This window comes from Lynx rufus, unplaced genomic scaffold (genome assembly GCF_022079265.1).
Source record: "Lynx rufus isolate CCGP_SWC_20201006 ecotype Redwood Valley unplaced genomic scaffold, mLynRuf1.p SCAF_4, whole genome shotgun sequence".
Lineage (NCBI taxonomy): Eukaryota > Metazoa > Chordata > Mammalia > Carnivora > Felidae > Lynx > Lynx rufus.
In genome coordinates this window covers 147,633,349-147,698,440 of record NW_025814856.1, presented here as the reverse complement: position 1 = coordinate 147,698,440, position 65,092 = coordinate 147,633,349, and the positions used below count along the sequence as shown (strand labels likewise).

General features: G+C 43.7%; 1 pseudogene; it reads right to left on the bottom strand.

The window, feature by feature from the left end:
• Nucleotides 1-6,609: 6,609 nt before the first annotated feature.
• On the bottom strand, nucleotides 6,610-53,997 carry LOC124523474 (homeobox protein OTX2-like; annotated as a pseudogene).
• Nucleotides 53,998-65,092: the final 11,095 nt, after the last annotated feature.

Here is a 65,092-nt window from a genome sequence, read left to right as displayed (position 1 = left end):
TCCTGGAACATTTTGCCCACGATTCTGCCTCATTCTATGCAAATTAGAGTAATTTATTTTGAAAACAACCAGAGTCATTTGGTTTAACTGAACCAAATGACTGAAAGTCGTTAATTCATTTTCCCAAATAAAGTAATTCTACTTTTCCCCGTTTTTCCTTCCCCCCAAACAAATCCTTTATTCAACAAAGATTTATAGGCACTCTGAAGTTGAGATAAACCTGCAAAAATAACGGAAGCATGGGGGTGGGGTAGGGGCTGATATCTAACCTGCCTTCAGTAGGGGTACGGGGGCTGTACAGAGAGGGGCTGGGAAAGCTCTGGGGAAGGGCATGTGGAGAGCTGAGTTTTGAAGGGTATATAGGACTTGGCTGTTATCCAGGTGGTGGGGACGGGGGGAGTTTGCTGGAGACTTGAAAGCTGTGGCATTGGCTTTAAAGAAGAGAGAAGAGGGTGAAGAGATTCGGTGAGTGGGGGTGACTTTTGACTTTGTGACTGGCAGAATTTGAAGGATTAAGGGAGAAAAGAAAGGAGTCAAGGGTAAGTTCAGCCTCAGCCTCAGCTGTCTTAAGCAAGTGGAGTCAAGATAAGTTCAAGCTCAGCCGTCTTAAGCAAGTGGTGGTATCATTCATTGACCTGGGAACAGAAGGCCCCCAAAATTAGTTTTGCTTGTTGTTTTGGGAAGACAAGAATTCACTTTGGAGGTTTTATCAGAGGAGTGCAGCTATTCGCACACACTCGATTGAACCTAAAAGATGATACTCTGACCCCTTGTCCAGCTTTGTCAGGACACCCATGGAGCATTAGGGACAAGAGTGAAAACTTGACATGGTCTTGGTGGTCTGTGTTTGTGCAGCATCACAGGCTGTCGAGTCTGTCACATGTGCACAGGTAAAATCCCCCTTGAAAATGGCAGTCACAGAGTGCAGAAATTCTGGCACATGAAAACCTATCACATTTAAGAGTTTAGTAGTTCCTTTGGTTGCTCTTTTCTCCCTGATCTCTCCTCTCTGGATTTTTATCATTTGTAAAATATACTCTTTGTACTTCTTTCCTATAAAAAAGATGAAAATGGGTGAAGTTTAGAAAAGACCGCTCAACCTTTCACGTGCATCAGGTCATTTAGCTTTTAAAACAACCTTGTAAAGGAGGTACTTTTCATCATACTGGTTCACGATAAAGATTTATAGTAAAGATGTTTGGAAATCAACAGGTTTAAAGTTTTTGACATGCCATTAGCACAAAATATAAATTCTTATTCAGGTCCGTTGACTTTAGCATGTAAACAAGGGTGGCAATTTATTTTGGAAATTCTATTTATTTCTGCCTTGTCCTTCTTTTGAAAGCACTTTGGTAACAAGTAGATTCATGATCCATAAAATAATACCCTACTTTATACTTTCTGAGAATATTTTCTAAGAATCATTTGGAAAATAACTTTCTCATGAAAACGTTTGCCAGTTATTTACTTTTCTTTTTTTTTTAATAATCACGAATATATGTTAAACCAAAGATGCTATGTAAGCAGTTGCTTTAAAACTACATCAAAACAGAAGTTAAAATTAGGTTCTACCTATGGCTTCAGGTTTATCTTTTAGTAATATGTGGTCAGATCTTGCTTTAAATGTATTCTTGATTGAAATACCTTGAGGAAGTAAGTTGGTGGACCTCAGGCTGTTCCCTTGTCTATAAAATGAAGACCAGGAAATACCTGCTCCAGTGATGTAAAAATAACTTCTTGGGTTTAGTTTAAGTGTGTGTACACAGGCAGTTCCCTTTTGTACCACAAGAGGGAGTGCCTGCGTTGTCGCTAACCTGAGCTGAGCTCTGAAGTCCTTTCTAAAATGTGGTTGCAAAGTTCCAAATGAGTGGATTGCTGGGAAAATGAGAAGGGAAAAGATTGTTTTGACAGTGTCACGGGAAGGAGGTACTCAAAACACAGTTATGAAAAGGAAGGGATTGAATTTTAAGATACGAAGGCTTTTGCTGACATACATCATTACAGATTTCCATTCCCAGTCAACAACCCTTCTTCTTTGCTTGTATCCTCCGAGAATTTTGATTTGTTTTCTTCCTTCTTTGCAACTGTATCTATAAATCTTTTGTATCAAACAAATACAGAACCCAAAGTTTAGTTTCTCAGTAGTGGCCCTGAACAATGAATATTGGTTAAAGATAAATTGGATTGTTTATGCTCTATGCCTTCGACATGTACAACATCTGTTTGTTTGCCTTAAATTGGCAAATCAGAAAGATTTGAATGTTTTCATCCTGCCTTTCTCCCTTCATACTTTTTTTTCTTTGTTCATGCTTCTGAATTCTTTTATGTGATGTTTTCCTGTCATACATAGCTCAGAAGGTTGGGTGTGGACAAGGAAAAACATTGTTCTGTGGGTGAACCCCTAGGGACATGGAAGTAATTATATTATACAGTGAAATTTAAAAACTTGAGACCAAGATCAAAGCCAAACAAAAAAAGTGAATTTGGCAATTGTGGAATTATTCCAGTAAATTTGGGTTAATAATTCAGTTTTATCTCAGCTGTGTGAATATTTCATGTCAATGTTGGTTTTTTAATTTAAATCATCCCTTTATGATATAAAGATAATCCCTTTATTTTGCTAATGTTTGTATTATAAATACAAAAGTCATGAGCCCATCGTATTTTATGTAACGGTAATTATACTGTTAACGCTTTTTGTATTAGAAAATTTTCTGAATTTAGAAAAACAACAATCCCAGGCATCTGGGATTATTACTCTGAACCCTGCTTTTAGAAGATTTCTCTGGAGCTTGTTTCTAGTAATAAATTTGTCCCAAGTTTGGGGTCAGACTGTTCTGGTTCAAGTATGGAACCACTGTGTTTGAAACTTGACAAAAGCACACTTATCCCTATAATTTCATTTTCACTTGTTTGAAATCTGGTAATTTCTTGAGCAGGAAAAACAGAAGTGGAATTACTATAGAAATTATGCCCATTTTATCTGTATAGCAGCCAGTTTAAAAAACGATCATTGCTGGGACCCTGTAAAGAGTTATAAAACTTATAAATACCTTTGAGATTGCAACATTCAAAAGAGAAAACATGAAAGAAAAAACTCTGTAGCTCTATTTTCTTTGCTTCTACTGCAAAATTTGTTCTTGTTTCCAAATGTGGGCACACCCATGGTAATCTGTTGTTCACATGGATGTCATCCATCTTGTTTTGGTAAAAAGAAGGTAGAGAACAGTTGAGACAGGGGCAAGCTGTTCCTTTTATTAAAAAAATGTTTTTTAAGTTTATTTATTTTGGGAGAGAGAGAAAAAAAAATGAGTGCACGTGAACAGGGAAGGAAGGGAAGAGAGAGAATCCCAAGCAGGCTCCGTGTTGTGAGCGCAGAGCCCAGTGCAGGGCTCGATCCCACGACCGTGAGATCATGACCTGAGCCGAAATCGAGTCGGATGCTTAACTGACTGAGCCATCTGTTCCTTTTCTTTTAAAGTTACTTTAAAAACTAAAGAATATTTCGGGCATAGGAAGGAAGTATAAGGAATATTAAAGAATTGAAGTGTTATGTGTTATGTAGTTATTAAAACATGGTATGTATCGTTCCATAAGCCTGACCCTCTTCCTGCCTTACAGAGGTGTAATGTCCTGAATTTGGTGTTTATCATTCTCATGCATATTTTTACACTTTTCTAAGTACAGATTTATTCCTAAACCTAAATAGAAGGTACGTGATTTTTACCCTTTTAACCAGTTTCTGAATGTACATTATTGTTAACCGTAGGCACAGTGTTGGACAGCGTATCTCTAGGAATTTTCCATCTGGCACTACTGAAACTTTCTATACACTGAACAGCAATCCCTCATTTCCCCTAAAAACCATCTTTCTCCTTTGAGCTTTTATGAGTTTGACTGTTTCGGATACCTCATATAAATGGAAATCATGCAGTATTTATCCTTCTGTGACAGGCTTGTGTCACTTGGTGTGATGGCCTCAGGGTCCTTCCGTGTTGTCACATACAGCAAGATTTCCACCTTTTTAAAGGCTGATTAATACTCCCTTGTTTGTATGTGTCACATTTTCTTTCATTCATCTGTTGATGGACATTGAGGTTGTTTCCACCTCTTTGCTGTTGTGAATAATGCTGCAGTAAACGTGCAAGTGCAAATATCTCTTTGAGATCCTGGTGTCCTATGTTTTAGATAAATATCCAGAGGTGGAATTGTTGGATCATATTATAGTTCTATTTTTAATATTTTAAGGAGCCTCCATACTGTTTTCTGTAGTAGCTGAACCATTTTAAATTCCCATCAGCAGTGCACAAAGGCCTCTATTTCTTCACATCCTTGCCAGCTTTTGTTACTTTTTTTGTGTTTCTTTTTTTAAAGATTTTTTTTTAATTTTCTAATTTTTTAAAAGTAATCTCTCCACTCAACATGGAGCTTGAACTCGCAACCCTGAGATCAGCAATTGCACATTCTGCTGACTGAGCCAGCCGGGTGCCTGTTGTTTTTGTTTTTGTTTTTGTTTTTGTTTTTGTTTTGTTTATAATAGCCATTCTAACAGGTGCGGGGTGATAACCTCATGGTTTTATTTGCATTTTCCTGATGATTGGTGATGCTCAGCATCTTTTTATAATACCTGTTGCCCATTTGTATGTCCTTTTTGGAAAAATGTCTATTCAAGTCCTTTGTGCATTTTTTAATCGTGTTCATCTGTCTATCTTTATCTATTTTTGCTGTTGAGTTGTAGAGGTCCCTATATATTATGGATATTAATTCCTTACCGGATATGTGGCTTGCAAATATTTCCTTCCATTCTCTAGGTTTCCTTTCACTTTGTGGATTGTTTCCTTTGCTGTGCAAAATCTTTTTAGTTTGGTGTAGTCCCACGTGTCTGTTTTTGCTTTTGTTGCAAGACCAGTGTCATGAAGCTTTTCCCCTATTTTTTTTTTTTTTGGCACTAGAACCGTTTTTTTTTTTTTTTAATTTTTTTTTTTTTCAACGTTTATTTATTTTTGGGACAGAGAGAGACAGAGCATGAACGGCGGAGGGGCAGAGAGAGAGGGAGACACAGAATCGGAAACAGGCTCCAGGCTCCGAGCCATCAGCCCAGAGCCTGACGCGGGGCTCGAACTCACGGACCGTGAGATCGTGACCTGGCTGAAGTCGGACGCTTAACCGACTGCGCCACCCAGGCGCCCCTAGAACCGTTTTAATATATGATACGTATCTGCCAATCAGAGAAGAGGTTTATGCGTGTACAACTTTATCAGTTAACATCTGCAAGCATACATGACAGTGATCTCAATTTATAAATTCATCAGGGTCAGAGCAATGGACCAGTGTCTCTTTACTGCTCTGCTTACCAGCTGTAAATTACAGATGCATTAGTGTCCTTTTGTTGCTCTTCTTTGACTCTCCTTGTCCAGAGACATTTTGTTGTCAAGTTTCAGTGCAGCTCACCTCCAGCCAAAGGTAATCTTTTTAGATAAGTGCTCAGTTGCTACGAATTTTGCTTATAATTATAACCTATTTAATCACAGAAGAAGCTCTGCAGACGTGAAGTTCAAGGTTGCATACAATAACAGATCACAGTTTTGAAGTCGAGCACAGATTAAAAACCACAGATGTACCACTTATGTAAGACACACACCAGTCATCTTTTAAGCTGCACAGTGACTCCGTATGAACATTATTTTTTTTTAAGTTTATTTATTTATTTTGAGAGAGATGGAGAGGGAGAGAATCCCAAGCAGGCTCCACACTGTTAGTGAGGAGTCCTATTGTGGGGCTCTAACTCCTGAACTGTGAGAGTATGACCTGAGCTGAAGTCGGATGCTTAACTGACTGAGCCTCTCAGGCGCCCCTTTGTGAACATTATGTTTTATTTTTTGTGTATTTTTTATTATTTTTTTAATGTTTACTTTTGAGAGAGAGAAACACAGAGCGTGAGCAGGGGAGGGTCAGAGAGAGAGGGAGACACAGAATCTAAAGCAGGCTCCAGGTTCTGAGTTGTCAGCACAGAGCCCGTGCAGGGCTCGAACTCACAAACTGCGAGATCATGACCTGAGCTGAAGTCGGATGCTTAACGGACTGAGCCACACAGGCTCCCCTTTATGAACATTATTATTATTATTATTATTATTATTTTTAAAGTGCATCTATGACAATCAGTCACAAAGTTTTTCAGTGCCAAGTACCAGTTGGTCATGAAACGTGAGTGAGCTTGAGGCACTGTCCATTCCTAAGGTTCAGCCAGAGATTGGCCAGAGCATTGGAACACCTCTGCTTAGGAAGGCTGTTTCCCTCCCTCCTTTCCCTCACCTTTTCGTTTGGTGTTTGGCTGCACGTGGCTGGAATGCTTTTGATCATTTTGCAAGTCAGGAGAACCAGTGATCTAAAACTATGCCAGGATCCTAAGTAGTCCTGTCTGTCCATTTCAGGCTGCTGGTTGGTAGGTCCCTCTCAGGGCCTTCATTCCTCCTCCTGTGACTCCCAGAACGTTGATCAGAAGGTCAGAGCATCATCACCTCTAACTCTTTGAACTAATGCCTGGCTGACACTGGAACGTCCAGCCCGGTCTCTTTGAAAATCACTCACAAAAAGAGCTTCTGCAGGGCTTCATAAAACCTGGAATTGCTGTGAAGATGTCTGATCTTTATAATCCAGGCAGTGAGCATTGAAGGGAAGCTTCCAGGAGGCAGTTGGGTGCTTACAATCCAAGCAATCAGTGGTTGAATTAAAACGCAAGCTTGAAGCTCCATAACCCTGGGTGGAAAGAGAAGCTAAGGACTGGTTGAGATAGCTGGTGGCTGCACCGGTACCCATAGGGCTGAGTGTGTCCCCCGGTCCAGGAAGCTGGTGACACATGGGGGTCAGGTAACATCCTTGGCCCGTGCCCCCAAGTAGGAAGCTGAGCAGCATATCCTTGACCGTCATCTGAAGCCTGTGTATGGATCACAGGATAGGACCTGTGTATGCAGGAAGAGGAGGGGGACAAGGAATATGACAGTGGGGAGACAGAATCTGGAGTCCAGATAGACTCGAGAGCACTGCTTCTGGAAATGGTGGGCACTGAGGTGCTAGAGAAGGGAGCGAATTGGCCGCTTGTTCCACTCTGTGAACTCGGTTCCTGATCTGGAGATTTCTTCATTTTGGCTTTGTTTGACTTGGTTTTGACCTCCCTTCTGTTGTTGCTGCTGCTACTGGCAGCACTTAGCCCGTTGATTCTTAAGCCTGGTTCTTTTTCCTGGACCTGGACAGGCTGATTTTCAGCACCACCTCCACGGCATGAAGATGTCAGGGTACCAGGTCTTAGCAGACAGCACTTCGAGCGTGTCTGGCTGCACCTGGGTGAACGTTGTCCTCTCCTGACTCTGTTTGGGTGGTGGGGGGTGGCCAGGTGGCCCACTGAGGGGCGCAGCAGGTACATGCCCGAGGTGGTCAGACTCAGCCCATTGACTGGGTAAGGCGGTTGCTTAAGAGACCCTGCTAACGTTTGGGCGTGCAACGTGCAGTGTTTGGAAGTACCCTCTCGATTGGGGGTACCCAGCTAGAAGGTCTGTCTTCTCCTGGGGTGGGCAGGTTCTGGGTCCTTGGTAGGTGGGTTTAGAGTGATGGAGCTAAGGGCAAGGCAGACAGACAGAGGTGCTGTTCTGTAAGCATCCTCTTCCTATGTTTTCTTCTAGAAGTCGTCCAGCTTCAGGCCTTAGGATTCAGTCTCTAACCCACTTTGAGTTGACTTCTGCATGTGGTGTGAGATCAGGGTCCAGTTTCATTCCTTTGCATGAGGATATCCAGTTTTTCTGATTATTTATTGAAGACATTATCCTTTCCCTTTTGTGTCCTCTTCCTCCTGGCACTCTTATTGAAGATCAGTTGCGGGGTGTACGTGTGGGTGTATTTTTGGGCTCCCTCTTTGGTTCCATTCGTCTCTCCATGTCGGTCTTTACGCCAGGACCAGTTTGAGAAGAATTCACTTTAGTGCCTTTTAAAATATTTGGTAGAATTCACCAGGGAAGCTGTTGGTCCCATGCTTTTCTTTGTTGGGGCGCCTTGGATTACTGATTGAACTTCCTTACTAGTTAGAGATCTGTTCAAATTTTCTGTTTCTTCTTAATTTGGTCTCTGCAGATTGTGTATTTCTAGGATTTTTTTCCATTTCTTTTCCATTTCCATTTTTTTCCATTTTCCAGTTTGTTAACCTTGTTTGATCCTTTTAGTTTCTGTGGCATCAGTTATATTGTCTCTTCTTTCATTGCTGATTTTATTTATTTGAGCATTCTTTTTTTTCTTAGTCTAGCTAAAAGCTTGCCAATTCTGTTGCTCTTTTTAAAAAAAACAAGTTTTAGCCTTTTTTTCCCCTATTTGCTCTCTTTTTTAATTTATGCTCTAATCTTTATTCTTTCCTTCTTGCTGCTAACTTTAGACTTCAGTTTGCTCTTTTTCAAGTTCCTTGAGGTATAAGGTTAGCTTATTTATTTGGGAATTTTTCCTCTTTCTTAACGTGGGTGTTTGTCACCAACAACTTCCCTCTCAGTATTGCTTCTGTCACATCCCAGAAGTTTTAATATGTTGTGTTTTCATTTTCGTTTTTTTTTCCAAGATATTTTCTAACTTTCCTTTTGATTTCGTCCGTGACCCGTTGGTTGTTCAAGAGCGTGTCAGTTAATTTTCACATGCTTGTGAGTTTTCCCGGTTTTCCTTCTGCTTTTGATTTCTGGTTTCATTCCACTGTGGTCAGAAAATATACTTGGTATGATTTCAGCCTTCCTAAATTTGCTGTGGCGCATGTTTTCAAACAAGATATAAATTGTATCTGTTGAAAGAAAGTAGAGTTCCAAGGAACGCAGACTCTGAGAAGCAGATAAACACGCAGGAAGTTTACTAAGGAAGTTTTAGGATTAACGCCCGTGAAAGAGACGGAAGCAGGACTGGGCAGAGAGAGAGACTGGGCTGCAGTGCAGTCACAAGGAAGCCCTCAGCCCATCCCAAGGGGAGTGGAGAGGCGGGCTAGCCCTTCAGAATTGCCCCAGCTCTGGGTGAGGGGTCAGGCACTGAGCTGCCCCTGGAGAGGGGACATGACTTGGGCGAGGTGACCCTGCTCAGCTGAGAACTGTCAGCCTGCAGCACTCCCAGTGGCTGGGGGAGGAAGCCCTTCAGCGCTAAAGGAGACCTAGCGGCACAAAGATCTCAGGGTTCGCCGCGGTGCATGTTGTGTGTTCTGTTCTTGCCTTCTTGGCCCAATACTATTTTATTTAAGGTTTGCTTATTTTATTTTGAGAAAGAGAGAGTGTGAGCAGGGGTGGAGCAGAGAGAGAGAGAGAGAAAGAGAGAAAGAAATTCGAGCAGGTTTCACACTAAGCCAGATGCAGGGCTCCATGTCACAACCGGGAGATTGTGACTTGAGTCGAAGTCAAGACTTGGCCGCTTAACCGACTGAGTTACCCAGGTGCCTCTCAATTTTACGTTTTTTGAGATTTGTTCATATTAATGTCCGTAGCTGTAGTCACCCATATTAATGGTCTTACAATATTCAGGTTTTTTCCTAAATATTTACTTAGTTTTGAGAGAGAGAGGGAGAGAGATAGAGTCTGAGTGGGGGAGGGGTAGAGAGGGAGGGAGAGACAGAAGCAAGAAGCAGGTTCCAGGCTCTGAGCTGTCAGCACAGAGCCTGACGCGGGACTCGAAGCCATGAACTTTGAGATCATGATGTGAGCTGAAGTTGGATGCTTAACTGACTGAGCCACCCAGGCGCCCCTACGGTATTCAGTTTTATAAATATGTCATAATTTTTAAATAGATTTCCCTGTTGACTGACATTGAAGTTTTGCAGTGTTTCACTGTTAAAAAAAAATGTGGCTATGAACATTTTTTATATATCTCCTTAATGTATGTACTTAGTTCATCAGGGTTATGTAACCAGAAAATTCCTGGGTCTTAGGATATGGACAACTTCAACTTTCATAACTACACTGTAATGAAGTTTCTCACTGAAGTGGTTTTACCTTGCTTTATACCCTTAAGACACTTGTCATTGTCAGACTAATTTTTCCAGTTTCATGGATATGAAATGGTATCTCAGTGTGGTTTTAATTAGAATTTTGTTGAATTCTGGTGAGATTGAGAATTTATGTGTTTGTTAGCTCCTGGGGTTTCTACTGTGAAGTGTGAATTCCAATTACGTGCCCATTTTCCTATTTTTTATTTTATTTTATTTTATTTTATTTTATTTTATTTTATTTATTTTATTTATTTTATGCTTTTTAAACAGTGTTTTAAATTTATTTTTAGAGACAGCAAGAGGGCAGGGGGTAGAGAGAGAGAGAGAGAGAGAGAGAGAGAATCCCAAGCAGTCTCTGCACTATCAATGCAGAGCCTGACATGGGGCTTGAACCCACAAGCCATGAGATCATGACCTGGACTGAGATTGAGAGCTGGACGCTTAACTGACTGAGTCATCCAGGTGTCTCTCTCTCTTTTTTTTTTTTTTAAGTTAATTTGTAGACAGTCTTTATATATTTTTCTTATCCATTCTTTGTTATCTCTGTGTGTATACTTTCCTCCTGGATTGGGGCTTAATTGTTCACTTTTGAAATAATACATTTCGCTGAATAAGAGTTTCCTTTAGATGCAGTCAGATTTAACTAGTCCTTTTCTTTGGCATTCTTTGTGTCTTATTTTTAAAATTCTTCCTTAGGGCTAGGTCGTATAGAAATATTCTCCTCCGTTTTCTACTACAAGTTTTGAAAGTTTTGCTTTCCACGGTTTCACCTGCAACCCATTTAAAATGGAGTTATGTGTCTGTTGGGAGGTCTAGAAACCTCATGTTATTTTTCTCTGGACAGCAGGTTTTCCTGGCAATGCTCGTGAACCGGTTCATCTTGGCTGCACCACAGTGCGGTGCGGTTCGGTGCTGTGGTCCATTTGTGGAGACCTTTTGGGGGTTATCTTATGCTCTGGTCTACTTGTTTTTTTCCCCCGCTCCAATTTCACACTTTCTTTATTGTCTTTATTTCTGTGTTGTGTTGTTTTTTGGTAGAACCAATCCTCCCCTCTCTTTGTTCTTCTTTAAAACTGTTGTTACTTTTTGTCTTTTGATCTCTGATACGCATTTTAGAGTTGCGTCCAATGAAAAACCTTCCTTTGATTGAGTTCATGCGCTGAATTTATAGATTAATTTGAGGAGAATTGGCATCTTTGTAGAACAGTGGGTGTTTCCCAGTGTTTTCTTTTTTTTACTGTTTATTTATTTATTTTGAGAGAGCAAGCACGAGCGGGGGAGGGGCAGAGAGAGAGAGAGAGAGAGAGAGAGAGAGTCCCCAAGCAGGCTCCACGGTGTCAGCCCAGAGTCCGGTGGACACTTAAGTCGGGCACCCGGGTGGCTTGAGTCGGTTGAGCGTCTGGCTCTTGCTCTTGGCTCAGGTCAGGATCTCACAGTTCATGAAATCAAGCCCCATGTGGGCTCTGTGCTGACAGTGTGGAGTGAGCCTACTTGGGATTCTCTATCTCCTCTCTCTCTGCCCCTCCCCCATTCTCTCTCTCTCTCTCAAAAGTAATAAATAAACATTAAAAAAAGAGCGAGACGCATAACCAACTGAGCCCACCCAGGCGCCCCTCACTGTTTTCTTTAATACCCACATGTAGGTCCTCTTACTGTACACAACATTTTTGTAACTTACCTTTCTACTTGAATACACTTTCATGTTAATAAATAAATGTCTCCACCAACAATTTAACAACTACACGATAATCCACGTGGCTAGAGAGTCATTTATTTAATCGTGACCGTATTGACATTTAGATGAACATGTTTCACAGTGATTATTCTGGAACTCCATCTTTCTCATGACAAAATTATACATGCAGCTACGTTTTATTCTAGTACTGCTGGGATATTGTATATAATTAAGTATTTATCTGAGATGTGTTCAGGTGTAAGGTGCGAGAAAAGTATCTAACTGATTTCCTCCCCATATGGTTAACCAGTTTTCGTGTACTTTGTCCTTTTGGTTTGACTGTCTTTGCCTGTTTTGTGTCACCACCCAGCAGCCATCAACAGTGCACACCGTAAACGTTTGAGTAAGTGAACCAGTTTTTAATGTTTGCTTTATTTTCAGAGGTGTTTTCTTCTGTGTTGACCTGTCGGTTCAAGCCAGTACCACACTGTTGGAATGATCAGAGCCACTGGAATAAGACTCCCCTCTCCTCCTCCTCCTCCTCCTCCTCCTCCTCCTCCTCCTCCTCCTTCTCCTTCATCATCATCATCATCATCATCATCATCATCATCACACTTTTTCAGATTTTCCTAGGCTATTTCTGCACCACTTTTTCCCCCCTGAACTTTAACTAATTGGCCACTGTCCCTTTAAAACGGTTATAATTTCGATTGACAGTATATTCATTTTCTGAAGAAATTTGAAGATGTTTATATGTAAAGTTTCTGGCCTAATAAGTACTGCATGTTCCTCTAGTTTGTAGATTCTGGAATTGTTGGGTTAGAGAAGATAAATCCCCAGATTTCCTTTTCGATTGAAATTCAGGGCAATTAAAGAAATTCGTTGCAGCCAACAGAATCCTAGCACATGTTTATTCTGTAAAGACAAAACGTTTTTCTATATTGAGCTGCACTTCAACGGCTTTGCCTCCTTCTTAAAAAACACAGCTCACATGGTACCACACGCTCCCTGTCCGGACAGATACTTGCAAATAGGTAACAACTGACGTGCTGTTTGGTCAAAGACCTGGTTTTTCTTTAATATGGCCTACCCTCTCCCCTTTCTCCCACCAACCCTTAAAGGAATTCTGTGCCCCCACTTCTCTGGTTTACCTTTTTTAGGGTAAAGAAATAGGCTACAAAGCTCGTGGGCACGAGGGAAGTCTGCATAACTCTTTTTCACACCTGCTTGGATTCTGGCAGTGGTATTTGCTAAGTGGGGATGAAGGCTGGTTTGTCATGTGTTCTCGCAGAGCACTGATGGCTGCAGGCCAACCCATTTAGCCTTTGTTTTTTTTTCTTGCATAAAACTGCCTATTTTTCACTTCAGATGGGGGTGTTAGGCACTTGAGAGATGTTTGTTCTTGTCACATGCACGCCATCTGTGATCTCCTGGCATCCTACGCAGGTTCCCAAGTTGGCCAGAGTGTCCGCGGGTCAGTGCACCGGATGGTCAGGGTCCTAGCCTATGTGTGTTGGTGGAAGCAGTGCTACTGAACACACTCAAGTATCCGACTGGGGCTGTGGACTCAGTTTTGGAAAGTTTGAAGAAGCCCTTTATGTAGAATAATTTCGGCCTTGAAGAAAAGTCACAAAGATAGTACAGAGAGCTCCCATATGCCCCTCACCCCATTACCCCAACGGCTGCTTCTTACATTATCCTGCGACATCTGTCACAATTAAAGAGCAAGCGTTGCTACGTTACAATTAACTAAAACCTGCACTTTGTCCACATTTCACTGGTTTTTCCCTAACGTCGTTTTCCTGTTCTGGGATCCACATTCCATTTTATTGTCCTGTCTACTTCACTTCTTCTGGTCTGTGACAGTTTCTCAGACTCTCCTTGTGTCTGATGACATTGTCAGTTTGGGGAGTACTGGTCAGATACCTTGTAGAATTTCCCTCAGTTTGGGTTTTTCTCATGTTTTTCCTGATTGGACTGGAGTGATGGGCTTTTGAGAGGAAGACCACAGAAGCGAAGTGATAGTCCTGCCACATTGTATGAAGGGGACATGCCTTGTCCCTCATGATGTTGACCTTGATCACCCAGCCAGGGTGGTGTTGCCAGGTGTAAATTTCTTTCCCACCTTCTTCCATTCTCTGCTCTTTGGAAGCGAGTCGCTAAGCACAGCGTAGACTCAATTTAAGAGTTTCGTTAACTGTCTCATCTATCTGTGCCCTATTATGTCTAAGCCACATCTATTATTTTGTTGTACTCCAAATGCATAGATTTTGTGTTTAAAGCCTTAAGAATAAATAAAAGTTTCCTAGGCTTAAGTGGGATTTGAAGTATCTAGTAGCTGTATTGAGTCTTCATTCCATTCCTTTTATGTTTGGTTTATTGGTTTTATTAAAAAAATCTTCATACCCTGGGGGCACCTGACTGGCTCAGTCTGTGAGCGAGTGACTCTTGATCTCAGGTTGTGAGTTCGAGCCCCACATGGGGCATAGAGCTTACTTTAAAAAAAAAATTGTAAAAATCTTCATACCCTGTATGCTATCTCCTGTACCACACAGCCTACTTTGTTCTGCTCAGATGGTTGCACAGCCTGTACTTTATTCTTCTAGCACAAGGAAGCCTCGTGTCTCTCTTACTGTTGGGAAAAAAAGTTTAGCATAAGAACATTTTTATCCATACTGAAGCTTATCTAGTAAACACTGCAAGATACTTAATTCTACTTAATGTGATGGAAATCTTTCTATTATAAAATTGTGTTAAACATTTATGAGTTTTAATGCTCTCCGACACCTGTCCTAATATCATAATAGGCTAGCCTACCACACGCCTTGGCCCCCTGGAAAGCAGCTGAACCTTAGGAGTTGAGATTACAGATCACTTGTTGTGTTGTTTGTGGGGTAAATTTCTTGATGACTTTGATTTTTTGTGTGTCTGATTACTCCTTTCGGACACAACTCAAATGACTTTATTTACGTTTCAAGTCAGTTTCTAAGAATTTAAAAAGGAAAAAAGAATTTAAAAAGAATGATGTATTATTGTTTTAGCATCTGACAGGAATGTTCTTGAAATGATCTGTAAATTGGGTTTTTGTTCATTGAATCAACATTTTATGTGCTCTAAGGGAACTTACTGTTTCAGAAAATCTTGTGAGAAATTTGTGATGCTCCAGAATGATCAGTTTTGCAAATCCACATCTGCAGACCCTTAATTTCATCAACAGGTGTGGATGTTTCATTTAGCTGGACTGGTTAGAGTGTGTTTCCAGAACATTAGACCTTCATGTTCCTACTTATTGTGAGCTTATTTTTAAGAAACCATTTTAAGTATGTTCTAGTATTTTGTCTTTCAGTCAGTCTTAGAGTTCAGTACTGGGGGAGGGGGGAGAGTTCAAAAAATACATTTTAAGAGAGTTTTTGCTCACTTCATGGTTATTTGGTATGACGACTCAGAAACAGAATAACGTTTTGAATCGACCACAGGGGAAATCCTTTCCCTGGCCCCTCAAGTCTACTTTCAGTCCAGTCAGAAGATTCTTAAATTCATGTGGGGGATTCCCACGTGCTCTATTATAAGTCTCCCTGAAAGTTTTCATAGATGTGTAGAATGTCGGCTCGAATCACATACGTTTTATGTCTCGGTGTGCGAGGGCCGTTCAGTGTACCGTTCCTTTGTTTTAATATTACTCATTCTTTTTTCTAAGTGTGGATGTGCAAGAGTGAGAAAGGCTGAGTGGTATAAAATGAAATATAAAAAAAATGAATTCACTTGTTCTCAGGTAGGCTAAAGATCTATTAAATGTAAGATCTTTGGGTGAATACTAGCTCTTCTGTAGTGAGTAAAGAGAACTCTAGAACTTTGGAGACGGGAGCCCCCTTGCCTGCCTTCCACGGCACTAACTGTGTCCTCCCTGGCTAGCCGTGGTTGTCCTGTCCTTTGTGCTCAGAGTAAGGCATATTTTTACTGCTTAGATCTGGCAGATGGGCTTCCCGCAGTTACTATTCAGGTCAGTGTCTAAGGTCTTGAAGCGATCTTCAAAAAAATGATAAACACTGAGCCCTTTTTGGGAGAATATACTGGATGAAGAGCCATGACATATTGTGAGCAAGTCAGCCAGAAAAAGTGTGTGTGGACCACCTGTGCCGTGCCCTGTACTTGCCTGAGCTTGTGTGAGGGGACCCCATGGCTTGTGTAGGGACAGCATTATGTTTACCCTTCTGTCCGTTCAGTCACCCTGCCCCCCCAGGATCATGTGTGACAACCCCCAGCAGTAGACAGGAGCCTGCCATCAACCCTACCATCTACTAACAAACTATAGAAACGATCCCTGAAAGTGTAGTCTTCAACCCTACCGTCTACAAGCACACTTGGGAGGTTTTCCTCCATGAGAGGAAGACTCGCATCTGTGTGCAGAAAGCAGCCCCTGGGCCTGGTCTGCCCTGTCCTGCAGCACCTGCACAGGCCTCAGCGGGTTTGTTCTCAGGGAGGGTGCTCCAGAGGGAGGAAAGGTTGGGGGAAGTGGGTGGGCGACAGAGACTGCCTTTCCCCTACGGCATTGAAAAGTCCTCCCAGCCCTGTTCCAAAGCCAGCAAACGGTAAAATAGAATTCCTCCTGAATTGTCATGGTTCATTCTCCACCTTTACATCCCCAAAACTTACCTAACATGTTTTCATGGAAAACTAAATTTTTACGTTCTTGTGCCAAGAAGACTCAGATCTGGGAGGATGCTTTAACATTGTTATCCATCTTTAATTTCCCCCTTTTACATTTTACTTCTCCTCTAAAACCCCCTGTATTTTTCCTCTAGTTGTAAAATTTCAGGAAATCTCCCATTTAAGTCAGCTGCTGTTGGCCTGTCTGTGCTCTTTCTAGTGGCTTTGGTGGCGTTCAGGTTTAAGTGGCCCTGTGTGACAGGTGTGCGAGATTGTGCTGCCCGGGCTGCCTCGTGGATTCCCGTTCCACCCCGGTGCAGAGGGAGGCCGTCTTCAGAACCAGCGTGCCTCTCAGGCATGGTTTCTTAAGCTGCACAGTCATTACCTCTTTCAGTGAATTTTTTTCAGCTTCATCTCTCTCCTTAACACTAAGATGCAGAAACGTCAGTCTTAACGTCAAGTTATCCATCTGATTTTAACTTGATCCAAACTCAGAGCATCTAAAAGTGGGTTGCACTGGAGGATGTAACACCTTTGCCCGGAAGGTTGACTCCTGCCCTGGGCTGTTAGCATTCATTCATTCAACAGACGTTTAGGACGTGCTCATTTGGAGCCAGGCTCTGCGATGAGGCGGGTGTACAGAAACAAAAAGCTCCAGTGCTGTCTTCAGTAAGCTTCCAGTCTAGTGAGAGGAATGGAGTGCAGTGTGATAACAGCACTGGGGAGGGCGTGCAGTCCAGACACGCAGGACATCCTTCTGCAGAACCTGACATGAGACACCCAGGTTTGGGAGGATGGATACGAGTAAACTGGGAGAAGATGAGGGTTATGATACACTGGGAGAAGACAGAGAGCCAGGGGAAATGTCAGACTCTGGTGGTGCTCCTGGGGGGAGGTTGCTGTGTATTTAAAGGCCTACAAAGGCTAGAGACTAAGGAACATGCTGGAAACTGCAGGACATTAAGACCTGCTTGAGGTCAGGGTTTGTTAAAACTCCTCAGATAGTTTAGTTAAGAACACGTGCCAACATTGTATTAATAACAGTTTTGCAGTGCAAGGAAGAGGCCCCTGGTAGGTGGACTCAAAGATTCACTCTTAGTAGGGGTGGGGGTCTGTTATAGGAGGAATGATTGAATCATCATTGGGAAGAATATCTGGTGAAAAATCTTTAGACTCTAACTAGTCTAGTTGATAATTGATAGCCATCTAGGTGAATGGCAATGAGTTCGCCAGAACAAGCCTTAATCTTAAAGTTCATTTTAAAATTGCCTTAGAAAAAAGGATTTATCTGGAAAGCTGTTGATTTCTTCCCACTAGGATGTTATGCGTTATGGTTCTGTTCCAGATCGGGTTTGGGGCAGTTTTTCTTTAATAGGTTCAAGGTCACAGTGGAGTGCAGTCCAGTTTTCAGGGTGCTGCTGGTGAAGAGCTTTTTTAACGTACCTTGAGGAGAGTTTGGATTTTTATCCTGAGGGCAATAGGGAGCCGTTGCCTGTGAGAGGAGTTTAAACCCCAGCCATCAGCGTGGGTGTGGATTAGCTGCAGCGTGAGGCAGGAGCAGCAGGAGAGAAGCTAGCAGAAGGCTTTAATGTTCCCTCGAAAAACTGACGAGAGCTTTGAGTTCAGGCGTGTCTCCCCCTTGGCCTTCCCCACCTCTCCGCCTGGAGCAGCTCTGAGACCGCCTCGTGTGGTAGTTGGGGAGTAGAAGTTAGTAGTTGGTTTTCCTCCAGAAGAGTTGGTTTTAACTTACTCAGTTTAAAAAAAAAAAATTTTTTTTTTAACGTTTGTTCATTTTTGAGAGACAGAGTGGAACGGAGGAGGGGCAGAGAGAGAGGGAGACACAGAATCTGAAGCGGGCTCCAGGCTCCGAACTGTCAGCACAGAGTCTGACACGGGGCTCGAACCTCAAGATCATGACCGGAGCTGAAGTCGGATGCTTAACCGACTGAACCACCCAGGTGCCCCTAACTTACTCAATTTTAAATGGTGACTGCTCTCGTCACAGTGAAAGAAAATGTGATACTGTGAAGAAGATGCTGAGAAGGTTCTGGAAGCAGCAGCCAGGTTGAGGTAAGAGTTCAGAGAAAGGGGTCCAAGACCCTTGTGGACCTTGTGGCTCCGCCTCCAGGCCTGGGCCCCGTCGCCTGCCCTTCCCCCTCCAAGGATTTGGTCCCATCTCTGTCCTGAGACAGTTTCAGAACCTCGCTATCATCTGGCCTTGGCCTTGAGGCCGTTAGCGTATTCCTACTACAGTTTGCTGTGATTACAAAGGATTCTGCCCTTCCTCAGAAGTCTGCAGGCAGAACCTCCTTCAGTGCGTCTGCTGTGGTTAAAATAGAACCTTCAGAGATGCCCTTGCCCCAGGCCGCAGATCCGTTGGCACGGGGTGACCTGTGCTGTGTTTTCTTGTCACTATTCCCTGAAGTTGTGGTGTCATTCTGGGCAGAGGTGTAGACGCTTTGCAAGCAACATCAGGGAACCTGACCTGGGGGTAGTTCTTCAGTGTTTCTGGTGGTGGTGGTGGTGGTGGCAGGTCACATCCCTCTGCCTGTCCTCTCCCTTGTTGTGTCCGTGGCCTTACTGTTCCAGCGTCTTTTCTGGTCTCTTTCATGACCACGTTTAATCATTTTCATGTCAACATATTGCCGTGAAAATAATACTGCATAATTACTTGATGTAGATTGAATGGGCATATTTGAGAATCTACAATTCTCTCCTAAAGTTGATGTGAACAGGAACCTATTCTTAGCTTTTATTCCCATTAGAAATCTGTATTCAAAATACATAATTATTCTCCTTTTGTTTTTTAAATGTTATCCAGATTGCAAAAATACCTGCCTCTAAGAACTCAAGAGGACTTACTCTGTGGGAACAAGAGGTAGTGAGTCATACCTGCAAGCCCGGAAATGAGTTTATTTGAGCCTCTTTGAGGAGGTTTCCTAGGCAAGCATGGATGCAGTAATTAAAGGATGAGGAACTAGGGGGTGCGTACTTGGAGGTTTAATCCTCAGGTGATGTGCTCCTCGTCAGATTGAGACCTCAGTTTTTGTTTTGTTCATTAAAAATAATAAAAAAGCTTACTGCTTAATTACAGAAAAACACACTATTATTAGGGTGTGGGTGTGGGGGTGTGTGGGTGTGGTGCTTTAACCTTACCTTTTAAACACTTTCTCTGATGAGAATGTTCATATGTGTTAATGCTGGCTTATTTGGGAAAGTAGGAGAGAAGTTACTGCTTCAAGTGATTTCAGTTAGCCATGAAGTTATTTGGAAAAGCAGATGATGTTTTCGTGTGCCTGTATTTGAGTTGGTTACCATCAGAACTTGCAGCATGTGGAGAAGAGAAGCTTGCTAATCATTTGTTTCTTCTTTGTTCATGCTTGTATTTGTATGTGTCTGATGCTGGAGTTGCATCAGTCCACCTTGGGTTGTGCTGGCACATTCCGCCCTGGGACGTGAGGGCGAGAGTGGAAGGGCCATCCGTGAATTGGATTGGGACTCTTCCAGCAAGTAGACATAGCCCTGGCTTGCTAGAGATTTCCCTCTAACTCTTCACTCTCATCCTTTTTGTGTGGCTTTCTTCTTAGATGGCCATGAGGATAAGATAAACATTTCTCTTCCACTGTGAAACCCTAATGCTCCCAGACTTTACTTAACATGGACTTTCATTGAATTCCATTTTAACAAATACGGTGGCTTTTTGCATGGACCAGTGAAAGAGGAAAAGTCCTGCTATGTGACAGACTCATTTTCAGTAGTGTTAGAAATAATCTGAAAAGCACCAGAATATTTAAATATTAGCAGTGCTCAGTTTAAGTAGGGTTATGTTATGATCCTAGATCAGGTATTTTCTAGAAATGTTGACAAGATGAAATGTAGAAGATGGCCCTTTTCTGCTGGGCACTGAGAAGAGCCACTTCTCTGAGTACCCGTGGGCTTTATGAACATCTTGAGCTTTTTGTCACAATAATGTGTATTTTCTTTTGGATGCAGTGGATACCCTTCTATCAGCAAAAGCTCTGAGACACCGCTCTTGCACACATGTGACAGATGAAGTAGGTGAACTTTGTCGCTATGGCTTTTTCCTCTCCCGTAGTTCCTGGATCTGTGGAAGAAGTTAGGAGTAGCAAATCCTGGGGCGCCTGGGTGGCTCAGTCGGTTGAGCGTCTGACTTCGGCTCAGGTCATGATCTCACGGTTTGTGGGTTCGAGCCCCACATCAGGCTCTGTGCTGACAGCTCGGAGCCTGGAGCCTGCTTCAGATTCTATCTTCCTCTCTCTCTGCCCCTCCTCCACTTGAGCTCTGTCTCTCTCTCAAAAATAAACAAAAACAAAAACAAAACAAAAACCAGGGTGCCTGGCTGGCCTGGAGCCTGCTTCGGATTCTGTGTATCCTTCTCTCTCTGCCCTTCCCCTGCTCGCACTCTGTGTCTCTCTCAAAAATAAATAAAACATTTAAAAACATTAAAAAACAAACAAACATGGAATAGCAAATCCTGGTCTGGAGCCAAGGCTTTGGCCCCCCACCCCCACAACATAAGGGAAAAATTTCTAATTCTTAGAGTCAAAATGTATGTAAGTGTACTTAATTCTTAAGAAATCCACCAACTTCTGGGGCACCAGGGTGGCTCAGTCAGTAGAGTGTCTGACTTCAGCTCAGGTCATAATCTCACATTTGTGAGTTTGAGCCCCGCATGGGGCTCTCTGCTGTCAGTGTGGAGCCTGCTTCGGACCCTCTGTCCCCCTCTCTCTCTGCCCCTCCCTGGTTCATGCTCTCTCTCTCTCTCAAAAATAAACACTGAATAAAAGAAGTCCACTGACTTTTTAGTGGTATTGATAATAGAGTTCTACCCTTAATTTTAACTTGTTTCCTTTACCTATTTGAAATGTCAGGCTGTAGTTTATGACCTGCCTTAACTTATTTTTAAACAAGGCAGGTTATAAAGAAGGTAATCCTTCAATTTGTTATTTTTAATATCTACATTTTCACATTTTTTGTGAGATAGAAATTGACCTATTGATCGATTCATGCATTCATCTGCTGAATGTCTCTGATTTGCCAGTCACCGTACTAGGCATTGGGGATAGAGATTAAGACTTGGTCTCTATTTTAAAGGTGCTGGGGGCACCTGGGTTGCTCAGTGGATTGAGCATCAGACTCTTGGTTTTGGCTCAGGTGATGATCTTACGTTCATGGGTTCCAGCCCCACATCAAGCCCGTGTTGAGCCCGGCTTGACAGCATGGGACCTGCTTGGGATTCTCTCTCCCTCTCTGCCTCTGCCCATCCCACATTCTCTCTCGCCATCTCTCTGTCTGTCTCTGTCTCTCTCTCAAAATAAATAAAACTTAACGGTGCTAATAAGTCCACAAATAGAGACATACAAATAAATATTCTTATGAGAATAGAAAACACTTCTGTAGTATTTACTATATGTAGGTACTGTTGTAAGTGCTTTCTAGGCATTAGCTTTAACTCATGAATTGATACAAAATCCTTTTGAAGTTCTTACTATTATTTTCTCTGTTTTACACATGAAAAAGTTCAGAGGTTAGGTACTTGTCCCAAGGTCATAAAGCTTGTTTTGTTTGACAGTCAGATGTATTGAGTGCGATAACAGACCTGCTCATGGAGTGCCCTGGAAGGACAGGGTAGCGTCTAGTTGGGAAAATGGGGACTAGAAGTGTGAGTATCCATGAAATTTTCCCAAAGGAAGCAGTACCTGAACAAATGTATTCAGAGGAGTGGAAGAGCCACGAAATACTTCTTTAGGAACATAAAATACTACGTCATAAATGAGTTCATAGGTTGAATCCGTGACAGAATATTGGAAGACTGGGAGGGGCGCCTGGGTGGCTCAGTCTGTTAAGTGTCCGACTTCGGCTCGGGTCATGATCTCACGGCTCATGGGTTTGAGCCCCCTATCGGGCTCTGTGGTGACAGCTCAGAGCCTGGAGCCTGCTTCATATTCTGTGTCTCCTCCTCTTCTCCGCTTCTCTCCCCTATTCACCCTTTGTCTCTCTCTGTCTCTCAAAAGTAAACATTAAAAAAAAGAAAGAATATCGGAAGACAGGGGGATAGTAAAAATATACCAGATCCCTGCAGTCTTCAATGTAAATGACAAGGAAATAGATTTCAATGTTGAGGCAAACCTTTGTTTCCAGTTAGTGTAAGGTATGGTAAAAACTTGGCATTTAAAAAAAAACCTAATGAAAGTATTAATTTCCTTATACTCTGTCAGCATGTGGGTAAATGTGTGACCCCTTCGAACGTTCTAAGATGAATTTCCCAACACTGGATATTTTATCTTAGGAAACCTCTGGTAACCTGTAGAAATAGTCTACTGGTATATATTTTGAATAAATGCAGGGAAAGATTGATTTCTTCCAGAATAAAAGTTGGCAGGAACTGCCAAGTTAGGTAGGTTAATTTTATCATTGCACAGTTACAAAGCTGTTCAGAAGGTGGGGTTGGCGGGCCCCATGCTTGGCTCGGCAGCACTGGGTTGTCGCTTTTTTACCTTTCTGTAACCACTCCTGGCTTTTTTGAGCATCAAGCCATGTGGATAATCGTCCTTTGTCCCCTTGTAACCATTGCAGTATGCTGACTTTGTCATGACTCCCACTCCTCGCTCGAGACCGCCTCACTGTTTTCCACCTTGCCTCGGCTTCATTGGATGACCCACCTATTTTCCTTGGCTGCATGGGTCTTGTTTTGGAGCTTCTCATCACCAGCGATCTCCCCAACTTCTCCCCAGCTTCCTCCATCTCCCCACTCTCTAGGCCTTGTCTACTCGGGGCTCAGACCGTTAGTCAGAGATGTCCTTTTGGACCACACCCTCCTGTCCGTCCACCTTGGACCCTACCTCTCGTTTGATCCTACTGAGACCTCTGGTTTGCAGACACTTTTGCTCTGTACCTTTCCATCTTTATTTTCTTCCTGATTCAACTTAGAAACCATAGTCCATGTATTAAATCACGGTCTTGCCCACACCCTATACTCCTGACCATTTTGTCCTTTGGCTTGCACATGGGCTCCTGAGTAGTGCCAGAGAAAGCCATATAGCTGGGCAGATTGGCACCTGGTCGCATAAATTCAGGTGGTGGCTCAGCACCGTGTGGCCGTTGCTTCTTGTTCTTCGGGGCAGCTGTCTGCCACTCTGATTCTTCATGGTGACTATTCCTAAGCTCTCTTCCAACTTCTGACTGCTCCTCCTCCCCACTTACTCTGCTCAGATGATGCACTCCTGCAGTAGGACTGTCAGTCCTACCTGCCCCTGAGCCTCCTCCTTTCCCCTTGGTGTCCGTGAGCTGACAGCCTCTTGCTTTTTCTTCTGCTTTTCATACTGTCTGAGTCATCTTTGTGGTTTCATCTCTTGTCAAACTGGCTTCTGTCAAAAGGCAACTACAAGATGTCTGTTTCCTTTTTCAAGTACAGTAAAACATTTTCACACTGCTGTCCTTTGCCTTCTGCTGGAGAAAGCTGGGATTTACTGTAGGGGGGCAGGCCCCTAGTGCACTCATGCTGTGTACCTGTGTGTGTGCGTGCTTGTGTGGCCACGGGGCTCGGCTCTGTGATCTGGCTACCGTGTGCTGAGCCGTGTTCAGTAGCCATCTCCCTTGGCTGCTGAATGGTTCTGCCCTCTGCAGAAATAGTCCCCCAGGGTTTATTCTGCATGCACGTGGGGGAGAGTGTGATTGACATCTTTCAGGTTAGAAATAGGCAGGAGTTTCCCAGATAGATGGGTTTTGCTACTATTACAGTGTGCTACATGTGTCATCTTCGGTGGCTCCCCGGTGCCTTTGCAGATTATCGAGGTGCAGTGAGGCGAGCGTTTTGGCTCCTGCGTCTGCCGAGTGGACCCCAGACCTTTTTTTTTTTTAATGTTTATGTATTTTTTGAGAGAGACAGAGGTAGAGTGCAAGCGGGGTAGGGGCAGAGAGAGAGGGAGACACAGAATCCGAAGCAGGCTCCAGTCTCTGAGCTATCAGCACAGAGCCCGACACAGGGCTCGAACCCACAAACCGTGAGATCACGTCCTGAGCTGAAGTCTAGTGCTTAACCAGCTGAGCCACCCAGGCACCCCCCCAGACCTTCTTCTTTACACTTCTTTGTACTCATTCTCTGACCTGCTCTGGAGGGCTGCTGCCCACTCCCCTGTTGCTCCTTCTAATTGCTGCCTCTGCATGGCGCCTTACTCCCTCATTCCACGCCCCTTCCCTTGTTTTGTATCATTTCTTCGTAAAGATAGGAACATTTAGTAGACACTGATCATCGGTTAATTCACTATTTAGTTCCAGAGCTGGTCCCTTGGGGAGGCTGTAAGCACTAGGACAATGACAGAGCTGCCTTTCTGGTGATCATAGGAGAGAAACATTGAGATGTGTCATTCCAGTGTATTGTGATGAAGACTGTTAAAGTATAGGCTGAGCATTTCATTTACATCGCTTCATATAATCTTTAAAAAAATCCTGTGAAGTTGCTCTTTTTTTTTTTTTTTTTTTTGCCTTTATTTTATGGAGCTGAAAACTGAGGTTCTGAGAGGTGACATCATTTGGTCAAGGTCACTTAAACAGCAAGTTACCCAGTGGGAAAGACAGCCCAACATTTGAGCTGCAAAAGCTCATGCTCTTCACTGTGAATACAGTTTTCCTCCTCTGCCACATTGCCTCTGTTGGAGGGCTGACCCTGAACAGTAGAATTCAAGGTCTAATAATAGACTCTCAACACATTGAATATTAGGCATGGGGAGAACTCTAACTAGCTAGAAACCATTAGTTGTAGTGTTTTTATTCTTCCGTTGTTTCAGTGGCATTGCCTGAAATTATATTACCTTATTTAGTTTACAGTGCATTTGTTATCACTAGGATTCTGATGCATAACATATTCTTACAAGAATATCTTACATGCCTCCCTGTTGACTTCCTTTTTTTTTTTAATTTTTTTTAACGTTTATTTTTGAGAGAGAGAGAGAGAGAGAGAGAGAGAGACAAAGCACGAGTGGGGGAGGGGCAGAGAGAGAGAGGGAGACACAGAATCTGAAGCAGGCTCCAGGCTCTTAGCTGTCAGCACAGAGCCTGATGCGGGACTCGAACTCACGAACAGCAAGATCATGATCTGAGCCGAAGTTGGATGCTTAACCGACTGAGCCACCCAGGCGCCCCTCTGTTACCTTCTTAAGAGCCAGATTCAAACTTCTACTTCACTATAGGTTTGAAATTTTAAGTACTTTACAGCCGAAGGAGAAAAAAAATAGGGTTATTTGTCACAGAGGGTATAAAGGAACTACTTTCTGGATCACTGAAGATAACAGTGTTACTGCTAATGGTACAGTTTTATCTCTTGCAGTTAGCCCGAGACCAGCACCTGTGTTCACCCTTCCTGGGAGCCTAAACTGCTCACATCCTGGGCTGGGCCTGGGGTGCTGACATGAACCAGGCCTCGTTTCTTTCTAAGGGACTAGCTTCAGTTTCCTATGTTCTGATCAATGTAGTTCCCACCCTCTCTCCCACTTTGACTCCTTTTGTTTTTATTGCTTCACTCCAGACAGCCGGTTCACAGATTATTCTAAGAAATGGTTCTGTGAGAACTACTTAGTGAATTTATTCAGTGGTTTATTCAGCATCGCTGCCCACTAGGCACTGCTCTGAGTGCTGGACATGGGATAGAACAGGGCACCAAACAGCACGTCTGCCCACTTTTTTTTTTTTTTCACTTTTAAACTGGAGTTGGTGAGTGAATTATGCACCACTGTTAGCATCTTGCCAGCAGAATCTGTGACTATATATTTGCCATTACCAGTGAGGATTACACTACCTTTTTGCGTTGTTTTTTTGTTGATATTAATTAGCATTCTTTTCCTTTCACTCAAAGCATTGCCTTTAGCATTTCTTGGAAGGCAGGTCTGGTGGTAATGAACTCCTTCAGCTTTTGTTCGTTCTGGAAAGTGTTCCTCCATTTCTGAAGGGCAGCTTTGCCAGGTACAGAATTCTTGGTTGATAGTTATTTTCTTTCAGTATTTTTAATATACTATACTCTTCTGGCCTGAAAAGTTTCTGTTCAGAGATTCACTGATAGTCTTATGGGAGTTCCTTTTTTATTTTTTAAAGTAGACTTCATGTCCCATGCAGAACCCAACTCAGGGCTTGAACTCACAACCCTGAGATGAAGACCTGAGCTGAGACCAAGAGTTGGACACTTAACCAACTGAGCCACCCAGGAGCCCCTTTGGGGGTTCCCTTGTATGTACCTTCTCTCTTTCCTCTTGCTGCTCTTAAAATCCTTTCCTTGTCTTCCCATAGGCTTTCTTCAGTCTTTTATATTTTTTTTCTTTTTGTTCCTCTGACTGCATAATTTCCAGTGCCCTATCCTCCAGGTTACGGATTCTTCTTTTTGTGTGGTTGAGTCTACTTTCAAAACTGAATTCTTTTGTTCAGTTATGTGTTTTTCTTTTTTTTTAATGTTCATTTATTATTTATTTTGAGAGAAAGAAAGAGTGAGCAAGGGAGGGGCAGAGAGAGAGGGAGACAGAGAATCCCAAGCAGGCTCCACACTGTCAGTGAGGAGCCTGACGTGGGGCTCGAACTCATGAACTGTGAGATCATGACCTGAGCGGAAACCAAGAGTTGGAAGCCCAACTGACTGAGCCACCCAGGCACCCCCAGTTAGGTATTTTTTAACTCTAGGTTTTGGGTTTTTTATTTTATTTTTTTGGTGGTTGCTATTTTCTTCTTTTTTATTATTATTATTTTTTTTAATGTTCATGTATTTTTTGAGAGAGAGATAGAGTGGCAAGCGGGGTAGGGGCAGAGAGAGAGGGAGACACAGAATCTGAAGCAGGCTCCAGGCTCCGAGCTGTCAGCACAGAGCCCGACATGGGGCTTGAACCCACAAACCATGAGATCATGACCTGTGCCAAAGCCGGATGCTCAACTGACTGAGCCACCCAGGCGCTCCCCCTGATAGTTGCTATTTTATCAAAATTCTCATTTTGTTCATGTGGTGTTTTCCTAATTTTGTGTAGCTGTCTGTATTTTCTTGAAGTTCACTAAACTTCAAGACAGTTACTCTGAATTCTTTGGCTAACAGTTCATAGATCTCTGTTTATTTAGGGTAAGTAATGGGAGCTTATTATTTATCTTTCATGGTGTCATATTTACCTGATTTTTCATCATCATCGATTCCTTGTGTTGATATCAGCATATTTAAATAATGGGGCTCCTCTTCCAGACTTTTCAGATTTGCTTTGGCAGAGAGAATTCTTCACCAGTCACCTCAATTTGAGTTACTGGGTGTGTCTGCTGGTAATACCTCGGGGCAGGTGGGACCTGCTCTTATGGTCTATTTTGGGGGGAGGCAGCTGTTTGAGCTCTGAGAATGTGGGTTGGGGGTGTCTGTCACTGGCTGAGAACAGTTGGGTAGGACTGCTGGCTTAGTTCCCGTGCAAGAGAAGCCGTAGGACGGTTTCTTTTACTGCCTGGATTCTCTGGTCACAAATGGTCAGAATTGGGTACTGTATTGAGTCTTAGATGGGTCTGTGAACTAGCTTCCCTGCCCTGGCAGGGCAGCAGGAAGGGCCCCAGGGCCCGTATACCTCATTGCCTGGAGACCTAAATCAGCCCAGAGTGTGCCTGAATTCCCTGCCTAGGTGAGGCCACCTGTCTTGCTCTACCAACAGGAGAAGCCATGGGCTTTGCTCTCTGTTCAGGTGGTGTTGTATGTAGAGCTGTTGAATGGGCTTTGAAGCTTCCCAGGTGCTCCCGTTAGGTTCCCTGGTGGGACGGCCTGAGGGCTGTATTCAGCGATGAGCAGGGCTGTGAATTCCCTGCCTGGGCACAGTGGGAGAAGTAAATGTAAAACCAGTCAGGCTCTGTTTGTTGTCTTCACTGGAGCTGATCTGTACCCCAAGTTCCCTGGCCGAATAGGGTCTCTGACTTTGCTCTGCAAACTGTTGACTCCGAGTGCTCTTCTCTTGGCCTGAGCTGTGCTGGGCTGTACAGCTTCCAGGAGTTGTCACCAGCCCTTCTGGTCAGATGGGGCCAGAAGACCGTCTTCACAGTGTGGGAAGCTATGCCCCAGCCCCCTTGCCTGGGCAGGAGCGGGAAGGTCCACTCTAGACTAATTCAGTTTCCCCAGACAGGCGCTCTGGTTGGGAGGGGCCAGAAGCTACATTCAGCCTTGGCTCTGAATTAATCCCCCTGCCTCCATACCTGGTACTGGCTTTGCTCTGGGGGTGAGCCTCTCAGAACCTCTGCCTCTCAGCCAGAGTGTTGCTGGGCTACACAGCTTCCAGGAGTTGTCCCCAGCACTCTGGTCACAACTCTGGTCCAGGGGCTGGAAGACCCTTTCCACAGGTCCCTGGGTGTGGGCAAACTGGGCTCTTGGGGTGGAAAGATTCCTCATCTGGGGATCCGAGTCAGGCAGATCTGCACCCTGCCAAGTTCCCCAGTCAGGGTGCGCCCCCAACTTGGTTTTGCAGATGAGCAAAGCCACTGGTTGGGATTACTCTTAGGACCCTGCAGGTATGAACTTCCATCTGTCAAGATCCTTGTGCTGGTTGTTGGAAGCCCCTCCCCTAGCCTCCATCACAGTCGGAGTCCCGGTGTTTGAGCCCCTCAGATTCCCCTGCGATCCCCGTGGTGGGAGATCACGGTAGGGGGCTCCTAAAAGTGACCCACAGGGCCGGGCGTGCTGTTTGTCCCTCCTGGGTTCTCTTTTCCCACTGGAGGAACTGGTGGCCCATAGGAGACCTCTCTGTGGGCTGCACTGGCCCGGGGGCGGGGCAGCGTGGTCAACATGTGGCTGCTTCTCTTCTCCTTCTGATGCAGTCTGGCTTGGTCTCCGAGGTGCAGGGGCCACTTCAGCCTCACCCCTGTGTTCTGGGATTCTCTCAGTGGTGTCTTGTTCTTGAACAGATGTTAGTTGTTGTCATGGGGTGTGAAGTCAGGAACAACCTATGTCTCCATCTTGCTGGCATCACTCAGCTCTCTGCCCGCTTTGAACTTTTGTTCTGGTGTGGGAGGCACCCGGTAAGGCAGTAAACATGGGATGTGTTGTCAGATGATGATAAATGCCGTGAGGAAGGTAAAGCTGAATAAAGGGGTAGGGAGCGATGGGCTGGGGGTATGTTGCTGTTTAGCTAAGTCATCAGGTCTTACCGGGGAGGTCATATTTAACCAGAGACCTGAGTGTCTTGCTCAGTTTGGGCTGCTGTGACAATAGCATCAACTGGGTGGCCTAACAATAGAGTTTTATGTCTCACAGTTTTGGATACTGGAAATCTGAGACCAGGGAGCCAGCAGGGTAGGCTTCTTGGTGAGAACGCCCTTCCCCGTTTCAGACAACTGCCTTCTTGCTACGTCCTCACATGGCGGGGGGTGGGGTGGGGGGGAGCGGGGAGAGATCATTTCTCGTGTGTCTTCTCTTGCAAGGGCACGAATTCTCTACCCTCGTGACCAAATCACTCCCAAAAGGGCCCATTTACAAATACTGTCACATTGGGAATTAGGGTTTCAACACAGAAGTCCTGGGGGAACACGAACGTTCAGTCTGTAGCACTGAATGAAGTAAGGAAGGGCCTTCCAGGCACCGGGAACTGCACTTTCGGAGACCTAACGTGAGCCATGTCAGAGGAACAGCTCTGTTGGCTGCAGGGTTGATGCTGGAGCAGAGCAGGCAGCGAAGGAAAGAGCGTTCAGAAATGAAGTGGGAGAGGTACCACAGAAGGCCTACGTGGTGGGCCACTTTGGATTTGATTCCCAGTGGCATGGGGGAGCCTGTCTCCAGAGGGAAAGATGTGCTAGGACTTTTCATTCCTAAAAGGTCACTTTGGATGCCGTGGGGCTGGGGTTGGGGGCCAGGAGTGGATGTGTGCCGTGGTCTAGGTGAGAGGTGATGGCTGAGAAGACTGGGTTGGTAGCGGTGGGGGTTGTAAGAGGTGGTTGGATTGGGGACACTGAAGGTAGAGCTGGTACCTTTTGCTGAGAGATCAGTTGTGGGGTGTGACCTAACCCCAATGTTACAGGGTTACGAGGTGGGCCTTTGGGTGATTCGGCTTCTATCTGAGGGTCATAAGGGTGGGGTCCTCGTGATGGGATTGGTGTCCATGTAAGAAGAGGAGTGACCAGAGCTCTCTCCCCTCGTGCCCCGTGAGGACACAGTGAGAAGGCGGCCACCCGCACAAGAAGAGAGCGCTCACCAGAGCCCAACGCTGCTGGCACCCTGATCTTGGACTCCATGCCTCCAGAACTGTGAGAAATAAGTTCATGTTGTTTAAGCTAGCCAGACTGCGGTCTTCCGTTACAGCAGCCCAAGATGAAACACCTTCCCTTCCGATTTATTTCTTTCGTGAGCTATGCATGCCAGGTGTACAAAACTAAATAATTAAATTCAAACACTACAGCGGTGTGTAAGGTTTAAGTAAAAGTTTACTTTCCTCCCTCCAGAAGTAACCCCTTTGAGGTATCCATTTGAAAGCTTGGGTTTTATTCTACTAGACCCGTGCTTTCTTTTTAAAAAAAATTTTTTTTTACGTTTATTTTTTCATTTTGAGAGAGAGACAACAGCAGAGGGGCAGAGAGGGAGAGGAAGAGAGAGAAGCCCAAGCAGGCTCCGCGCTGTCGGCACAGAGCCTGACATGGGGCTCAGACTCACAAACTGTGAGGTCATGACGTGAGCCGAAACCAAGAGTTGGACGCTTAACCAGCTGAGCCACCCAGGCGCCCCTAGACCTGTGCCGTCTAATGAGGCAGCCATTTGCCACTTGTGGCTATTCAAATTTACTTAATTACAATTAAGTACAACTAAACATTCAATTCCTCAGTCACACATACCGGCTATGTTTCGGGTGTTCAGGAGCCATGACTAGCTGCAACCGTGTTGGACAGAATAGACGGCATTTCCATCATCACAGAATGTGCTATCGAATGGCACTGTTTTCGATGAATTCTATTCATATACAAATGTGTGTGTGTGTTATATATACGTGCATGCACACACACATACACATATCTGTGCAGTTGGCATAATATTGTACATACTCTTCTGCAATTTGTTTTTTCCACCTAACAGAGAAACTGTTAATTTGGTGTGATCCACACACAGCATCATGCCAGGAAAATTTTAAAACGGTGCATAATCAAACATAGAGATTTAGTGCATTAAAAGTCTTTTAATTTCAGATTTTAGAGGTAATCGCAACATATCCTAATGCTTGTTCCAATTTTAACTAAACAAATTAATTTTGGAAATCGTCCACTCAGCCTTGGGTATGTAAAGAAAGAAGGTTCAGGAGCTGTAGTTTGAGCTTAATCTACCGTGTAGATTGACATACACACCTGCGTGCACATGCACACAGACACACACACACACACACTTCCTGTTATTTCTGTTTTGTAACAGGGATTGTAACCTTCTCCTGTTTAGTATGCTCACTATTCAGTAGACCAGCACTGTCCAAAATGGTAGCCACTAGGCACATGTGGTTATTTAAATTGAAATTAAACATTTAGTTCCTCACTTGTACTAGCCACATTTCAAATGTCCATTAAGCACGTGTGGCTGGTGGATAGCGTGGATCTGGAATGTTGTCATTTCACGGACGGTTCTGTTGGGCAGCTCTGTACTAGAAACTTTCTTCAAGGGGTGCCTGGGTGGCTCAGTCAGTTAAGCGTCCGACTTCACCTCAGGTCATGATCTTGCGGTCCGTGAGTTCGAGCCCCGCGTCGGGCTCTGTGCTGACAGCTCAGAGCCTGGAGCCTGTTTCGGATTCTGTGTCTCTCTCTCTCTGACCCTCCCCTGTTCATGCTCTGTCTCTCCCTGTCTCAAAAATAAATAAAAAGGTTAAAAAAAATTAAAAAAAAAAAGAAACTTTCTTCAAGTCCATTTCTCATTTAAATGCAGTGATTTTTCCACAGGTAGAGGGTGGGGGACTCTGTCCAGGAGGATGTCTGAGAATCTGTGGGAGTGACTGGAGAGCTCGCACTTCCATGCCCTTCCCAGTCAAGATTCTCATCCTCCCCTTTGAAGACACATGTCCTCCTACTATCTTTGAGAATTAGTGTTCCGTAGTAAGTTAATTGTGGGAAAGAATATTGGTACTGATAGCATTGCAAGGTTAGAATATTATTTTGATAATTGGCAACGCATATACGCTATCAAACTGCATCTATACATACAGTAGGTGTCACTGCTCAACTTGCAATAGAAAGTGTTTAGTAACAAACTGTTTAGTTACTGTGGGTGCTGACAACGTATTATGTTTAAACTTTTTTTTTTTTTTAATTTTTTTTTCAACGTTTATTTATTTTTGGGACAGAGAGAGACAGAGCATGAACGGGGGAGGGGCAGAGAGAGAGGGAGACACAGAATCGGAAACAGGCTCCAGGCTCTGAGCCATCAGCACAGAGCCCGACGCGGGGCTCGAACTCACGGACCGCGAGATCGTGACCTGGCTGAAGTCGGACGCTTAACCGACTGCGCCACCCAGGCGCCCCTGTTTAAACTTTTTAAATTGAGAAAAGAATAGACTATTGGAAATGCACCCTTTTGTGGAAAATAGATGTATTTATGTTGACATTTATGTTAGGAAATATGTAATCTGGACAGATTCATAGGAAACAGGAAGAATAGTTCCCTGTGGGAATGGAGATGGTGTAAGAGGGAGACAGGTATGATAGAATGACTTTTTTGCTCTCTGCCCTTTGTTTATGTACCTTGTGACTATGTGCTTATGTTAATACAAAAATTAATAAATACAATGAAGAAAAAAACCAAAATACATCCTTAAAATGTGCGGGATACAGAATAGATGGTTTAGGAGGTAAGGGTCACTTAGGACAGAAGGAATTACATAGATTTATAGGAGCAGAGGGCTGGTCTGAAGTTTCACGTGACCATCAGATGAAACCTCGTGAGGCCTCCTGGCATGCCAGGACCTGGGCTAGGCAGACCATTTCTCAGAGGCTGGTTATTTTGCAGTAATTAAAGCTGTTTGCAACTGTTTTATTACATATAACTTAATACATTTTAGGAGAAAAAAATACTCATAGTACTGAACTATTTTTTTTCCACGCGACCTTTCTTAACTCTCATGGAACACGGCTTAGGAAATGCTGATTTAAACTCTTGGAAATAATTATCCCAGAAAGATGAGGTTGAAAAGAAGTTGTTCCAGGTCTGGGGCACCCTGCTTCATTTACAGTCTTTCAGGAAGATGAATACTGGTGTTAATTGAGTTTAATTTGAATAGGGACATACCACAGATTATTCAGCACACGGCGCCCACGTAAAAGTCACACACACGCTGAACATGGACTTGGTCATTGACACTGCCCGGTGTCCTCCCCCATCCTTTGCTTACAGCCACTGTCAGGGACCAAGAGGTGGGACAGTCCAACAATGTGGGGCGTGGGCACAAGGGACAAACCTCCTTTCCTCCACCATCACGTCTCCATATTTCAGCTTCCAGGCGACTGTGACATCAAAAATGGAGTGCCCAGATAGTCAAAACCAAGTGTTAGGTTTTGAAAACAGAATCCTGTAGTTCAGCAGAATTGATCTTCTTCTATGAAAGCAAGTGGCTGGGATTTGTGCTTTTTCAGGAAAGCAAACTAAGGGAAAACTAGTTAAGGAAAAATTATGCCCTAAACTACAAGCGTTACAAAGGAAATCTTGTTTGGGGCACCTGGGTGGCTCAGTCGGTTGAGCGTCTGACTTCCGCTTGGGTCATGATCTCACGGTCTGTGAGTTCGAGCCCCGCGTCTGGCTCTGTACTGACAGCTCGGATCCTGGAGCCTGCTTCAGATTCTGTGTCTCCCTCTCTCTCTCCCCTCCCCCGCTCATGCTCTGTCTCTCTGTCAAAAATAAATAAACATTAAAAAAAATTAAAAACAAAAAAAACCCCCAAAAAACCAAAGGAAATCTTGTTTGTGGTGGGAGTTTGAGGCAATGACTTCCCAAAGGCAAGGATAATTTTCAAAATACTGAATGACCGGCACAGCACAGGAGTTCACACATTCAGAATAGATGCCAGCCTTGCACAACTGGTGTGGCCGTACCAGCGTGTACAGGCTGAGTGTCATTCCTGCCGGACAACAAAGCCATTCAAGACGAGAAATGAGCCATTAGTGGGTTTTGCGGCCAAGCCTGCGGGTTGTCCCCTCAGTGTCCATAACACCCATCTTTATAGAGTCACTAGTTGATATTGGGGTGCTTGGCTGCTTTATGGCCATATGACTAAATTCTGGTTAGTGGGAGGCATATTATCATGTGGTCTTTTCTAGAACCTTCCTTAAGGGACAGTATGTGTTCCCCCCTCTGCCCTCTCTTTATTTATGCCTTTCCCATTCTGCTTCCTAGAATGTGGATGCCGCCATCTTGAGCCACGGAGTTGACGTCACTGTGGTGGAGCAGTAAAATAAGTAGAGGGCCACACTCGCCTGAGAAAGAAAGAAACTTCTCCTGTTTAGGTCACAACGACTTTGGGCTTGAAGACACCCTCAGCCAAACCTAATTCTAACTATTGTGGGTCCCTAATCTCCTAGGCAAATTCAATTTTATTTAAACTCTTAACACTCCTGTGAACTTGGTATTCTTGTTCCTTGGTAAGGGATTAGGAGACGGAGGTTGAATAAAAATGAAGCAACTTGCCCACGTATCAGAGCCAGCATTTGAATCCATGTCTGATCTTTCTGACTTCAGATCGCCAGGAGCTTAATCCTTGCTTTAGTAATTAATGTGGAACATAAAGGGCATGTGGCACATGGTTTTGTAACATTCATGCTTTGGCAGAGCCCCAATTTTGTGGATTTTTTTCAAAAAGACGTTGGGTTTTTCAGAGAAATTCATTTGTGGCTTTTTGAAAGTGACAAACATGTTAACTGTTTCTCAGTCAATAATACTTATCAGAAAAGCGTTTTTCTTAATTTCAAAGAAAGCCGTGTTGTTCCTCTCATTTCCAGTGTTTGCTTCATTGTCATTTGCTAATTAGGACATTTCTATGAAAAGAGGATATTTCGAAGAGAAACCGTGTGATTCAGTTTCTTCAGTTCTATCTACACCGAAGGAAATTTCAAGAAAATTTGGGATTTTTTTTTCTAGAATTCTCCTCACTGTGCAGCAACTGCAGAACGTTCCCCACCCCCATTTCTGTTACGTGATAATGTAGAAATTAGGATGTTAGTGGGATGAAGGTTATGAATTACTCGGATTGTCACACGGGGGCAGCCTCCACAGCCAGCCTTTCTGCACAATTTAGACAGGAGAACAGAGACGCGAGGTGGCTGTGTGCCATGCGCGGGGCGAGGGTGGAGTGGGCAGGCTGGCAGCCGACGCCCGGAGCGCAGGGGCGAACCAGCAGGTCTGGGGAGGCTGGTAAAGCAGGTGCGGTGCAAACAATGAGTTGGCAGCAGAGCCTGCAGTAGGTGGGGGACCTTGACCTGCTGCCGGGGCTCCCGGTGGTGCCCTGGGCGAGGCTTCAAGTCCATTCATTTATACGGTCTCACAGTGGACACTTAATTGGTCAGAACAGCAGTGTCTTGAGTGTATTCCTGGGAACCCTGTTCCTGCAGGATTTGCCGTGTAAAAAAGAATTCTGGGAAAACGCCGTGTTCTAATACCTCTCTTGGAAATTCACAGCATGCTTTTAGCATTTTAAAAGTCTAAGGTGAGAAATCTATTCTACTTGATTTAACCCAGTTTCTGAAACTTCCTTGAAAATAGAAATTGTACTTTTTTTTTTTTTTAATACAGCATCCTGTGGAGACTGCTTCATGATTCTTTCAGTAAGCGGTTAGCAGTGGCCTTGGAAGTGGCTGCTTGGGCGGGTTGAATTCCTGCGAAAATGTAGGATTTGCATCTAACCACATGGGACTTTTCTTGGCATCCTCTTTGCTCTTATTTGCTGGTCCATATTCTCGAAAGCGTCGTGCATCTCTGCTGGTATCGAGTTCATGGCAGCAAAACTCTAGTGCTTGAAAGGCCCGTTTAGGTCATGTAATCGTGCCTCTTCATTTGCTGCCTCAGAAGAGGTTAAGTCATTTGCCAGAGTCCGAAACAGCTAGTAAGTGAGCATGGGGCCAGGGTCTCTTCGTGTGCCATTACTTGGTTCCTAGTGGAAATTACTGGACTTAGTTCCTTACTTTCAAGCCTTTTTTTTAGTGCTTCCTCCTGATGGGGATGGATAAGAGCAAAAGAACTGACGTTTGATGCCTGTCAAGGTTTGGCACTGGAATAAAAATGAGCAGAAGAGGGAGTGCCTGGGGAGGCACGGATGCTGCTCAGTAAAAGAAGTGTCACAGAGGAAACCCAAAAACCCGGATCAGGACTGCTGTGAATGATCATTTTATTTGTGTGGCTAAGAACGACTTACACCAAGCTATGTCTGCAAGAGAATGCGGAAAGTGGATTACTTCTGGGTGGCCCCTAAGCGAGAACAAATGAACAGCTGAACAGACAGTGCTGCAGCTGTCGCCATACTTTACAGATCGGCAGCGCCTTGAGCCCATCGGGCGCTGCTCATTAACCGCCATGTTTCTCATGGCGTGAAGGGTTTGGAAAGAATGATTTTTGAAATTTCTCTTCCTAAGGCCAAGAGGATTGACATCATTAGGGCCCACATTATGATTTTGCTTTAATTTAGATTTTCTTTCTTTCATGGTGAACTTATTAGACCCTTATTCATTAATTGCTATACGAAATTGGATTCTTTTATTATACAAGAGGTTCTTTTTTGTTTTATTTATTGTCATAATTTCACCTGTCACAAATTTTTGTGGCATTAATTTTGAGTGTTCTCTTTTTTTTAAATGTTTATTTTGAGAGAGAGAGAGCGAGCGAGCATACACTCGTGCACATGTAAGGGAGGGGCAGAGAGGGAGGAAGAGAGAGAACCTCAAGCAGGCTTCATGCTGTCAGCACAGAGCCCAACGGAGGGCTCGATCTCAAACCTTTCGTGAGATCGTGACCAGAGCCGAAATCAAGAGTTAGACGCTTAACCAATGGAACCACCCAGGCGCCCCAATTTTGAGTATTATGTTTTTATGAACCACTGTCTACAGTCTTAAGTTTTAGAGAAAAATAATAAAGCCACAGTATTTTCTCCTGTTTGAACTGGAGTAATTCTTCTGTCAGAAGGGAGAAGGTTAATGAAAGATCATTTTGATTGAGTAGGCCTGACAACTCTTGCTTGAACTTTGTTACTTAACTGCTCCTCTGTCTTTGAATTGCTCTGATTATTATTAGGTTCTTTTTTATTCGGGTGGACATCTGCCTTACGACGAGTTTGGCCTGTGTTCTTGGTTTTGTCCTATAGCCCTATTCAGGGAGAGAGGTCGGAAACCCTACTGCATATGTATATTCTATACATTGTGGTTTTTAAAAAAATTTTTTTAGTGTTTATTTTTTGAGAGAGAGAGACAGAATTCGAGTAGGGGAGGGGTAGAGAGAGAGGGAGACACAGAATCTGAAGCAGGCTCCAGGCTCCAAGCTGTCGGCACAGAGCCCCACGTAGGGCTCAAACCTACGAACTGTGAGATCATGACCTCAGCCAAAGTTGGATGTTTGACTGAGACACCCAGGACCCCCTGTATATTCTATACATTCTGACTTAATTTTATAACAAGGCTGGCAGGTGGGTATCTTTCACCTCCCTTTTACAGATAAAGTAACAGATTCAGAGACTGAAGATTCTGAATGATTTTAGAGACCAAATGAGTTGCCAGGGCCATGACAAAACAAGTAATAGCTGACTCTCTGTCAGTAGTGGCCCCTCAAGTGGGAGAAGGGGGCAGGATGATACCTGATGGAACAAGGTTCATGTTCCTCATTGCTATGCAGAAAATCTCTTCGTCTCCCAAATCTAGCCTACACCTGAAATAGGGTGGATGGTAGGGACAGGAAGGTTGCCTGCTTGTCTTGTGCACACCTGTTTCCTTTATCCTCTTGCCTGGAAATGTTACCAAACTTCACAGGGGTTTCCCATGACAGCTGGTTAATTGTAATGTTAATTGAAGCCTTTTAATGTAATAGCACTCATTGAGTCTATATAGGGAAATCAAATGATATTCAGACTCTGCAAGTACTTGCCAGGTCTCAATAAATACTTGTTGAAGTATCAAGTGGTGGCCTTTGAAATCGGAAGATACGGGTATCTGTGGGAATGCCATCTCCTATACCAGGCACAGCCGGCATGCATCTGTCTACCTGAAGAGCTCCTGAGGCTGGGGTTGGATTGAGGCAGCATGGCTGGAGTAGTACCTAATGATCCCTAATCAAAAAGTGGGGGAAGCAAAGTCACACAGTAAAAGCTGGGTTGAGTGTAAAGTTGGAAGGAAAAAATTCCACATGGATCAGAATCAGTAGGAATTGGAATTAAGAATAAATTCCAATGCGAGAAGCTGTGGTGGGTGAGTAACGCGGGTCTGAAGGTGTGTAGATGGGTTTAATGTGAGCAGACCGTCCTTCTAGGTGTATCCCCTAGAGAAACTTTGGAACACGTACCTAAAGAGACAAGTTCAGGAAGACCCCATCCTTTAGCTGTTATTGATGCAGACATAAGTATAAAAATGTGAAGATATCCATGGGATGGGTAAATACTAAAAAGTTAGGATAGTGGTTTGAGCTGAGCCCTCCATTTGTTGTTGTTGTTGTTGTTAATGCATAATTTAACTGTCCTAAGCATCTAGAATCCTGTACTCGGCAGATATGTGTTTTGTGTGTGTGTTTGTTCTCTTAGCTGATGAGGCTGATAGAAACACAGAATAGGAAGGAGTCAGAGAGAACATCAGGTCTCTCCTTTTGTAGATGATGAAGCAGAGATGCAGGGATGAACATTCCAGGTTGCTAGTGGTAGGACTGGGCATAAGAGCCAGGCTTTTCTGACTGCTATCCAGGCCCCTCTGCACCACACCATACATGATCTCTTAATGGAGGCTCTTTTCTGTAAAGCCATGTCCTGGTATCATGCCCCTAACCCTTCGTAGTCCTCCATTAGAGCACGTTTGTGGACTCTGGTGTTTCAAGGTATAAGTTTCTAAATTATAGCAACTTGCATGGCCCACCAAGCCCTGAGTGCGTTTTTCTTCTGTGAAAATGTCTTAGGGTCTATCCACATTTCATTTTTTCCTCCAAGATGTTTTATATTTTTTTAATTAGAAACAAACAACTTTTTAATAAAAAAATCTTATAAGCCCCAACTTTACATGGATTATTTGTCCTAAAAAAGCTTTGTAGGACAAATTCTTAAAAGTTGTCAATAATTAAATAATTTCAACAGGAAAAATCTTAGGGATTCTCAGCCCTCAAGCTGACATTCATTTGTAGTAACACAACATTAAGTTCAGTTAGAAATTGACATAATTGCTTCAAGGAGTAGCATAGTTACCACAACATGACCTAAAAAGGCATTGTATGTTCTCTATAATATGGTTCTTTGTCAGCTTTTCTTGAACTCCTTTGTAGCTATTGCACACCAAGAGTCTAAGGCCACAGTAAAACACAAAACTGCCTAATTCGGCAACAAAATATCAACCTTTCTTAAATTCTGTTTAATGCAAAAACAATGGAGTATATAGACAAAATAAATCAGTGAAAACAGGGGCGCCTGGGTGGCTCAGTCAGTTAAGTGTCTTGACTTGGGCTCGGGTCATGATCTCACAGCTTGTGAGTTCGAGCCCCATGTTGGGCTCTGTGCTGACAGTTCAGAGCCTGGAGCCTGCTTTGGATTCTGTGTCTCCCTCTCTCTGCTCCTCTCCCGCTCACGCTGTCTCTTCTCTCCTTCAAAAATGAATGAACGTGAAAAAAAAATTAAAAATAAATCAATGAAAACAATGTATTGCAGGTTAAGTGTAGGTTAAATGCCAGGGACTAGTGTTGTGAACTAATGAGCCCCAAGTGCTGTGGAATGAGAACTTCTGTACCACATGCTCCACTTTTTTTTTTTTTTAATTTTTTTTTCAACATTTATTTATTTTTGGGACAGAGAGAGACAGAGCATGAACAGGGGAGGGGCAGAGAGAGAGGGAGACACAGAATCGGAAACAGGCTCCAGGCTCTGAGCCATCAGCCCAGAGCCCGACGCGGGGCTCGAACTCACGGACCGCGAGATCGTGACCTGGCTGAAGTCGGACGCTTAACCGACTGCGCCACCCAGGCGCCCCGACATGCTCCACTTCTAAAGTCACAGTGATGTTCACTAATGACTTAGGTCCTGTGGCGCCCAGCTGGTCCTCAGGTGCTGCATACACAAGTCATTCTTCTTAAATGCTAAGAGAAGTGCCATATACCGAAAATTGCATTATTAAAGAAAGCTGCCTGTAAAGCAGCTCTCAACCCAAGGGAATATATGGGTGTGTTAGAAATGGAAACAGGTGCATGTGCATGTGTGTGCGTGTGTGGTGTGGCTGGGTCGATGGAAAAAAAGAAAAGGAAACCAGTGTGTTAACAACTTCTTAAAGATGGGCACGCAAGTAAACCCCTCTCTCCCTTTCCTCTGCCTTTGTCCTCAGCCCTGAGATTTATCAGTTTGATTTCATTCACAGTCACTGAAGGTTTTTCCTTCTGATAAGCATTGATGCCTTTTTGTAGCGTAGAATGAGTGACTGATGCATTGTTTGGCCAGCTCGTAATCAGTGGTGAGTAGTGTCCAACATCGTATTTCTAAATAACGATCCTCCTTCAGTATTCTGTAGTCTTTTTCTGTCCCAGGTTCACTTAAAATTTCGATGACTGACTGCTTCTAGCCAAAGAAATCATCCCTCAGCTGGTTCTGCCTGGGTAAACTGAAGTATCATTGGGATATTTCTGTTTTATTCAGTGTGATACTACTCTGATGCTTAAAATAGTTTGGGTGTAATTCTTTCTGCACTTGGGGAATGGTGGTGGTCTTTATTTTGATTCAAGTAGCAATAGTAATTTTCAGGACATGAGATACACAAAAGTGAAACAGTGTGTTTCACATATTTTCATAGTAAAATGTTGTTTTGTGAAGGTGAATGACAAGCTGATTTGTTGCATTTCCTCAAGCACATTAGTCTGAAGGCTGTGCTCTCAGATGTCTCCTCTTTTTTCTCTCCCTTTTGTCAGCAGATGGCGTATTACCGTTCCCTCTCACTTCTGTTTTCTTCGCCTTTTTATTCCTCTCTTTCCTCCTCCTCTTCCTCCCTTGCCAACCCCCCCACCTTGGCAAACATTTGTCACAAGAATGGATGCTGTTATGAAAAAAAAAAAAAAGTCTGGCTGTGACATGTTGTCTTTTCAAAAGTACAAGAAAGAAAGGAGGAAACAGGTTTTCATTGCTTCGGGCATAATACAGCTGGCTAATTTTCTCTGCTAACACTTTATTAGAGGAACACTTGTTCCCCTTTAGAGCGGATCTGACATTTTTTTGTAACAGTTATGTTTGCTTTTATATTTCTATCATGTTGTTTTGCATGCACATAGCTCCTCTTTTCCCTTTTAGGTGGATGGGCCCTTTCATTAATATTACGTGTTTTTACTTATTTATTTAGTAATTTTTTAGTGTTTTATTATTGTGAGAGAAAGAGAGTGTGCACGCTCGCACAAGTGGGGGAGGGGCAGAGAGAGGGAGACACAGAATCCGAAGCCAGCTCCGGGCTCCGAGCTGTCAGCGCAGCTTGAACGGACGCGGATGCAGGGCTTGAACCCACGGACTGCGAGATTATGACCCGAACTGAAGTTGGGTGCTTAACCGACTGAGCCACCCAGGCACCCCAATTTTATGTGTTTTTAAATACAGAACTTTTTCCAAAGGAAAATCCTTTGATGTGCAGATAAATAGATTAAAATACATTTGCACTTAATTTGGGGAGTAAAACTCCTGTGACAGTGATTGGGGCTGTCGTGAACATGAGGTACACATGAAGATGTGATTGGGTGGAGAATATGTACAACTTAATGAGAGGCTGTTAATGACTGGAAGAGGGTTCATTAATATGCGTTGTAAAACTAGGCTGTACGTGGAATGTGTGAGGGAGCTAATTAAATATTCTAAGGAATCCTACGAACCCCATATTCCTTCTATTCTTTTCTTATTCTTTCTGCCAACAGTAAATATCAAATGTTTCCAGAATGGATACTGCATAAAGAGCAGGTACACGGAATTGTCTGTGCTCTCAAAGGATGTAGTCTTCCTGAATGTAATTTGGGAGTCCACTTTCCTGCTTTAGGAAGAATGGTAGAGTGAGCCCAGTTTAATCTTTAACGTATTATTACCACCGTCTCTGCTTGCGTAAATCCCAGTTGCAACACAGCGCCTTCTTTCTGATTATCTTCATTCTATTCCTACCCCTCTTCACTCACCCACCTACCTCCAAAGCAAAGTGATCTCCGGCTCCTCTGAACACCCAGAGCATTTGTGCATACCTGCTTTTTGACCTCGTCACTTCCTACTTTGTAGCATAGTTACTAACAGCTGTTGGACGGAAAGCATCTTGATCCCCAGTAGTTCTGAGCACAATGCCCTGAACAGAAATGCTGCCCACTATTTGACTTATTGAATGCGTATTGGATATTAACTTTACAAGTGCATTGGCTCCTAGAATCAGTCAGACCTGGGTTTGAAACTCAGCTCTGCGATTCTGGCCAAGCCTTAACTGCTCTGAATTTCAGTTTCCTAATCTGCAAAGTATATGTGATAATGACTGCTTGGTAGAGATGTTGTAGGGATAGAAAGCAGTGGTGTAGGTAAAACACAGTGCTTGGGGCATAGTAGATGCGCAGTTTTCTAGATGTGTACCCACATGTCCTCCCCGGACACAACACGCACACACACACGCATACGCACACACACAGTGTATGTGTGCATGTGCAAGATGCTAGGCCCTCAGAGACCAAACCACACAAGTCCTGTGCTCATGTTGCTTAAAGAAGAAATGAAACCATACAGGGTGCAGAATTGTGGTTCTGTTGGGGCAGTGGAGAGGGTGTACCATGGGAGTTCATTTGTTTCTCCCAGAGAAAGGATGGATATGGTTTAGGGAAAGTGTTAATGCAAAAGATGGCAATTGTGCAGAAGGTAGGAGAATGGGTAGGGCTTGAATGAATGTTACTGAAGGCTAGAGAGGAAGATACGTACTTTAAAAGATTTGTCTCTTCAAAAACTATAGTTGTGCAGTAGAACTTCCTGGTCGAGGACTGAGATTGGAGATGAATGTCTCTACTCATCTGCCAGTATTTTTCTCAGAAACTTGCATGCCTATATGGGCTTTCGGATGACCTACTTACTCCTTTTGGTCCAAGTGTGGTAGTTGCCACCAGGCATGTTGGAAATGATAAAATAGTTCGGTAGCAACTTTGCCAGCGTTCTAAATTTGGTAGTTGATAGCACTGTATTGGGTGCCTTTCCCATGGGCATGGAGAAGGGGAGAATTAACTTGGTAACTGCCTGTAAAAATACATCAGCAGGAAGGTTTTCAGCTTAATGGTGATAAAATAAAATATAATACAGAATAGCTCCCTAGTCCTTTCCATACACAGATTTTTCTAAATGCTTTGAAGTAGATGGGGGATAAAAGAAGCCTGTAATACTAAACCATCCAAAAATGAAATCAAATGCTTTATGCCTGTTGGGTATTGTTATCACCCAAATTCAAGTGTGGACCTTAATGTAGAGTCTATAGTCGATAAAGTTAACACTAGTGATCCCAGTTGGCACAGAGAACTACTGCTCAGACTGCTGAATCCATTAAGTAATGGAATCAGGTTTAACTGTTCCCCTCAGAGGTTGAAAATCTTCACAATGAGGAAAAACCACCCATACGCACAATAGGAATGTATTTGAGTCCTTACCTAGGGGCACTGTGACTGCAGTCTCCTTGGAAAAATTTTAGGAGTGGTCTGAGCTCAGTTGAGTTGTGTTGTTCGCCCTCTGCTTTTCCTCAGCCACAGCTGGGCTGTGCTGCTGCAGGGAGGGCTGGAGGAGCTGGAGAGGGATGCAAGAGAGCGTCTCATAGACCTGTCTACTTTAGAGCTAGAAAACCGGTGACACGTTGCTATATAGAAGTCTGTTTAGCAGCAACTGCATTTGAGTTCAGGTACTTCTTTGATGTTGGGAGATGTCCAGAGTATGTTACAGCAGTGAGGTTCCACCGACCCCATTACTGATCCTGTAGCCAGGAAGGGGCTGATCTCTCCTGGCTATTCGCCCTCTTTGCCCCACCTTCAAATGCCTCTCCATTTCTTAGACTGTTTAAATCGGACATTGGGAAGAATTTATTTTTCCTCAGCCTTCACAATCCTGTTTTGGTTGTAAAACAAAGTCAGAAACAAGAGCCTGGAGGTGTATGCTCTAGGGTTATGGTGCTGTTCCTGTCAATTACTTGCTGTATGATTGTAGGTAACTCAGTTTCTAAATACTTGTGTTTGCTCATTAGTGAAATGAACCTATCTCGCTAGAGAACATAGATTTGTAACCTGGAATCCATAGATGGCCTTCTGTGAAACTACATATGTAGTTACATATTTTTGAAGCCCTTACCCTTGTTTTGGATTCTCAGAGGAGTCTGTGAACTCCTCTTCCCCACATTAATCTCTCTGCCTTGGAAGTTATTGTGAATTTGGTAAAAGATAATAGGTAAAAAGAGCTTTAGTAATATGAAAAACATCATTTCAAGTAGATTAGAATCACTCTCTGCTGAGACCATCTAATTCATATTTCCTCTCTTTTGGAACTCCTCAATAAACACATCTGTTTTCTTGTAGTACCTCCCTTCTTCCCTCCTCATCTCTTCCATCTTTCCAGTTGTGGAAGATCTAGAATGGAAATCTGAGTACAGTTTTCCAGGCTTCAACACTTGTCAGACCTTTAGTTCAGTCTCAGACTGACTTTCCCTGACTGTGCTGTTTCAGCTTCTGCCAGTGCTTTGGTGTGCTGAAAACTGACTTTAGCGTCTTCGGTTTCCATAATATTCTTCTGGTTGCTTCTGCATTGGTGGTACTTCAGCCCCACATTGATATAGAGAAAAGACTAATTTTCTTTTATTTAATCCTTTGAAAAAGACACCTTCAGCTGCTTACCCCATTTGAACTTATTACATATTCTCTTAAGTATATGAGCTTATCTTTTGTCAGCCAGAAACAGAAAGTAGAAAAAAATCACCCTAGATTTCTTTCATAAGACTCTTGCATTCTAACCCAGATATAGGGGGAGATATAGGGGTGTCTGGGTTGAACATCGACTCTTGATTTTGGCTCAGGTCACGCTCTCACAGTCATGAGATTGAGCCATGTGTCAGAGTCTGTGCTGATAGCACAGCTCTCTCTCTGTCTCTGCCCCTCCCCCACTTGCATGAGCGGGCTCTTGCTCTCTCTCAAAATAAATAAATTTAAAAAAATAATAAATGATAGATCACATAAATTTCCTAGTTCTTTGAGTCATCTATAATTACATAACAAACCATTCTAAAACTTACTGGATTAACACAATTATTTTATTTGCTCATGACTCTGTGAGTTGGCTGGGGCTCAGTTGGGTGGTTCTTCTGCTGGTCTCTCTGATGACCTAGAGTGGTTGCAACAAGATGATGGCTGGGGCTGGAATATCCAAGACACCTTGGCTCATGTCCAACCACCTTAATAGGATCATCTGGTAGGTTTTGATCTCTTTCTCCCTGGCTTGTTTGGTCTTCTATATATGAGAGCCGCCTATTGGTAGATACTTGAGAGGACAAGCCCCACTGTGCAAATATTTACCAAGCTTCTGCTTGCGTCATGCTTGCACGTACACCCCATCAGCCCAGCCCAGAGTTGTGTGGGAGGGCACGACACAGGATGTGAGTACCAGAAGTCCCATGGTTCATGGGGAGCTGCTAAGATAACATGCCACATTAGCATATAGGAGTAGCTCATTTCCTATTTTTATGAAATGAGTGATTCAGGTTTTCAACGCAGGATAGTTCACAACTCCAGCGAAAGGGGAAGTATGTCCTTTGCTCTAAGGAAGCTCAGATTTAGAAATCTAAACTAAACAACAAGATGAGTTTACAGAGCTTGAGGCAATTGAGTAAGGGATAAGATTTTGTTAGAAATGTTTGTTTTGCAAGTGGTATTCATCTAGAACTCCTCATTAATATATTTTAAGAATTCATTATAATACACCATTAATGGCTTGATAAAAAGAAATAGAAAGGGTGGCAAGGGAGGAAAGGGAATTAAAAAAAAATTTTTTTTAAGTTTAGGAGGTTTTTTTTTAAATTTCTGGGAGTTGTTGTCATTTCAGGACAATCAGAAATCAAAACTTAAAGCGTCTATGGTATTAAAATCTATGAAGGAAAACCACTGTGACATAGTTCGTGTGGAATCAGTCGTACAGATTGATGAATGTCAGGTCATTTTCTCAAGGAGAGTCATAGCCTTTCTCTTCCTTTGAAATATCTGAGGAGCATTTTAATTTATGAGAAAGACCTGACAGATTAGGAGAAAGATCTGGTTACAGTTAGAGCACAGAAAGCTCACTGTACTGAAGTATAGTATTTCTGATTGTACTTAAGTAGGTTACTTATGTGTAGTACTTTATTTCGTTTTTATTTTTTAATGTTTATTTATTTTTAAGAGAGAGAGAGAGGGTGAGCACCAGCATGCGTGAGGGGAGAGGAGCAGAGAGAAAGGAAGACAGAGGATCCAGACCAGGCACTGTGCTGACAGCAGAGAGCCCAACGTCGGGCTCAAACTCATGAACTACAAGATCATGACCCGAGCTAAAGTCGGACGGTTAACTGACTGAGCCACCCAAGCGCTCCCTACCCCCCCCCCCCGCCACCATATAGTACTTCTTAAACTTACATGTGCAAGCAAATCTTGGGGAACTTACTACAGTGCACGTTCTGATTCGGTAGTTCTGGGGTGTTGTACATTTCTGCTGAGCTTCGGGGTGATTCGGTAGTGCTCGTCCAACAAGGCTTTAGTAGACCTAACCCTTCTGAGGTTCCTATCCTGGCCAGGCCTCTCAGGTAAACCCCCTTAATTCTCATACACACTGGTATGTGACTTTTTACTTCTGTCATTGACCCCCAGCAGGACAAACAGAAGTCCTTTTAGTGTCTTATCACACATGCTCAAGCCATGTATTTCACAACTAAGGAATAGGTATTAATTTAAAACTACAGTTGGCCCTGGAACAACCTGGCTTTGAACTTTGCAGATCCACTTATATGTGGATTTTTTTTTTCTGACAAATACAGTACAGAACTGTAAATGTATTTTCTTATGATTTTCTTTTTTTTTTTTTTATGATTTTATTTTTTAAGTAATCTCTGTACCCAACGTGGGACTCAAACCCAAGACCCCAGGATCAAGAGTCACATGCTCTTCTGACTGAACCAGCCAGGAACCCCCTCTTCCTACTGATTTTTTTTTTAATAACATTTTCTTTTCTGTAGCTTGCTTTATTTAGGAATACAGTATGTAATGCATATAACCTACAAAGTACGTATGAATCGATAGGTGCTTGTTATCCATAAGGCTTCCGGTCAGTAGTAGGCTATTAGTAGTTAAGTTTTGGGAGAGTCAGAAGTTATGTACAGACTTTTGACTATTTGGTGTGGGGGGTGGTTACCCCTCAAGTTGTTCAAGGGTCGATTTTTAGTTCCTTTGGCATATGGCATTAAGTCATTTGTATAAATCTGGCCTTTGTTAATGGCTGTAACCCGAAAAAAGAAAATTCTTGGTTTAAATTGAATTGATTAGTCCCTCAGGGATTTCTTAACCGCAACCCTCATATCTGGCTATCAACAAGACTTTTGCTTGTCTCAGATTCTTCTTGAAAGCCAAGGTATATAGAGGGCCAGACAACTTTTGTCAAGTGCTAGCTGGTAAAATGGGATCAAAGTGTATTCACCAGCACTCCCAAGACTCCACGTGAGCCACCGGACCTAGAGGTGTGGCCATCCTTCCTCACTGTGGTGCGTTCAGTTCTCCAGAACTCTGTTTCTTATTCTGGGCTTACACATGTCTCTGGAGGTACTCAAGTCCAACCTGCCTTCTCCTATGCAGTTTTCAAAGTATATCCTTTCTTCTGACCTTCCTCTTCGCAGAGGGAAGCAGTGCAGCCTCAGAGATCTAGCCCATCCAAATAGTCCTACCCAGAAATTTGTCTTCCAGTTAAAAAATATTTTTAATTGGAAAATTACGTACTAATCTTCACCTCAGAAGACACTAATAGTGGAACTCACTCTTTGAACAAAGGCAATGTGGGTAATAGGAGAGGGCTTTGGAACCGGACAAACTTGGATTTGCACCCTAGCTCAGCTGTTACTAGCCTGATCTAAATCATTTTTCTAAATCAAATGAAATCTGGTGAGGGTTCCCACTTCTCAGGGTGTGTGGGAAATCCACTCTCAAGTTGTTGTTGGGACCCCTCACTTTCCAGAATGAGAGCAGGACTTCCAGTCCTCATCTGTTCATGGTTGCCACCGTTCATGCACCTGGCCTGGACCCTTGTCGTCACTCGGAAGGGAGGCTCGTCCGTGTCTCTGCTTCCCTCACGGCTTTGTACAACACCCCAAACCGTGTGTTTACTACAGTGTCCACAAATACTGTGTCAACATCTTTATCTGAAATCTTGCCCCCGGCAGTGCGTAAATGGGTCAGGGCTTTGCTCTTCATGGGACCCTAACTTTCTCCTCTCCCAGTTTGGGGAAAATCAGGCCTAGGGTTGAATAACTCACTTTTTCAATCCCACAAGCCCACAGCCTTCATACCCATAGCTTTGGGGGATTCTAGCACTTTAATTCCTTTGGTCTCCACCTTTAAAACTCAGAGGTCCCCAGGTTAGTCCACCTATCCAGAGAATTTCCCTTTTTGTTATAAACACCACCAAAGGTAAAAAAAAAAAAAAAAAAGTGTGTGTGTGTGTGTATGTAGTTACAACCATTGCTGATATTACTGTGTGTTTACTTGGAGTCTGCTGCTCTTCTAGAAGACCATAATTAATCTTCGTTATTAAAAAATATTTATTTAATAATAAATTTATGTATTATTTAAAATTTTAATTATAAATTTATTATATAAATTTATATATATTTATAATATATATTATATATACATTTGTAATTAAAATTTTAATATTTATATATAAATATATATTTATAAAATATATGTTATATATAAATTTATATAAACTTATAATTAAAATTTTAAATAATACGTAAATTTATTAAATTCATTTTTATTTACTGTTAGATAATAATATTATTTTAATTTATTTAACAACTCTAATGGTATTCCTATTTTTACATGGAAGGAAATTGTGGCTTACGGGATTTGACCAAGCACCTGTGGCTAGTGAGTGGAAGAATCTCAGTGTGAGCGGAGATCTTTGGTTACGAAACCCTGGAAACACAGTGGTTGGGCTCTCACATTGCCAGTGACTCTTTGAGCTTGCGTATATTTGTTAAACGTATTTCCCTTACCTGAAGACATTGGCGTCGGGTGGTTGCACTCCATAGCATCCTTCCATCTAAACAGTCTGTGACTCTGCGTAACTGCCGTTTTACTTCCCCTCTTTTTCAGCCAGAAAAGTGACTTTTTACACTGTAAGGTATACACGGCTGCCGTAGTTCCTCGGGGAAGGGCAGCTCAGTGGGGGAGGTACCCAGGGACCACAGTTACAAATTAGTGGCTCTGAGCAACTAGTTTGTTGAAGGAGCTTTTGCAGGTAACCTCAGAAGGCCCCAATGTTGACCGCCTTTGAACAATCACAGCGAATTTGAAAGGGGTCAAATACAGAAGAAAAACCACTTTTGTCCAAATTTTAAATGAAGCAAGAGAATCCGGAAGCTCAGTGGATCCTTTGACTGTGGCTCACCAGTGGAACATAGAGTCAGAGAGGTGATTTATAAACCTTTATAAAAAAAGAGGTATTTATAAAATACTTCAGAAAAGTACGTAGTGTTAGGAGGTCCAGCATGAGCTCACTAGAGGACAGATACTAAACTGACTTTGTTTCCTGTTTTGAAAGAGTCCACATATTAAGGGTATGTGGTTGATGTATTTTGTCTTGATTTTACTAAAGCATTTCACAGAGAATTCTATGAAGATGGTGACATGTTGATTAGATCAGTAGTTTCCTTTTTTTTTTTTTTTTTTTTTTTTGCTCCCTCCTAAGAACTAGATTCTCATCTGTACTCCACACCTATTGGAAGAAAATTATTGAGAAAAGGGCCCAAGAATCCATATGTTAGAAAAGCTTATCCAGGTCCACTGCTGCCATTCCATAGACTGGCATTTGAGAAACACCATAGAAGTTTTCAAATTTGGGGAGAGGGGCAGGGAATCCCCTGCTCAAATAAAATTTTTTATGAAACTCTACCATATAAAACAGATAAAGTGACATATGATCCTAGTATAAAATTTTTTTTTTTTTTTGAAATTTACACTTACAATTTTTTTTTAAGTTTATTTATTTTGAGAGAGAGAGAGAGAGAGCGCGCACACCCAAGTTGGGGAATGGAAAACAAAGAGAGAATCCCAAGCAGGCTCTGTGCTGTCAGCGTGGAGCCCGATTCAGGGCTCAAACTCACAAACCGTGAGATCATGACCGGAGCCAAAACCAAGAGTCGGACACTTAACCAGCTGAGCCTCCCAGGTGCCCCTGTGTTCATAATGTTTACTGAAGAGTCAGAACAATGAGGCTGTTAATGAAAAAGTTTAAATCAGGTGCTGATAATCACTGTGTTATAACTGTGTATTCACATCAGCTTTTGTGTTTCATGAGATTGTATACTTTGCTTTAAGTGCATAATATTTAAGAAATCTGCTCTTACAGTTACTCACAAATTATAACCGGGTTTTTTTGGTGTGTGTTTGCTTCGTTTTTAAATGACTTGCCATGGAATCCCAGGATACTTTTCAATTCCCCTAACCTAAGGTAGGGAATATTTGTTTCAGAACTGTAACCCTGTAATGAAACCTATGGAAACAATTGCTCGCATTCCTTATCGTAAATCTAAAGTCATACAGGAAACATCTAACTCCTAGAATAAATATTTATTCTCTCTCAAATAGGATATTATCACAAAGGACTTTTTACTGTGATGAAAGCAAGGCCGTATAGGTGCCCCTGAGCCTCGCCTGGCATTTAATGGAAGCCCACACTTGGGCGTGGTTTTGTGTGTGTGTGCTTACTTGAACAACTTCACGAGAGCGGACTGTGCATACTGGTGTTTTTCCTAAGACCGAGGCAGGCCTACAACTTCCCTTACCAGTGTCACACTTACAAGAAGCCCATGTGTGCACATAGAGGTCCCCCAGCCAGGGTCATGAGGCATGACCTGTGTATCTGCAGTGGGTGACGAGTTTGTATATAAGCCATTTCGGTGTCATTTAAAACAACTACAGCTTTGAAAATATATAAAATACATTCGAACATTAGGAACAGAGGGTGGTGTCCTCGGAGCACCTCCACAGGAGTGCTCTTTTTGAAAACACGGATCTAATATTGACTGATTCATGTTGAGGAAGATCCTTGATTTTCTGCAGAATACACAGATAAAGTTGGGGACAGCTAGGTAGTTGCAGATGAGAAAAATACCACAGTTGAGAAAGTGGATTTGTGTACACAAAGAATAGAGTACTGTTGAGTGCAAATGGGGAAGTGGTCTCTCTTCTGGCCAGAAAATCAGGGAAGGCTTCCTGGAAGAGAAGACATCTGACGAGGCCTTTGAGGATGTTTAGGTCTTGGGTATGAGAATTATGAGGGAGAAGAAATGATGTTGTAGGGCAGTTCACCTTTTTGGAGAGTATGATTTTAGGCAAAAATAATGTACATGTCACTATTCTCTTACACAGATAACCTTCTTCACTAGTAAATGAGCTGTATGCGCATTCAAAGGTAGAATCCATTCATAATCTGAAAAAAGGATCATTTTCATACATTTACACATGCCTCAAGTTTCCTTCAAAGTTATCACTGTCAGACAGTGATTCACTTGTTCAGATTTAGACCTTTCCAGTGATACTTTGCCCAACTTGGCTGCCCCTTTAATACCTCCATGCATCATAAATGTACCCTAAACCTGGCCTCTGCAAGAGTTCTAGCCATTCATTTATCCTGCTATTCGCCCACGCTGGCATATTGAGCACCTATATATGTGTAGGTCTTGGTGAGTTCTAGGCACCCAGCAGTGAACAAGTCAGCACTGGAGGGTGAAGTGGGTGCCTGGAAACCACCTAAAGTTCTTATCGCTGAACTGCATTTAAGAAGATAACAATGCAACTTTTCCCACAAACTGGTAACAGCGTAAAGTGTACACATGCCAGAGCGTTTACATTTTAACAAGGATCAAAGCTTCGCCTCAAACTACTTCTAATCAGGAGGCGTGTGAGGGGAATTGTGGTTTGAGCCTTGGGTCTTTTCCAGCTTATACGGCTTCTTAGGCAGCAGGATTGGTACTGTCCTATCTGTACTTTAAGGTGGAGACTGGCTCTGGTAATATTCCTCTCAGTAAAGTAGCCTAAAGACAACTCTACAGCAGGAGGGAAATCAGTTAGATAGTCCATAATGGCAAAGACTCTTTCTGAGGGGCAGGATTGCAGAGCATGGAGAGAGGGGGTGTAGCACGGTGGCAGGTGCACAGAGCCCGCTGGTGCATAGCCCGGCTCTTGGTGGCTGGGTGAGCCATCCAACCCCTCTGTGCATCTGGAAATACAGATGATAATGGTAATTACCCACCTCAAAGGATTGCTGAGGGTCAAATAAGTTAGTATAGAAAGAGCATTTAGAATTGTGCCTGCCGTAGAGTAACTGCATTAGGTTAAATTAGCTATTATTTCTTTCAGCCATGTGTTTTTCCAGTTTGCCCATTTTCTGAGAATATAGAGTAGCTATAGAGGAAGAGTGCATAATTGGGTGATGAGTAATTCCTTCTTTCACCTCTTCACACCCCCCACACTCCTGCTCCACAGACCCCAGAGTTAACTTGTTTTGTAAGGCTATAACATCATATTTGAATGTATGACCTTGAAATTTTCTGATTAAGTAGTTCTGGGCAAAGCTCTAATGGTTGGAAAATAAATCAGGCCTCCCACACATACCTGCTCAGCCAAGAATTTGTTTGCCCCAGGAACCGTGGGTGGGCGGGAGTGGAAGCAAGTCCACACCCAGGCTTATGTGAACTCTCTGTTCCTGCTGGAGACTGGGGTCATCCTTCTCCCTTTGCTTACCAATGCTTCCTGGTCATTTCTTTTCAACCTCAGTTGAAGAAATAGAGAAACAAATATTTTCCTTTCTCATTTTCTCTCTCCCCAGCTCCAGGGGAACACTCCCCCCATCCCTGCTTGTGCGTTTTCTCTAGTTTGGCTTTGTATTTGCCCCTTGGTATTGCACTTGTGCAAATTTCTCCCAAGCCCAGGGAGACAGCATACGGTGTCTGATGATGGACTGTAGGGGTCCCTGCATGGTTCCCCAGTTTCAGGGTCTGCGGCAGGGCCCTCCCGGAAGTGCCCTGGAATTTTCTGTTGGTTCTTGTAGCCAGGGATAGAGAACCCCGCCCCTGCCTTTGCACTGGGACGAGTCACAGGTGCTCCTGCCTTCCGGGAGTGTCTGGGGGACACCTGCTGTCTGCGTCCTGGGGAGACGGGTGAGGGCTCCTCGGAAATGTGCCATGTTGAGACCTGTGGTCTGTGTGACCCTCGGGTACTGGTTCCTGGCTTGTTTTGTTTTTCTTTTTGGTCCATCGTCCTAGTGAAGTCCTCTCGTTAGAGCAGGTATGCTCTTTTCTGAGCCTGAGAACGGGTGTGTACCAGTCCCTGTCCTGAGGGAGGCAGTCAGGGATGAGGTGGAAGGAGGGCTTCTCAGACCCGGGGAAATCTCTTTGGGCAGAGCGAAGCTTAGAAAGTCATGTGACCTTTCTGAGCCTGTGTGATCACTCCTTGCCCATCCGGTGAATGGGAAGCCATGCGGGATGTGGAGAGCTCCCAGGAATGCGTCCTTCCTTTTCCTCTGTTTCCTTCTCAAATGGTGGAATGCAGGCTTATGGTAGGGATAGGTAGGTACTGGGTCAATTTTTTTCTAATAACCTAACGGGCTTCAGCATGGGGGACTGGTATTTGGGGGCCTTTGCCCTGTAGTCAGACTCCAGATGAGCCCATCTCAGGAGAAGCATCCTTCGCCCTCCTGGCTGGCCGAGGACTCGGAGAAGCAGCAGAAACTCCTTTGGAATTTTGCACTTTATATCCCCTCTAGTTTGCTCGACTATAAGGAAGAACTGGCAAAATTAAAAATGAAAAATTGTTTTGAAAATTACACCCTGTCTACAAACAGCCGCAGATCAAGAGTAACCACCAGACATCCTGTTGCTCAGCATGCTGGCTGGTCGGGGGTTGCTGGGTTCGGGGCTCTGCCTCGGCGTTGGGCCCTGAAACAGGCCCGTGTTCTGGATCAGTCGGCACAGGCCACCTCTTAACCGCCACTGTAAAACCTGTCGGATAAAAAGAAGTCAGCACGATAAAATCTGCATCTGGACAGTGTGCTGTGCCTTCCTGCTCATTTCCATTTTCCAAATCTAGGATATTTTTTTGTTTTAAAGAGGTGCTGAAAGAAGTTTATCTGATTGTGTGACTTGAGGTGAGGCCAGAAAACTTCTGCTAACGTCTCTGAAATATCTCTTTTAAAGCTGTTTTTTAAACCTCCTGAAGTGAACTAAAGACCTCCACTAACTCCTAGACTCTAAAGGTCTCATTATGGAGAAGGTCCACCCTGCTTCCTGCTGGAATAAGGAAAGGGGGTGACAGTTCATATGCAAATGGCCCCACCACCCGCTAGGAGGTGGCCGCTTGTCCCAGAGCCACCGGATTGGATTGTCTGTGTGGCACCCACAGAGCCCAGGGCAGCTCCACAGGAAACAGTGGGACTACTGGGCGAAGGCTGTCGGGGAGGTAAGGGTGGGGATGTGTTTACAGTCCCCTGTGAGCAGAAAGTGGGGAGAGGGGAGAAGGCACTCAGTCCGGGCCACCAGTGCTGATGCGGGACCAGGCTTTGTGGGACAGTTTTCTGGTTTCAGGTGTGGGTTCACCTGTCAACTCTTCTTTCAGAAAGTTGTGGTGAGGTCTGTGGAAATCCTTCCAAATAATAATTACCATTATTAGCAATGGTTCTGCAGTTGCCCGGTTTATTCACCTGTCCGTCCCTCCCCTGAGAAATCCCAGTCAGAATGGCCCTCCATCTGAGTGACCACAGAGCATGTACTTGTCATGATTTGAGTGTTGCCAGTGGTCCGATAAGAAGCAGATTAACTTGGGTGAAGATTCTTAAGAAAACAAGAACAAGAGGTGAAATGTAATTCCCTTTATTGGTATTAATTAGTAATTAGGGTAAAGGCTAATTTCGGGAAAAGTTTGGTGACACCATTGGCATTTCTGGTATGCAGAGTTTTAGAACAAAGGCTCATAAATTTTTTTTAATTAGTTTTGAGAGAGAGACAGAGGGAGAGGTGGAGAACACAAGTGGGGAAAGGGCAGAGAGAGAAGGAGACAGAATCCAAAGCTGGCTCCGGGCTCTGAGCTGTCAGCACAGAGCCCAAGGCGGGGCTCGAACCCACTTCGTAAATATAAAGTATTGCCAAGGTGTTTTGCCAGTAGTGGCCTCCGTACCTGCTTTAATGATATACTTACTCCAAACTTTAGGGAAATGCCATGGGCATATTTTCTGCAAGTTTCCCAGTAACTGTGAAAGATCGTTTCTTGTGTACAAATTAATAGGGAAAACCATTTGTATTACTAAGTAATAAGTATATATGGGTATTTATATGCACAAGCAAAAGCAAAATTTGGGGATTGTTTCTAAGCAATTACTAGATTAAACAATAATTAGATTAAAACATGCATGAAATGATATACCTTAATGAATGTTGCAGTACTTTCTGTCTCTCTACATAGGGTAGGTTCATTCAGACTACCTTCCCTCTCAGTACCAGAAGTCCCTCTATGATAAACATAACAGATAATAATTTAGGCATCAGATCCCCTCTCTTCACTTCCTTCCCATTCTCTTCCTCCTCCTCTCCCTCCCTCCACTTTTCATCTTCTACTGGGCCCAGGTCACTGTGGTTGGCACTGCAGAGACACAGGTAAGTAGCCAGGATGCTGCCCTCGGAGGCCTCACTGTAGAGAGTGTGTAGAGCAGAGTGAGTTTGCACGGGCTGGTGTGTGATGCTCTCTGCACAAGGGGCGGGCTCTGGACCTGCTCTCAGAAGAGAGACCGCACGGGACTCAGAGGTTATGCGGAAGCTAAAGTCTCCAGACCGAAGAGGTGGCCTGGGAACGAAGAGCCATTCTAGGCACAGCGCTTGTGATGCCCAGTGTCGTGAAACCGTGTTTGGGGACCGGCGTGCAGCCTGGCTCCGTTGTGACGAGTGATACCTGGGAGGGGCAGGGCGGCAGAAAGAGGCTGGCTCAGTGATGATGGGAGCTCACTACTTGGCAAACAACAACAACAGAACAAAACACAAAAAAGGTGCTGTGACTGAGGAAGTGTATTGTGTTAGAAAGTTTTACCTTATATTGTGCCGAATTTGTCCCCTTTTCTATTTTACTGTTGGGTTAGAACCTCAAGAGCCAGCACAGAATGAACCTGTCCACTCTTTGCCACACGCCTTTATGTGTAGGTGATGTTTCGCTTCTTTAAGTCTTGCCCCAAGCTGTGTCTGCTACCTTCATTTATCCTTTTAAATAGGTTTTGGTCGGGGAGCCTTGGTGGCTCAGTTGGTTGAGTGTCTGACTCTTGGTTTCGGCTCAGGTCACGATCTCACAGTTCATGAGTTTGAGCCCCACATCATGCTCTGCTCTGGCATTGCGGAACGTGCTTGGGATTCTCTGTCTCCCTCTCTGTCTCCACTCCTCCCCTGCTTGTGCTCTCTCTCTCTCTCAAAGTAAATGAATAAAAAACTTAAAAAATATATAAATAGGTTTTGGTTAATAGTTTGTTTCTTTAACATAAGCCAGCAGTAATTCTAGTTGGTTCTTTCAGAGTCTGCGAACAAGTGATTATGATCTCCTGCATTGATCTACATCTCCAAAACAGTTTCTGCCGCTACACCCTTTTGTCAGTTGGCACCTTTCTGCCGGGTTCCTCCCCCTGTGGTTTTACAGGATCCCTGAGCAGGGAAGCAGTCAGGGATTGTGGGTCCGGCCTCTCGTCTGCGTCCTTAACAGTCTCCTCTTTCCGCCACCTGATTTCCTTTTGGTCATCTTAGGGCTCCACAGAAACAACAAGCAGGCCTTTCTCACACATGGGCTGGGATCTCCCCGCCTCCCCCCCCAGCCCCCCCCCGCCCGTCACCACTTTTATCTTCTACTTTAGAAGGAAACTAACAAATACATACCTGTGAAATGGTGATAAAAATTATTGAGGATGAACTAAAATATTAGCACAGGACTGAGGGCTGAGAGAGGTATGCCATAGCTCAGGTTACATTTTCACACGAATTATCTGGAATTAGAAAATACCAGCTATATTCTGAAGGAGAGATTTGGCCATGTGTGTAATATGGGACCCATCTGCTTGACAGGGTAGGGGTTGGCTCCAACGAAGGGCTCTCTAGGGCTGATTGTTGATAGAAGCCAGTAGTGCTGGTGCCTGAAACAATCAGTTGGCCATCCACTTTCCCTCTTGATAAACATGGCATGCTTTCCCAGCCTTCCCAGCCATACCACAGTTACCTGTGGCTTAGCTTCTTTGCAAAAAAAGGAGGAGATGGAAAATGTTGAGTGACTTCGGTTCTCTCACACCCTCACCTCATGCTGAAGCTGGGAGCTTACCTATAGCAATGGTCCTTTTTGGGGACCATTCTTCCCCATGGGGAGGGGATGAGTGAAGAGAAAGACAGCCTTATGTGTTTGGTCAAGTGGGAATTTCAGATTGAATCTGTTAGCCAAGGAGGCCCCAGAAAAGACTGGGATGTTGCTGGGATTTAATTATCCTATACCACGGAGGGCAGATTCTTATTTTTGGCACAGAGTGAAACAGTCTTAAATGCCGATGTCTCAGTCTCTGCCCCTGGTACTTCAAAGGGAATAGAAGGGAGAGGGGAAGGAGACAGGACAATAACACTCTGCTGTGTACTCGGATTGTGGTCCACTGACCAGCAGCATCAGCTTCACCAGAGAACCTTCTAGAAATGCCGACTTTCAAGCCCCAACCCAGAGGTACCAAGTCAGAACCTGCATTTTGCAGGGTACCTGCGATTCCTGGGGACCTTGAAGTTTTGGAAAAAACACGGCTTTAGGAGGCAGTGACCGTAGTCGATTGACAGACCATGAGCAATGTACCTGTCTTCGCACACTTGGAGAAATACTGAACAAATGTGGCGTATCAACTATGGGTATTAAATGCTGACAATCAAAGTTTAATTTTGTTTGCAGCTAGAGACCAGGCCCACTGATCCTGTTTGACTAAACAGCAGCATTCTGTTCAGGGAAAGACAGGGGTTTGTTTAGGACACAGATGACTGCCCCTGGCTTGCTGATAGCAAGTGAAGAGTTGCTTCCTTGCCCTGGGGCAGAATGGTTTCCGGGACAACAGTGAAGCCACGCTCTCCTCCCCCCACCCCCTCCCCCCACATTAACCGTAGAGCAGAGAATAAAAAGAGCACTTAATTTTTTTTTTTCCACATCACGTTATTATCATGGGTTTCTCAGGGAGAAAATTTGCAAGAAAGAAAATCTGCACATTCTTTTTTTTTTTTTTTAATTTTTTTTTTTTTTCAACGTTTATTTATTTGTGGGACAGAGAGAGACAGAGCATGAACGGGGGAGGGGCAGAGAGAGAGGGAGACACAGAATCGGAAACAGGCTCCAGGCTCTGAGCCATCAGCCCAGAGCCTGACGCGGGGCTCGAACTCACGGACCGCGAGATCGTGACCTGGCTGAAGTCGGACGCTCAACGGACTGCCCCACCCAGGCGCCCCGAAAATCTGCACATTCTTTAGTGATGTGCCAAGCATTTTTTTTTTCTGGTTTGAACTCAAACTGATACACCTGACAAACGTCAGGGTTAGATTATATTGATCTAAGTCTGATTTTAAAACTGTATCTGTTTGTAATTCTTCCACACTGTGATGCAAAGATTTTTTTGTGTGTTGGTTTTTTCCACTCTCTGTGATGATCATATGTTACTTCGCTATAGATAACAATCCACTAAGTTTTCTTTTATAAAAGTAAGAATTAAGACCAAAAAAACCCCGAAACCCTGTTATCGATAAAAGGATTAAGACTACTAGAATCAGTCAAGTTAAGGGAGTTAGGGTTAATCCCAGGGCATTTCCTTCAAGTGCCATGAAGAACCCATCAGCTTGTTAGAAGCCCGTCCACGGCTGTACTCTAGTTGTAGCAGCTGTACTGTCTGGCCTGGGTTATTTCTGTAGCCCACTAACTGGTCTTGCTCTCTCTTCAGTCTGTTCTCAGCCCAGCCAGAGCATATTTGCCTCTGCCCAAAACAGTTGGCTTCCAGGGCTCTCAGAAGAAAACCCAAAGGCCTCATAGTGTCGTAAGAGGCCCATCGCTTACCTCTCTGACCCCATATCCTATTACCATCTCCCTTGCATATCCCAGTTAGACAGGCCACACTTCTGCCTCAGGGCCTTTGCACTTACTGATCCCTCTGTCCGAACTGTCTTTCTCCATATATTTACATAACTGTATCCCAAACTTTCTTTAGGTCTTTGTTCATATGTCAGTTTCTCAGCGAGGCTTTTTTTGACTAATATATGTGTTCATTGTTTGTCTCCTTCTAGAATATTACTTCGTTGAGAAGAAGGGATTTTGTCTTGTTTGTCTTGTGTTCACAGCACTTAAAATGATGCCTGGCTTATTCAAGGTGCATTGTGTTTGTGGTTTGAATGAGTGAAGTTGCCCCTTTCCAGCTCCCTGACTAGACATGAATTTAGATCCGAGGGCATTGTGGGACTTCTTGCTCCCAGTTCTGTTCTCATTCACGTCACATAAGAGGGCTAAAACGTTAGGAGAACATCTTTAAAATATTAACCACAGCTGTGAGCCATTGAAAGCATTCTACACAGTGAGTTAGGAAATGGCAGCTAATTGTTGATTTGTAAGGCAAATGGGAGAATAACCCAGCACCATCCAGGTCCCCTGTGTGCCCGCACCTGGGGAATAGGAGGGAGGAGCAGTGTCTGGGGCCTCGGTCAGGAGTCGTCACACTTTCTTGCATGGGCCCTTTGCTTGTGCCTTATCCCACTCAGTCTCTCGCGTCCCCTCCTCCGAGGATTGGGCTTTGGGTGTTTGTGTGCACGCGGGTGTGTATGTACATTTGTTTGCCAGTGCTGTCTCATCAGGGGCTTCCTTTGGCCACAGTTTATGTTTTCCTTTTTGTTTACAGCGTTTCTTAGTAACTCGCTGCCACAAGTCCTCTGCACAGAGTTGCTACCCAAACGTATCTTGAACTTCGTGCTATTTCTCTTCTAGTATCTTAAGATTTATTGTGGCCATGGAAGTCTAGGAAACCGTAATGTTACAGAAGTGAATGTAGACAGTGCCCATATGACTGTCATCATCACAGGGGTAGGAGGACATCTGGGGAGGACGGAACCCAAACGGGGAAGCCGTATGGTCTACCTGACAGAATGGTTCCTGTTTCGGTGGTGGATGCAACAGCTTCTAACAGCCCAAAGCCATCCTTCCTTCGACAAAATATCTCTTGAATGTCCGTGCTTGTGGAATGTGCTAATAAAATGAGCACAGCATCCACCCGCATGGAGCTTCTCATACTCTAATGAGAGGAATAAACAAAATCACGTCACTGTGTAATTGTAAACTGTGATAAATGGCTATGAAGGAGAAAATCACGGTGCTATGGGAGCTTAAAATAGGGGCATTTGTCCCAGTCTTGGGGTCAGGTCACATTCGAGCCCAGACTCGCAGGTTACTAGGCACGTGTGTGCTTTGGCAAGGGGGGGGGGGGGAGGGGCAGAATATTGTGCCTTAATTTCCAGGCAGAGGAAATGAGGTGTGCAAAATGTCCGAGGTGTTGAGGGTTTTTATGTATTGGAGAGATTGAAAGGAGACCAGCATGGCTGAAGTGGTTGAGGATGACGGGGACGGTGGTGCCGGAGGAGGCCGGGCAGGTCAGCCAGGGACAGGCGAGGCTTTGGCGTGCACTTTCGGGTCTTTATCATGAGCTCAGTGTACAGCCCTAAAGGGGTTTAAGTAAGGCTGAGCCATGACCTATTTTCTGTCTTTGAAGGTATACTCTGTACACAGGGTGGATCGTGGACTGGAAAAGGAAGAGAGTGGAAGCTGGGCAAATACCTGCAAGTATCCTGCGTTTCTCCAGGAGAAGGATGATAGGGCGAGAAAGGTGGTGGCACGGGAGCTAGGAACACTTGTCTGGAGGGAGAATGTTGGAGGCCAGCGGCATCGAGATTGTGATTGCTCTCATTTGCTCACTGAACAATCTTCTGTTCGTTTGGCTTGATCTTAACCTGCCTGTAAAGTGCCGATACCTGGGATTTCAGGAAATACTTGTTGACTAAAGAAATGTGAATACATTGGTCAAGCTGGACGGAGCAGGTGTCCAGATTGTCTGGCAATTACGCTTTTCATTGTAAATGAATATAAAGGCAGTATAGCTTTATGTATCAGTCTCTTCTGAGCTTTCTTAGCATGCATCAGTACTGATAAACGTAATCATTTCTGGAACCTCACTGAGATAGACTTTTGGAGCCAAGAAATTTGAAAGACAGTCCTGAATTACCCGTCAGTCCTGAATTCTCCGAGGTGAACGTCACCCTGTGGAGACTCTCTGAACAGCTACCTTTCCCTGGCAGTATCGTCTATTTTGATCAATGCTTTTCCATTGTCCTTTTTAAAAAATTTAAGTAAGCCCAAGATAGTTATATCCACGAATTGTTTCTGTCTCTAGAATAGCAATTATTCCACCCAGTGTGGGAAGGTGCTGCCCACCTATAAAAAAAGAACTATAGAATTTGATTGTTTAAAAGGCATATTAAATGTAGAAAGATTGAGAGTCAAGGAGAACCTTGTTCTAAATTGTTTCCCTGTGCACCTAACTTTTTATTATGGCACGTTGATTTCCTACGAAACTTAAAGTTTTTGTTTTTCAAATCATCTGTTATCGAGACATCCGGTGACACTTGTCTGAATGGCTCTACCTAGGAACTCTGGGAAGTTGGGCAGCTGAAATAATTGTCTAAGGTTTAATGAAGCCCTTTTGGAGCTCCTGAGTTCAGAAGATGTCAAAGAATGGTATAAAACACATGTGCACATTTATGGCTGACTATATTTTCCTCATCTTTTGCAGGACAAAAATGGAAGAAACAGAGGTCCTTTTAGATGGAGCAAAGTGAGCCACTGAACAGGTAGATAATTGAAAATAGCAGGGTGTGTGTATGCATTAGCTCAATGAATTAGTATTTGTGAAGTCCTTGGTAGAGTACCCAGTGCATAGTAAATACTGTATGGAAGTATTTGCTCTTATGAAATTCTTTCAAATGTAACTGAGCCCAAAACAAACCAGTTGTGCAACCAAGAAAGTACCCCACAAAAGCAAGCCTTTGCTCCTAAAGCAACTGAGAACATCGTCGGTAAATTCTTTTTTTTAATCATTGGTAAATTCTGACATGGTCTCTGTGTGACCTGTCATGCTGGCCTGAGAGACTTATGGTCTTCTTAATCTTGGAACACCCAAAGTGTTTGAACACTCATCCATTTTTGAATTTGAGCATTCGTTCATCATGGATGACCTATTAAGTGTCAGGTCCATTTCACTTTTGAAACAAAACAAACTTTTAAAAAAATTCTTGAAGTAGTTCCTTACCGTTTGGGGAATGAGATCACGAAATTTGAACTGTCCCCTCCTTGGCCCCTGTGCCTACTTCTCTGGATCTGCACAGTTCCTGCCTTCTTGCCTCGCTGTGGGGAGACCTGGGTGTCCTGGTGCTCTAGAATCCCACCTTCCCTCTCATTTCAGCTCCTCTGTTCCCCTGGCTCCTCAGTAGGTCAGCTCCGTTCAGGACAGGGAGGAAACGCTGGGAGTGGGGCCCACAGTCTGATTCGGTAGAGCTAGACATTTCTCTAGATGGCATTCATATTGCACCTCCTCTCCCCCTGCTCTAGCTTCTGTTTTACAATTTCTGTAGTTTATTCTTTCTTTTTTTTAATTTTTAATGCTTATTTATTTTTGAGAGAGAGAGACAGAATGTGAGTGGGGGAGGGGCAGAGAGAGAGGGAGACACAGAATCCGAAACAGGCTTCAGTCCCCGAGCTGTCAGCACAGAGCCCGATGCGGGGCTCCAGACTCACGAACTGTGAGATCATGACCTGAGCCCAAGTCGGATGCTTAACCGACTGAGCCACCCCGACGCCTTGTAGTTTACTCTAAATATTCTGTTGTTTTATGTTTTGTCATGTCTCCCTTCTGCGATTTTTGGATATTACCTTTGGAAATTAACTCTTCTGTTTGGAGATGTTCCCGATGACATTGTTTACTTGTGAGAGCTGGGCGCTGGTGGGGCACTCGGTATGTCCGTGGCTTTCAGACCTTTATGTTGGAAGCCCACAGGAAGGGACCACGTGCTGCACCAGGAGCCAGTGCACACCTTCGTGCACGTGGCTGTACGGTTTCCCGAAGTCATACCTTCGATGTTTGTGAATTGTGATAGAATGTCCTAGTCTGTTGTATTTGATCCCTTTTTTTTCTTCTCTTTTTTCTCACGTCTTTTCTCTTTAATGCTTTGCATAACCTACAACTGCTGGTCAGTTGTACTCTGACAGGCTTGCAGTATTTTTAGGTGGTGGCAGGGGCACATGCTTTCTTCCTGGCCATATTCTGTAGTAATGTGCACAGGTATCTTTTACCCCTACCCACTCCTTCAGACTTGCCTTATTTTCATTCCTTATGTGCAAACCTTCTCTTTCCTTTTGTAACTAAGCTTCTGTTTCTATTCCACATACTCCTCACTTCTCAGCTTTCTTTCTGTTTGAACTTTGACTTTCCTCTCCTGACCGATAGCCAAGAATCATTTTACCACTTTTTAAAAAATCTTATTTTTTATTTTTATTTTTTTCAACGTTTATTTATTTTTGGGACAGAGAGAGACAGAGCATGAACGGGGGAGGGGCAGAGAGAGAGGGAGACACAGAATCGGAAACAGGCTCCAGGCTCCGAGCCATCAGCCCAGAGCCTGATGCGGGGCTCGAACTCACGGACCGCGAGATCGTGACCTGGCTGAAGTCGGACGCTTAACCGACTGCGCCACCCAGGCGCCCCAAAAAATCTTATTTTTAAGTAATCTCTACATGGAGCTTGAATTCAACAACCCCGAGATCAAGAGTCGCACACTCCACTGACAGAGCCAGCCAGGCACCCCTCATTTTACCATTTTGAATGAAACAGATTCCTATGTACTATTAGGTCTTGCATATTAAATGTAATTTTCAAAAAGTAACACTTATTTTTCATTAATTCCTGTATTTGCTTATATCCCCATATGCAGTTTTTCAGAAGCCTTACTTTTCTGACGGTCTGCTCTCACAATTCATGCCCTTGCACGGTCCAGGGATCACAGAAGTCTAGTAATGCGGGAGTCTTCTCTACCCTGTTATCTTTTGGGTTGGTGTCATGGGTTACAGAGAGACATCTGCTGGCTCAAATGTAGTGTTGCATTGTTTTTCTATCCTGAAGTTTAGTGTATTGTCATTTTTAGGACCTTAAAGTTTCATAGTGCGCAGGTAAGCTTATCCATTGGAATGCATTGAAGTCATTCACCTAATCCCTTCAAGCTTTTTTTTTAGGATT